At 37.4% G+C, this 72,089-nt stretch overlaps 3 protein-coding genes and 1 long non-coding RNA gene across 5 annotated transcripts in view; 1 reads left to right on the top strand and 3 right to left on the bottom strand.

The window, feature by feature from the left end:
- Nucleotides 1-25,026: 25,026 nt before the first annotated feature.
- On the bottom strand, nt 25,027-29,421 carry LOC143554998 (uncharacterized). Its single transcript, XM_077044641.1, has 7 exons — nt 27,795-29,421; nt 27,355-27,644; nt 27,118-27,253; nt 26,853-27,019; nt 26,389-26,503; nt 26,005-26,275; nt 25,027-25,460 (listed from the first exon to the last, which is right to left on the bottom strand). The coding sequence occupies exons 1-7, from the start codon at nt 28,804-28,806 to the stop codon at nt 25,436-25,438; spliced, it is 2,016 nt and encodes a 671-aa protein (XP_076900756.1). The 5' UTR covers nt 28,807-29,421; the 3' UTR covers nt 25,027-25,435.
- A 24,115-nt stretch (nt 29,422-53,536) lies between these two features.
- LOC143554990 (uncharacterized) lies at nt 53,537-54,313 on the bottom strand. The gene is made up of 3 exons (XR_013139124.1): nt 54,080-54,313; nt 53,886-53,947; nt 53,537-53,811 (listed from the first exon to the last, which is right to left on the bottom strand). It is a non-coding gene; the product is annotated as an uncharacterized LOC143554990 (long non-coding RNA).
- Nucleotides 54,314-60,635: 6,322 nt separating this feature from the next.
- LOC143554997 (monogalactosyldiacylglycerol synthase 2, chloroplastic-like) lies at nt 60,636-65,506 on the top strand. Of its 2 annotated transcripts, none has more exons than XM_077044639.1 (8): nt 60,636-61,010; nt 61,650-61,822; nt 62,138-62,299; nt 62,390-62,531; nt 63,203-63,427; nt 63,769-63,831; nt 63,969-64,043; nt 65,082-65,506. In XM_077044639.1, the coding sequence occupies exons 1-8, from the start codon at nt 60,744-60,746 to the stop codon at nt 65,343-65,345; spliced, it is 1,371 nt and encodes a 456-aa protein (XP_076900754.1). In that variant the 5' UTR covers nt 60,636-60,743; the 3' UTR covers nt 65,346-65,506. The 2 variants fall into 2 exon arrangements, with proteins under 2 accessions (XP_076900754.1, XP_076900755.1); XM_077044640.1 differs by having other exon boundaries at nt 60,908-61,014; nt 65,082-65,504.
- Nucleotides 65,507-66,888: 1,382 nt separating this feature from the next.
- The window catches only part of LOC143554996 (synaptotagmin-5-like), a 7,648-nt gene continuing 2,447 nt past the window's right edge, over nt 66,889-72,089 (bottom strand). The window contains exons 4-13 of the mRNA XM_077044638.1: nt 70,981-71,101; nt 70,775-70,896; nt 70,603-70,704; nt 70,461-70,535; nt 69,815-69,894; nt 68,611-68,761; nt 68,279-68,509; nt 67,925-68,203; nt 67,729-67,842; nt 66,889-67,198 (exon numbers count right to left, since the gene is read on the bottom strand). Coding sequence (XP_076900753.1) covers nt 67,052-67,198; nt 67,729-67,842; nt 67,925-68,203; nt 68,279-68,509; nt 68,611-68,761; nt 69,815-69,894; nt 70,461-70,535; nt 70,603-70,704; nt 70,775-70,896; nt 70,981-71,101 — 1,422 coding nt within the window. The 3' untranslated portion in view covers nt 66,889-67,051. The remainder of the gene's footprint in view (nt 67,199-67,728; nt 67,843-67,924; nt 68,204-68,278; nt 68,510-68,610; nt 68,762-69,814; nt 69,895-70,460; nt 70,536-70,602; nt 70,705-70,774; nt 70,897-70,980; nt 71,102-72,089) is intronic.

Genomic DNA, 72,089 nt, shown 5'->3' with positions numbered 1-72,089 from the left:
GATCCACCTCGATAAACGTGCCATAATTCCTCGATTTACGTATCCGATTCCTCGATTTCCGTGTCGACGTTTCCTCGAAGTGTGTGCTGCCCTCCACCCACATACGATTAAGAAGGTGTTTGTTCTCGAAAAGCGTGTCGGCCATTGTGGAAGGTTGGTGATCATTGGCGTGCCAAAATTGATCAAGAAAAGTGAAGCAGCATTGGAGTGCTGCTCGAGTTCTTAGGGTTTTCGAAACGCCAACAAGGTTAGGCGTAACGAAAAATATAATATAATATTATATTAAAGGCTTAAGCCTTAAGTCGAGGTTATACTTGATGCCTCGATAAAAGAAATACAAACATAACAAAGAAAAGAATAAAGAAATGATGTGATAGATAAATATATATTTGTGTGCAAGTATATATATATTCTTTGTTATGAAATTATTATTTAAGTAATAATGAGTATTCTTAAACAATAAAAGAAAACGATTACGTTTCTTGGAGAAGAAGATACGTCGGGTTTTTAATATAAACTAAAGGTTTATAATTACTTTTAAACTAAAGGTTTTCAAGTAAATGATATATATGAACAAAAGGTTCATCGAGGTATAAAACAAGACTAAAGGTCTTAAGCCGGATTGTATATCCGACTAACAAATGTTTATATTCGTACTATAGGTGCGAGATAAAATGGGAAAGACCCTTGGACGGTGAGTGAAGTCGATCCTAAAGAGAAAAGGTGAATACGCCCCAAACTTTTATAAACTTGTTTTAAAATAAGTCAAACATGTTATATGAAAATTGTTTACAAGGAACTATGTGTTCCTAAAACCGTTATAAATAAGGGTATAAACCTAGCCCTCTGGCTGTGGTATACATGTGTATGGATCCTTACATAGGTGGTATTACGCGGTGGGCACACCGCACCACCCTCGGTCGTAGGACGCTCTCCTGCAGGGAGTACGACCTTTGTGTATATTTACGGATACTTAACTAAGCCGAACGCTGCGGTGTTTGCTGAGGTGACCTAGAGTAGAGGCTCAAGTTTATAATGTGTTGTTTAGCTTTTTTATTCCTAAGCCACGATGGGCCGAGGAGGGCGTAGTCTCGAGGGGTAATAATGTCTTACCGGAAAAAACATTAATATTAATAACCGGAAAAGTTGAACGTCTTACCGGAAAAAACAATATAATGATAATAACCATGGTATCTCAGATTTAGATTTAGAAGGTAAACTTAAATATTCCGTAAATCAATCGGGTAAATAATCTGAAATAATAAAGTTTTGTTATAACATTGATATTACGGAAGATTATAATTATAATTTATAACCGGATAATTTAAATGTGTCTTACCGAAAAAACGAAATAATGATATTTTCCATGGATGAAGGTGATTTTTTATTTAGAACCTAGAAGAACAACATGTAAAACAAAAAAAACAGGAAAGAAAAATATAAAACTTCAAATAAATATAAAACAACCATTGTTATAGGTATAACAAATAACCGGAAAAACTTAACGGAAAAAACTTACCGGAAAAACGTAAATACATCCACATAGTGGCTTCATCGTTGTTTTTGATTTACAACCTAAACTGATTTTAATAAAATCAGTTAACAATGAAAATAAAGATAAAAATGTTAGAGGAAACAATAACCGGACGAAAATATAATGTTGCCGGAAATACATATATCAACAATCAGAAATTTTTTATAAAATATAAACTTACCGGAATTCCGGAAAACGATTAATACAAATCTAGATCTAGATTAGTCGGAATATTTAAGAGGAAAGAAAATATAAAACTTCAAATAAATATAAAACAAACCATTGTTATAGGTATAACACATAACCAGAAAAACTTAACGGAAATACTTACCGGAAAAATGTAAATACGTCCACATATTAGCTTCATCACCGTTTTTGATTTACAACCTAAAATGATTTTAATAAAATCAGTTGACAATGAAAATAAAGATAAAAGGTTAGAGGAAACAACAACCGTAAGAAAATATAATTTTGCCGAAAATACATATATCAACAATCGGAAGCTTATTATAAAATATAAACTTACCGGAAAACTATTAATACAAATCTAGATCTAGAGTAGCCGGAATATATGAGAGGGTGAAAAGAGATCCGGCTAATAGAGAAAGAGAGAAAAATATGTTTAGGGTGAAAAATTATGAATTATTAAGGTTTAAATATAGGGTGTTTGGTCAACATGACATGTGGCAGCCTAATAGAGAATATGTGAATTGAAAGTTGCTGACTGGATTGCACATGTGGACAACCTAGAAAAAGGCCATGTGTACAATTTTATTGCTTTAATAGTATTTAAAGATGTTTTATTTTTATGATTATGATTAGAGTGAGATAGATGCATTTGCATCTAGGGGTGAGCAAAAAAATGGTTCGGAACCGTCAGAACCGAGAAACCAAAACTGAATCGGTGCCTTAGAACCACTAACATGTGTTACCTTACGTTTCTCGGTTCTCAGAATTTGCACTAAACGGTTACCGGTTCGGTTCCGGGTAAAATCGGCGGTTCTAGACTTGGAACCGAAGAACCGATACCAATCCCCATTTCTTATAGAGTAAACTATTAACTAGTATCCATTCAATCGTTCTTTAATTTAATTATTCTTTCTTTACGTTCAAGACCTAACAACCATGATCAATTTTTTTATTTAATCTATCAAAGTAATTTAATATAAATTATATGATCTTCCTTTAATCTCGTTGCTAATGATATATTTAACTTTAGCAATTTGGTTTTAATCAAAAATATAACTGATGCTCATGTTGTAATCTAAATTAGTTTTACGTTGAAAGAATACATAAAATTATATAAACTTGTTTTGCAATTTGATAAATAAACGACCGAACCGTTCTAGCCAGAACCGATTAACGAGAATCGACTTTACCAATTCTGGAATCCAACCGGTTTACTATAATAGGTTCCGGTTCCGGTTCTATTTTTCATTCATTTTCTGTTCCGGTTCAGTTCTCGCGGTTATGAACCGTTGCACAGCCCTATTTGCACCAACGTAGTCGAACACCAAAATAAACTTTATAACCCATGTTTGATACTCGATAATGAAGATATGACAGTCCAAGAGTATGACAATAGCCGAGCTTTCTAACCTGCTAAAATTAAAGATAATGACCGGTTAGTCTCACCGAAGAAAGGGGTCTCCTGCGATCAGCTTCCGGCGTGAGAAACAGTTATTTGATACGGTAAGAGGTGATATGAGAGTAAGTATGAAGAGAGAGAGAGAGTAGACAGAATAGGATAAGACTGAATGAAAATAACGTTGGTGGATTCCTTCTTTTATAGGCAATGTGGAAACTTCTCTTGGGAAGTTTAAGCTTCTAAAAGATAAAGAGTCTCAACTCTTCTTTCAGATAAGTAATACCATTTTAGTATAAGTTGCTATATCTACTTTTGTTATGCCATGTCGACATTTGTGCTTTATGGCAGATCTCATCTTTATGTCACATTAAATATGACTTTTCTAAGATTTAGTATAGCGAGGAGCTTCCCTAGTCAACCTAAAAGCTTCGATGGTCAAGTCAACTCATGATCAACTGTTAAATGTTACTCAATAATTAGTTCTTGTTCTGTATAGGACCAGTTTTGATATTTCTTCATCTTTTGTGAAGTTTGTTCATAGTTCGTTAAGTGTGTAGAAGTTGGAGGGCCAAAAGTGTCAGGATGAAAGTTTAGACGGTTAATTAGTTTTTAACGGCTAAATTGGGGATAAATATATCATATTAGGGTTTCTTTTCGATCTTTCAATTCTGTATTCTTTTCTCCAATTCCTTTTGTATTCTTACTCATTTCATGATCGTAATAAAATCTTCATTCGGTTTTTGTTAATCCATAGTTCTTTGATGTAATTGTTTATGTAAGGCCCCGTTACCGGTGCCTCACATTTGGACGTTGGATTTACTCATAAACGCAGTTCTATATATCAGAGTTAATTAAAACCTTCGCGGAATAATATAAAACATCAACCAGTCGTTACAAATATCCAAAATTTGTCTTTTAAAACATAATATAAAATATAACATTCAAAACATCATGACAATCTTCAGATGCCAGCCTCTTCAATCCTGTCATGTGTCCATCTCAAACCAGCTGTCTCAATCTGTTAACCTGCGTGCATACTAAAAGTCAGCTACGCTGAGTGAGCTCTATTTAATCACATAACTTACTTTACATACACATATACGTGCCCAAAGGTACGCATTACATACATATACTGTTCATCATTCGTCCATACACATTCCTAGTTAACCATACATTATAAAGGGCATTTCACCCCCACATACCTCGGATATTAGTAGGGTCCGGTACCCTCCATCCTCGGATATTATTAGGGTCCGGTCTCCCTTCATCCACGGATATTATTAGGGTCCAATACCCTCCATCCTCGGATATTATTAGGGTCCGGTCACCCTTTCTTCCATATCTCCATACCATACTTTTCTATATACATAATTGTAAGTTTCATACTTACATACATCAAACCATTACCTGGCAGTACATGCAATATCCGAAGATCGTTCACGTACCAACAAGAATCATTCATACTTTTCACATAATACACATACGGCATACACTTATCACTTAGGATAAGTGTGTTAACTAATCACATCGAGTATGCACATAGCCCCAAAAACATAACAAGGAATGGGGCTAGAAACTCACCTGAACGCGATTACGTTCACCATTTATGGTTATTCCTTTCTTGAGTTGTGTGCGACTAACTGTACAACAATTACACGTGTGAATTATCTATCGCTACCCATATCACGTTTCTAGTTTAATTATTACCCTTAACGAACAGGGGTATTTGGTAATTAAATCATTCCTTTTTAAGTCCAAGGACTGTTCTGTACTTCTCTTAAACTTCTAGTTCGTTAATTAACTGTTTAGCGAATTGGTTTGTCATAACGAACTGGTCCTTATAACGAACTGGACCCTCTAACGAACTGGTCCTTATAACGATTTGGACTTTATAGCGAACTGGACCTTGACGAATCAGTCCATATAGCGAATCGGATCTTTTAAATTCGTTATCTCTAGTTCGTTATCTTATCCTTAACGAATTTGAACACGAACTAAGTCTAGTTCGTTAGACTTCCTTTAACGAACCATTTGGCGAATCACCCCTAGTTCGTTAACTCCCCGTTAACTAATTAGGGTTAGGTCAGAGAATGTCAGAACTTTCTCTGACATCTCTTAACCTCGTACCACTTTCCGGCGCCGCCTTTCCGGCGTCGTCGCCAGAAAAACGCGGTTTTGACGGAAAAACGAGTTTTGACTCGTTTTTCCCCGTTTTTCACCCCGTTCGATCCAGATCTGAGCTAGGGTGATCCCTAAGCTCATCTTAGGTTCGGTTTATACCCGATTCCACCCAGATCTCGTGACTCAAACGGTTTAACGGTGTCGGTTCGTCGTTTCGTGACCATATCTAACAGGTTTAAGCTCATACAACATCATACTATCATTACCTTGGGTCGGGATCGGTTCTTCTTCTATGTTTCGGCTAGAGAGAGTGAGCTTAAGTGTGTGTTTTGGTGGTGTATGGAATATGTGTGAAATGAATGATTAAATGGGAAAATAAATGCTTATATAATTATGGATCATGGGCTTAAGCCCATGGTCTTTTCTTCTTTCCTTCATAACCCAAGTCCATAACCCATATCCATTTAACCCAACACTAGCCCGACTCATAATAACTCGTATTTTCATTTATTAACCGAAACTAGAAAACGGGATGTTACAGTTTACAAATGGTATCAGAGCTTTGTTGGCTCTCGATACAAAAGAACTAGTGTAATACGTGAAGTATCTGATTGATCAAGAATGGTTTCTACCAAACTTGATCTGGAGAAGTTCGATGGAACAACGATTTCGGTTTGTGGCTTGTGAAGATGAAAGCCACGTTAGTTCATCATGGTTTGGTTGACACTCTCGCCGGAGAAGCGAATTCACCCGAGGAATGATAAAGATAAGAATGACATGATGGAGAAGGCTCACGGTGCAATTATCTTGTTGGTGATCTTATTCTGAGAGATGTCTCAAAAGAGGCAACGACCGCTCGAATATGGGCAAAGCTTGAGAGATTGTACATGACTAAGTCATTAGCCAACATATTGTTTCTCAAGAAAATGATATACACGTTTCATATGGCTAATGGGAAGACTCTTAAAGATCTCATTGACGAGTTCAACAAGTTTGTGTTGGAACTTGAAAATAAAGATGTTAATTGGATGTTGAACATTTTGTGGACACGCTTATGTATGGCAGAGAATCTCTTTCCACAGAATAGGTCCTGATGTTATGAATTCTAAAGAGTTAAAGAAAAGAAAATGATGTCCAAGAAGATTCAAGTGATGTCTTGTTTGTAAGAGGCATATAAGAACAAAGATTTTCAAAATCAAAAGGTCAGTCAAGATCTAAGTCAAGAACAACCAAAAGAAGATGTTATGTATGTGACTTAGATAAGTACTTGAAAAAAGATTGCCTAGAAAGAAACAACAAAAATGATGAGATCAATAAATTCAAGAATCAAAATAGTAATGTTGTAGAAAGGTCTTCTGATGGATATGACAGTGCTGATGTGATGAATATCACATCTGATAAATTAAGCCATTGTTCTGGCATCTTACCTATTTTGCATATGGTATTGAACAAAGCAGTTACCCATAGAACCCCTTCCTCTCCCAGACTCTTCCACGCCTTTTATGGACATGTTATCTGGGATAACATTCTTAGCCTTTCCCAACTTCCTAAGTGCAATTTTCACCTATTACTGTGTGATACGACAATAGTAGCCATTGTTCCTTTGTTGTCGTCACTACAACAAATCAGACCTATCCCGACAACTATTTCTAAACTTTTCCCGACAACATGTAGTTGGTATAAATCTAAAATTTTTACCCGACGATATATAATCGGGAAAAGTGTTGTCGGAATAGCTTCGTCTGAAAAAAAAAAATCTTTCCCCACTACATGTCGTCGAGATAAATATTACAAAAAACATTTTTAGGAAAATGTTTTATTCTTTAATAAAAAGATAAAAAAAATATTTTAAATAAAATATTAAAATCTTATCCCGACAACATGTCATCGGAATAGTAAAATGAATAAAATAATATTTAAACTCTATACCGACAACATGTCGTCGGTATATATTAACGAACAAAATAATATCAAATTCTATACCGACAACATGTTGTCGGTATAAGATAACGAATATTATATGATTATAAATATACCGACAACATGTTGTCGGTATAGAGTTTAATATTATTTTATTCTATTATCTTTACCAACGACATGTTGTTGGTATAAAGTTTATAATTATTTCATTCATCTGAATCCTGCAGCATTTTTTCGCTATTTTCCGGATTTCGACCTATTTTTCAACTGATTCCAAAACACAAAAATAAAAATCCATAATACACAATTCATAAACTTATATTATCCTACATCAAACATACGACATTCAACCGTCTATTTGTTTAAACGTAATAAAAAAAGAGTTATCCAAATGAAACACAACTAAAATGTCATTGTTCTTGTTTAATCATCATTTTCATCTTCGCTTTCGTAAGGTCAATGTTGCCATTGTTTCTTGCCATCTTCAAGTTTTTTGTTAAACTCTTGTGACATTTTTGCAAACATCTCTTGCATTTGACTTTGTTGTTGTTGTTGAAGTTTGCCTTTTAAACTTTCTTGCCAATCTTGTTGTGATGATCCGGAGGAAGAGCCAATTTTAGGTGCAACAGGTGGTGCCGCCCTTCTTGCAATTTGTCCAATTCCTCGTAGACGTCCGCATGATTCACCAAAAATATTTCGAAAAACTTCTGAATCGCAATAATATCCGATACATCTTGAATTCTTGTTCTTTCCGTTTTAAGTCATTCTTAAAAAAATAAACGTAGTGTATGCTCATTTTGGCTCGAACACACTTTAATTGACCAAAATATATAAGTTTTGGTAGAAATGAGTAATTTTGACCCAATTGAACCAAAACTTGCATTTTTTGAGTTATTTAAAGTGTGTTATGCTCGTTTCGGCCTGAACACACTTAGGTTGACCAAAATATATAAGTTTTGATTGAAATGGGTAATTTTGATCCATTTGAACCAAAACTCGCATATTTTGAGTTATTTAAAGTGTGTTATGCTCGTTTTGGGTCGAACACACTTTAGTTGACCAAAATATATAAGTTTTGATAAAAATGGGCAATTTTGATCCATTTGAACAAAAACTCGCATATTTTGAGTTATTTAAAGCGTGTTATGCTCATTTTGGCCCCAACACACTTTAGTTGACCAATATATAGGTTATGGTTGAAACGGGTGATTTGACCCATTTGAACCAAAACTCGCATATTTTGAGTTATTAAAAGTGTGTTATGCTCGTTTTGGCCCGAACACACTTTAATTGACCAAAATATATAAGTTTTGGTTGAAATGGGCAATTTTGACCAATATAAATACAAGTGGGTCCGAATCACTTACAAAGTCTAATCGTGCCGCTTCGTTGACCCATTCACCTTCCTTTGTGTGGGTATCCTCAAAATCCTCAACATAACTTGTTGAATCTTTGTTTACGGTCTATATATATTGAAAAAATTAATACTAACCCTTTTAGCATGCGATTAAATTAGTATGTCTTTGTATAATAGTAACATTTTCCTTACCTGCACCCATCGCTTCTTTGTGTAAGATTGACTCCTGTGGCAACTCACATAATGGTGTTTTTGTCGGTTTTTCTTATATGCTTCACATTGGTTTAGGTATCTCTTATCTAAGAAGAGCTTATCAATCACTTCACGTTGTGTTGGTTTTGCATCTCAATTCGATGCCATGCTCTTTGAATAATACTTGCACATCCTCTCCCTTTATAAACTTCATTACCCCTAGATCTTCACTCCTACGCTCCCTTGCTTTGGCAATACTAAACATAAGATTATCCCCCTCTTTTGTCTCAAGTTGTTCGTACATTCGCTTATAGGCTATGTTCTTAGCCTCCGACACCACCTTCTTCGCCTCTATTTTTTCCTTTTTATATCTCCTTCAATCCCACTCGCTCCTCCTCGTTCGTGCACATCAAAAGCTCCCTAAAACTTTCTTGTACGCTTTATCTTGTCTTGCATGTCCTTATTCCACCACCAAGACTGTGTCTGTTTGTCTTTCCTGTTGTGACCCCGAAAGTCTCTTTTGCTACTTGAATGATCTTTGTCGTCATAGTCTCCCACATATTGCTTGATTCCCCATTTAGTCCAACTAGGGCCGACATATTTCAAATTTTGACCAATAAATCATCCATATTTTGAACTTTATTATCATAACTGATTTGTTTCCCTTTAAGCACCTCCACAACTAACAAACGAACAAACACCAAGTAAAAACCAACCAATAGCAAAATTAGTAGCAGAGTCAGGGGAAGGTGGGATATAGGCAAACCTTACATTTATCTCGAAAAATAAAGAGGTTGATTCCAAAGCGACCCCCAACTCAAAACCATGTGTATAAAACCGAATAAAAGAAATGTCACATTCAACCACTACACCTCTATGCATAAATAATAACTAGTAGAAGAGCCCGCGCGTTGCGGCGGGGGACGCAACATAGATTCAGTCGGTAGACATTAGGTTCGTTATAGCAAAATTTACTTATTGACTTATTTAATAACTTGTAAAAAGACAAAGATAACCCTTATAACTTGATTCTTTTCATTTTGTTCACAAATAATTGGAGCTGAATCAGAGTTGCTTATTTGGAAATAAGTTCTAGCTTTGGCTTCATCCCTATTTGCATTTTCACACTTCAACACATCTTTGTTATATAAGGAGACATACTCCAATTCCACACCAGCATTGGAGCATTCATAACCTCTCAACACCATAATGAACCCAAGAAAACCAAACTAAAGTTGTTGATTTTCATATTACAGTCAAAATTTTATGTAGAATAACATTTTTAAAAATAATGTAAATAAGTGTATAACAATAAATCCATTATGAAGTAACAAAAAATTTTAGGCCCGACATTTTTTAGCCCAAAAACTTCAAACCAAATGACGAAACTTTAAAAACCAAACCCAAGCCGAACAATCAATCTGTCTTCAAAAACTCAAATTTGGTTTTATCCTATATGTATAACAATTACTTATATATTAACTGATTTCATTATGTCTATTGTGTAGCACCAACTTTATTTCAGGCCAAAAGATTCAAGTCCAAATGATTAAACAGATACCAAACTCAAACCAAAAAACAAATCCGAACAGTTATCAAAAACCCAAAAATCAAGTTTTCGAAGTTAGACCAAAACCGACATGCGCACAACAAAAAAGAAATAAAGTATCTGCCTATGCACCGAAAGCAATACCGGAAGAGGGGGTATCAGGTGCAACGGGCTCGTCCTTGAGTTTTATTAACAGAAGACCCGCTTGTTTGGGATTCAGCTCTTTAAACTGCACTCCGTGGGTTAAATTAACAGAAGACCCGTTTGTTTGGGATCCAGCTCTTCAAACCGCACTCCATGGGTCATCTTATCAGAAATTCAAAACAATGTCATTTTTGATCAGATTATATTTATGAATTGAGTTACGAAATGACATAATTTTACAGTTCTTAATAGTTTGACTTTTACCTTTTAATTTAAATATAAGAACTGCAAAAAATGTGAAATCATATTCATCAAAACGCCTTTTAACGTTAAACAAACTCCATATCAATAACACAAATGTAATATTCACCAAGAAACAAAATATTTTCATTACATGTTAATGAGTTGGGAGATATGTTATGGATTATGAGAATAAATAAATCTTTTCGTTTAGGAAAATCATCACCACCTTATGAGAATAAATTGATGATTAAACTAAGTGCTTGTGAAAAGCAAAACGTTTATAAAAATAAGAATTTGGATTTGAAAACCAAAAAGAAAAAAACATCAAACTTAAGATTATTCAAATAAAATTATAAGTGAAAAGGAAAACGAAATTGTGTTTTTAAGAGCCCGGGCGTTGGGTTTACATGTGAAACAACATAGGCTTTATGAAAACTAACTTTATAACCCGTGTACTATACAAGAAGAAAATAATGTTAAATATAAAAATAATTTAAAAATGTGTTCATGTGGGATTATCGAAACCTGTGTATTAGGCCACCAACCGCAACAACCTTTAGGCCCATTTCTGTATACGAATATAAATTGTTTGGGAAGCCAAACAGAGCAACTAAGCACCCTCTGCAACTTAAAATTGGAATGAAAAGAGTTTCTAATTACATGTATATTTTTTATTATATTTTCATACATAGTCACATTTTAGTAAATCACCCATTAGGAAAACCAAAAACAGAACAATACTAAATTCGTAACTATAATGATAAATTCATAAATCTGTTATACATCATATGGTTAAACTAACGTAAAAAATATACTAATGAAAAGTCATTTAATAAAAATCAATTAACCTAAACGTTCTTGTAGTCGTAAAACTGAACTTTTCGCTCATGAGTCGGTTTTGCATGTAAATATTTAATAGTAACCCAAATATATTATCAGAGTAAATGTGTAATTACCCAGAAGTAAAAACCAAAATAAAACGGTAAACCGATTAAAAAAAATGAAAACAAAATCTAAATCGAGCGAATTTTAAAATTCAAAAATCAGAAACTCAATTTATGGTTCGTTTGGGCTTAAAACCAACTCATGCACACCCGTACCACCCTTCCATATAACTTGCGTTATAGACATAATTAATAAGCCAAATTGCTGATACTTCTATTTCTGCAGCATCTTAGAGTTCTATATTAAGCCGTAATGTGGTATTTGATCATATTTAGTGTGTGAATTCAATAATAAAAAAAATATACCATACTACTAATTAGGGGCATTGAAGAAACACTAACCGAACCCCGGGCAGATTACTGGTAACCTGGGGGTTAGATAGATGTTTCCCACGAGGGGTTAGACCCTTAGAAGATGGTTCTTCTGATAACCTGCAAAACAGACACCGTGAGCTCGTCACTGAGAAGGGGGGGGTTCCTCCTTGTGACCACCCTCCGGCGTGAGAATCAGACTAGATTGCTCTTTAAATATAAAAGTATATTAAGAGATTGCTAGAGCAGATATCAGGTATAATATGATGATAATGTGATAAGATATGATAAGATGAGATGGTCATACCATTTGTGGTATTTATAGCCGAAGGTAGGTTTCCAAGGAGGTGTGGCCGGCTGCAACAGTGTTCCTGTTCCACCAACAGTGGCCTACGCACGTGCCCTGCTGGTAGTTGGTGGGTAGGCAGCGGCTGATAGTGACCAGGCCTGCTGTGTACTATTCCTTTTCCACCAACTGCCGGCTATGCACGTGGTATGGCAGTAGTTGGTGAGTAGGCAGCGGCTAATAGTGACATACAGTACAGGAGCATGCTGCTCGCCATACTGTTGTCAATAAGCTGTCGTATCTTTAGTCAGATCTTTTGCCCATACCTCGTCAGGTACAGTACAGAAGATCTTCCCGTATCGTACGGACTGGCTTAGTTTGGGCGGGAGTATTCCCCCTCCCGCCGTTGTGCGGGATTGTTCCCGGCTTTGCTCATTCCTTCAGGTGACACTGTGATTGAGAGCTAAGTGCCTTGTGCGTGTAGCCTTGCTGCGCGGGTGGCCTTCCCTGATGGCTTGTATCCGCAGCTGCGGGAACAGGCAGAGTCCTTCACCATTGGGAGGCATTTCCTGCGGGAACAGCTTGCGTACTGCGCGTAAGGACGTCACGTCTCTGAGCATGGTTGGTCCTGCGGATCCAGTTGGTATCTGCGCAGACGTCCCTGTTTAAGGTGAGTCTTGCGGGTCCAACTGGGCTCTGCTGGGACCTACCTCTTCAAGTCCCCCCAGTCCAATGTTCTTCTCATGCGTGTTTAATAAAGTGAGGTGAACTTTTGGACTTAAGCAAAGGGTTTTGAAAAGGGTTTTTTAAGGTTTTCCATGGGGATTCCTCCCGCAGAAGTCCTTGTCACTTGTAGAAATTCCCGAGTTTCCTGCTTGGTCTTTGGGTATGATGCGGGTAGGTCTGTAACCTCCTCGCGAGTCAGGAGCGTTGAGTCCCACTTGTGTGGACTCTCCATGAGGTTTTGGTAGTTTTGAATCATAGTGATCAATTATGTTAAAACCACCAATTCAATCCTGGAGCTTCAAACAACGTAGTTCTCGACGTTCCCGCTATGCGGGGATGTTATTTCCGTTTCCGCAAGCATTGCCCAGAAGATCCTTCTTGGTTTCAATTCCCAGCGGAGCGCTAGGTATGTGAAGGGTTTTGCCTTAACACTGTACCAGCGCTCGTCTTACGGTTACTTTACTTCCAAGGTATTCCTGGCGTCAATTCCCTGCGGGTGCTAGGTATGTGAAGGGTTTTGCCTTTATACTGTACCCGCATCCGTCTTATAGTTACTTGTTTGCCAAGGTTTTGCTTGGCTTCAATTCCCTGCGGGTGCTAGGTGCGTGAAGGGTTTTGCCTTTACACTGTACCCGCATCCGTCTTACGGTTATTTGTTTGCCAAGGAATATTTGGCTTCAATTCCCTGCGGGTGCTAGGTATGTGAAGGGTTTTGCCTTTACACTGTTCCCGCATCCGACTTACGGTTACTTGTTTGCCAAGGTAAGGGGTATTTTCCCGCTTACTTTTTAATATTTTTAAATTTTGAATTTTTGAAATTTGAAAGGTTGGTGGAAAGATAGGAACAGTCCAAACCTCTGAAATGTCGTGCGACGGTTTCTTCTGACTGTGTCAGGGCGTGCAGGAAGTTATGGTGACGTGACATTATATGGTCATTCCAGACGCTTTTTCAGGCGCGTGGGCGTGATTTTTCGGGCGCGTGGCCGCGAAATTACTGGCACACGTCCTTTCAACAGCTGTTTCCAGCTTGCTTTTTGCCACGTGTCATAGTTTCATTGCACCTTCGATTTCTCTCTCCTCCGCATTAAATTCACCGCATTAATTGCGATTAGTATATAAAGGGGGAGAGGCCTCTTTGTAATCCACACTTTCACCTCTCTTCTTCTTCTTAGCGATTTCCGGCAAATACTCCCCTTTTCAGGCAAGCATTTTCCCGAAATCGCTTTCTTCTTTCTGCAAAATGTCTTCCCATGATGCTGAAGCTGTAGCCGACGATAGGAGTACTGCTGGCGAGTGCCAGTGTGCTCTACCTGTCGATCAGTACCAGTACGTTGTCAGGAAATTCATGCATGAGTCTCTTGAGCCTGAGTTTCCTGAACCCCACCAGACTGTGTACGATGCCCCTAGTGGCAAGATCGGGGTATATGCTGCATTCTTTGTTTATGGGAACCTTAGGTTCCCATTGACAAAGTTTGTGTACCGTGTCCTGGAGAGGCACGGTGTGCACCTGACCGAGTTGCATCCGATGGCGATTGCCAAGATCCGGCACTTCGAGTGGGTGTGCCGGATTCTGGGTATTGAGCCCTATGTGGACCGCCTGATGACCTTCTATACTTGGAGGTGCATCCAGGGGTGGTACACCCTGACAACCCGTATTAAGGGTTTGAAGATCTGCGTGACCGAGCGCAGTCTCCGATCGTGGAAGCGGGAGTTCTTCTACATCTCTGCCCGCGCCATTCCCATTGCCATGAAGTTTAAGAAGGGGCAAGCGCTTCCGAGCCTTCACGCTTCCAGCTACCAGGAGGCGGAATGGTTCGCGAAGATATCCCGGGTCCAATCTCCGGTTTACCGGTTTGCGGAGTCCGGGATGGTGATGCTGGGGATGAGCCGGGTCTGGAAGGAGGCGTCTCGGTTTCCCATCCTTCTCGAATACGGTTTGAACTCTATTCCTTATGGTATGTCTTGTCTTTCTTGCTTATATTAGTTTGTCTTCTAACTGTTTCTTTTCTTTAGAGGGGAATGATTTGGAGTCGCTCCTGTACCCGCGGGAAGCTGACGGTCCCGTGCGGGTGGGCACTCGTGCTCTAGACGAGAATGAGTTGCCCATCCTGGAGCAAACGGCGGATCGGTTTGTGGAGGTCTATCCGCTGGGCCACGAGATCCTGAGCCACCGGCGGCCAGGTAAGGCGATATTCTATCCTCAACCCCTCAATGCTGTACCCGCTGCTGGAATTCCTTACATCCTGTCTTCTTCTGAGGAATCCGCAGATGGTCCTCCGCTGGTGCGGAAGAAGAAGGCTGCCGGCGGGAAAGGGAAGGAGAAGGTGGCCTCCACAGCTGATCCGGTGCTTCTATCTGATACCGAGTCAGATAGTGAAGAGGTGGCGGGGCACCCCGGTGGTGAGAAGACCACTGCTCCGGAGGCTACGACTGTTACCTCCGGAGAACCAACGACGACGACGGTGACCGGCATCAAGAGACCGGCTCCATCGGGTTCATCCCCGCCCGTCCGTACGTTCAGGCTCAAGAAAACCCGTAAGTACAAACATCCTTGTTTTTGTAGATTTATCATACTTCATAAATTTATTGTTAACACTTATCTTCTTGTGCAGGCGTGGATGTTGACGCATTCCAGGGTGGAGTGCCGAGTAGTACCTTTCCGCCGATGACGGTAGGCTTGGTCAGCCTACCTGAGGCGTCGACCCAGGCGCCTGCGCCTGCTCCCGCTGGTTCAGTTGCTCACTCTGAGCCGACTGTTCCAGCCGAGTTTACGCCACCGCCGGCCGTGAGTGCGATTTTTACGGCATCCTTCACCGAGCCGGCGGTTACGATTGCTGCGGATTCTGCGGCAGCGACTGCGGCGGCTGCCACCATGCCCCCGCCACCGGCACCGACGGCCGGCTCATCAGGTACGCATGGGAGTACTCGCCAATCCTTGCCACCTTCCCATCTGCCTGACCTTTTGGATGGGTTTCCTTTGGGTTCAGGTGATGGGTTCGGCGGCTATCGGCCTGTTATAGACCCTACAGGTGCGTAGGGTTCCTTTGGCCCTTTTTCACTTTTATTTTTTATCATCTTTTTCCTAACTGCTTTTTTGTTTTTTGCAGTGTCGGATTCCAATGAAGTGTATGTTCCGCGATGGAACATACGCCGAGGAACAACCCTTCGTACCCCTGTGGAGTGCGTGGACTGGGCTCGCCACGCTGCTCCTCATGGTGCGTTGGGGGAAGCCATGGCTAGCTACCAGGAGGGTAGGCTAACCAATGAGCTTCGGGTTCTCCAGGCCCGGATGCAGCCGCGCGTCGAGCTGCTTTGTCGTGAAAACGACAAGTTGAAAGCAGCTCGCGCCAAGGACGTATCTCAGGCGCGGGCTCTTCGGGAGGAGAACCAACGGTTGGCCGCAGCTGCTGCGGAGAAGGAGAAGGCCTTCAAGGCCCTCGAGGTTGAAGTTCAAGCGCGACTCGAGGCCCGCTCCAAGGCTGCCCAAGCTGTTAACGAACAGCTTCGGCTGGCTAAGGAGACTGTGAGGAACGCAACTGAGAGGGCCACCAAGGCTGAAGCCGTTGCTGAGCCTTTACGCGTGGAGAACGAGGAGCTCAAGGCCAAATTAGAGGCTCTCCAACGTGCTCATGATGCCTTGGCGATGGAAGATGCCAAGAAGCTCCAAGAGATCCTGGACCAGAGGGGCGTGCTTGACCACACCGAGCGGAAGCTTAAGGGCGTTGAAGAGGCTGCTGTAAAGGAAGTGCTACTTGCCAACCTCAACAAAAGCGAAGCTGAACGCGCCTGCACTCAAGCTCAAGCCGCCCTTCAAGAAGCTCTGGTTGCCAAGGAATGGCTTCTTCGAGAAGCGTTGCCTCAGGTATTTTAGCTTTGTCTTCACGCTTTCCTTTGCGACAGAAGTCTTACATTTGTACATTTTCTTTGTAGGTTGTGCATCGGGTCTTTTCAGAGACATCCTACGACGATGCTATGAGCGCAGCCCTCAACGCTTCTCACGAGGATGGGGAACGGGCTGGCTTCCTGCTTGGTCTAGGGTTCGTTGAGAAAGGCTTCCCGCCTTCCAACTTCCCTTTGTACAATGTTGATACTGAAGCCATATATGACCAAGCAGTAAATCAATACGCTGCCTTCCCGCATCCAGTGGTGGAGAAGGTGAACCAAGTAGCTGCTGCTGATGATGGGTTAGCTATCCTTAAAGCTTTCCTTGAACCGCCCCGTTCCTCTGATGGAGCGGGTCCAAGTGGAAGCGGCCCTGAGGCTTGATCCCGAAGATCCCTTCCCATTGCTAGGATAGTCTTGTACGGATGTATTTATTTTTCTTTTCGTAGGCGGGTAGTTACCCGGCCATTCTTGTAATAATTCATTTGTGAAATATAAATCTTTTTGCGTATAAGATTGTTATTTCTTTCTTTGGGTTCCTTGCTTTATAAACTTATGACTTGCATACTTAGTTTAAATTAGCAATTTTCCAAGTGTTTAGAATAAGTTAACCTGTTGAACGTGGTTGATAATGTGTTAAAGTGTTGCTTCCTCTTTCGTGATTGTGCGGGTAGAACCGTCACTTGCACTTAGTAGGATGGCTAAACTTTAACCTTCATCTGACCTGCGTGTAGGTTTTCCTCATCTTTTGAGGATAAGTTAACCTTTGAACGTGGTTGATAATAGGTGTGAAGTTTTGCTTCCTCTTTCGTGATTGTGCGGGTAGAACCGTCACTTGCACTTAGTAGGATGGCAAAACTTTACCCTTATCTGACCTGCGTGTAGGTTTTCCTTATCTTTTGAGGATAAGTTAACCTTTGAACGTGGTTGATAATTGGTGTGAAGTTTTGCTTCCTCTTTCGTGATTGTGCGGGTAGAACCGTCACTTGCACTTAGTAGGATGGCAAAACTTTACCCTTATCTGACCTGCGTGTAGGTTTTCCTTATCTTTTGAGGATAAGTTAACCTTTGAACATGGTTGATAATAGGTGTGAAGTTTTGCTTCCTCTTTCGTGATTGTGCGGGTAGAACCGTCACTTGCACTTAGTAGGATGGCAAAACTTTACCCTTATCTGACCTGCGTGTAGGTTTTCCTCATCCTTTGAGGATAAGTTAACCTTTGAACGTGGTTGATAATAGGTGTGAAGTTTTGCTTCCTCTTTCGTGATTGTGCGGGTAGAACCGTCACTTGCACTTAGTAGGATGGCAAAACTTTACCCTTATCTGACCTGCGTGTAGGTTTTCCTCATCCTTTGAGGATAAGTTAACCTTTGAACGTGGTTGATAATAGGTGTGAAGTTTTGCTTCCTCTTTCGTGATTGTGCGGGTAGAACCGTCACTTGCACTTAGTAGGATGACAAAACTTTACCCTTATCTGACCTGCGTGTAGGTTTTCCTCATCCTTTTAAGAATTTTGTTTTGAACCGTTCGACGCGCGGTTGTCAATAGGTTATTGTTCAGTTTCCTTTCATGATTCATGCGGATAGACCGGCACTTTCATTTAATGGGATAATTGAACTCTTCCCCTTCAACTGACCTGCGTGAAGGTTTGTCACGTTATTGGGTTCGTGCGGGTAGGACCGCCTTCCCACGCAACGACTTCACGTAATGTGAATGCCGTCACTAGTGTTGCATAGTTTAACCGTTCGACGCGCGGTTGTTGATAGGTTATTATTCAGTTTCCTCATTATGATTCGTGCGGATAGACCGGCACTTTCATTTTTGGGTGCTGAACTTTTCCCCTTCAACTGACCTGCGTGAAGGTTTTGTCCTTTTTGGGTTTATGCGGTCTTTTGCCGTCTTCCCCATGTCACGATTCTTCACGTAATTATGCGGTGAAAGCTGGCATATTAGTGTTCAGAAAAGTATAAATGTAAAATCATCAGCTTCGATGTTCTAAAGAGAATCATTTCCATTAGAAGTGGCTCTTGGCCTTTTCTTTACAAGTTGGAATTGATCTACATGCAAACTGTGTAAATGAGCTCCCTTCCATGTTGTTGGGATGGGAGTGCCATCGAGCCGATACGCACCTGGTTCGGGATCTCGTTCTTTACGCAGCATGTAGTCTCGACATTGAAGCTGGAATTTTTATTCGTGTTTTTCCCAGCTGGGGTTCTACACGCACCCGCCTGCTCAGCTTTTATTGCGCCACGAGGTGCGCGAGCGTCCCATCTCTGACAAATGCTTCGACCATGTCTTTTACGTCTGTGCATTCTTCAGTGTTGTGGCCTTTTGTCTTGTGAAAGTCACAGTATTTGCTCCGATCAGCATCGTGACGATGTCGGATTATTGGAGGCTTTGGCCACGGGAGCTCTTCAGTGGCGAATATCTCAGTGACGCTCTTGCTGAGTGGCGTCCATCTGGAGTTCCGGTGCGGCTGTGCATTATCCCTTCCGCCCAATCGATGTTGCAAGCCGGATGAGGTGTCAAAGTTTACCCTTGACTGCCAAATGCCTTGCTTCCGCTTTTTATTTAGTCGGGCGGTGAGGACGTTGTCTTCTCTCGTCTTCTGAGTGTAGAGGTTTGTGCTCTGTGGGAGATCTCTACCCAGTTGCTTCTCCGTTTCCGCATAGCGTTTTGCTGCTGTCATGATGGCATCCCATGTGGATGGAATGCCATCTTTACCCGTTAGGGTGCGGATGAGCTCTGGGTCATGCGCGCCCTGGATGAAGGCAGCACGAACAAGATCTTCGCTGATATTGCCCAAACTTAGCTTCTTTGAGTTGAAGCGAGTGATGAAGTTTGGCAGAGATTCATCTTCTTCTCGTATGCATTTGAGGATTGTCCATTGCTCCTCGGTATACTTCCGTTGCTGGCTGAAGTGTTGGCTAAACTTCTGCTGGAAGTCTGCCCAGTCGTAGATGTGGTTGACCGGTAGGCGATCAAACCAAGCTCTAGCAGCCCCAACAAGCGTCATTTGGAACATGTAACACCACGTGGGTTCCGTCCAATTGCTGACGGTTGCCCCCGCTATGAACCTGTTCAAATGATCGTCTGGATCAGATATACCGTCATATGTGCCTATGTTAGGCATTTGTTTGGCACTCTTTGGGGCGATTGCTTCCGCAATGTCCCTTGCAAATTTGGACGTTCCCGCATTTGCTACGTTTGGTCTGAACGTTTTGGAGAAGTCTCGTGGACTTCCACCTGTGCTTCTTGGTTTGAAGGCTTGTCCAAAATGCCTTTTCGGTTGGGATTCCATTTCCTTACGCTTCCCTTTTGCCCTATGGCGAGGGTTCGCGTCGGAGTCGGATTCCTCCGAGTCATCCTCCCAGTATTCGAATTCGTCGGCCTGTTGTACGGAACGCAAGCGTTCGTCCAACTCAGCCTGGAATTCCTTTTGTCGTGCCTCCGCCCATGCCTTAACTTCATCGAGAGTTTGGCGGGGGAGTCTTCGTTTCTCAAACTGGGTATCAGTGGATCCCAGTAGGCGATCATTTACTGCACTTGCCCCAGCCTGAGTAACTGGGGTAGTGTTCGTGAAGTTTACTTCACTTGCCCCGGCTTGGGTAACCGGGGTAGTGTTTGTAAAAACTGTGTTACCGGTATTCACCCCAGTAGCTGGGGTTGTGGTTACTGGAATTTCTCTAACCATCTTTGTAGAAGTTTGAAAAAACTGGAGAAAAATAAAGTTCTAGCTTTATGCACGGATGGCGCCAATGAAGAAACACTAACCTGACCCCGGGCAGATTACGGATAACCTGGGGGTTAGATGTTTCCCACGAGGGGTTAGACCCGGTAAAGATGGTTCTTCTGATAACCTGCAAAACAGACACCGTGAGCTCGTCACTGAGAAGGGGGGGGGTTCCTCCTTGTGACCACCCTCCGGCGTGAGAATCAGACTAGATTGCTCTTTAAATATAAAAGTATATTAAGAGATTGCTAGAGCAGATATCAGGTATAATATGATGATAATGTGTTAAGATATGATAAGATGAGATGGTCATACCATTTGTGGTATTTATAGCCGAAGGTAGGTTTCCAAGGAGGTGTGGCCGGCTGCAACAGTGTTCCTGTTCCACCAACAGTGGCCTACGCACGTGCCCTGCTGGTAGTTGGTGGGTAGGCAGCGGCTGATAGTGACCAGGCCTGCTGTGTACTATTCCTTTTCCACCAACTGCCGGCTATGCACGTGGTATGGCAGTAGTTGGTGAGTAGGCAGCGGCTAATAGTGATACAGTACAGGAGCATGCTGCTCGCCATACTGTTGTCAATAAGCTGTCGTATCTTTAGTCAGATCTTTTGCCCATACCTCGTCAGGTACAGTACAGAAGATCTTCCCGTATCGTACGGACTGGCTTAGTTTGGGCGGGAGTATTCCCCCTCCCGCCGTTGTGCGGGATTGTTCCCGGCTTTGCTCATTCCTTCAGGTGACACTGTGATTGAGAGCTAAGTGCCTTGTGCGTGTAGCCTTGCTGCGCGGGTGGCCTTCCCTGATGGCTTGTATCCGCAGCTGCGGGAACAGGCAGAGTCCTTCACCATTGGGAGGCATTTCCTGCGGGAACAGCTTGCGTACTGCGCGTAAGGATGTCACGTCTCTGAGCATGGTTGGTCCTGCGGATCCAGTTGGTATCTGCGCAGACGTCCCTGTTTAAGGTGAGTCTTGCGGGTCCAACTGGGCTCTGCTGGGACCTACCTCTTCAGGCATGTTAGTCATTTTTTAAGATGCACGATGCTCTTATTGATAATTGAGTCTATACCCAAGAAAGCTGCTTACACCATTATATACATGCAGTTATGGAGATAAAAAGATAAAAGCTACCTTGCTTGATTGCTTGTAATGTTCCACCACCACAAGTTAAAACATTACTGTCAAAATACACTAATGTCCATTGATCTTGTACATTCTAGTGAAAATCATAATTTACCTTCTACACACGCTCATACATTAATCTGACACAAGAAAAAAAAATAAAGTGAAGAAGTAACTAAACAAGCGAAAATAAAACAATTCAAATTGCCTAATATTGATGATCGGATACAAAAAATCTCTAACATCAAAAGTTAAACCAAAGTTCAAAAAGCTTATGAATCAATAACTAGTCATAACTACAGGCTTGCAGAGTTAAGAGCCTATCGTCATATTACACTTCCTAAGTTAACAGATCAACGCCTAAACTTCTTTACAAAATAAAACAGTGATACCCAATCGCAGAAACTAATACTTTTCATTATCAAAGTAACTTGTGATACTTTTAAATAATATCACTGAACATTAACACATGCACATACCCAATTACACCCCAATAAAACCGCTATACAAATTCATGAAGATAAATTCAAATCAATCGACATCCAAATACTAACTATATTACGAGTTAAAAACCTAATACCAATTTAATTGTACCTGATTGGGTATGTGTCTTCAATGATAGGGTAATTTCCCCCTTAAATAGCCCTTTCAGTAATGAAAGAGGGGGACAAATCAGCAATCGGCTCTTAACCCGTCAGTTTCAATTGATTGCACTATAATATAATTTAATATAATTGATTTCAGATATTGATTACTGAACTCATACATTGAATGGTTACCGGAGCATTAATGGAATAAATTCGCTGGTAGGGTGAATGTATAATAAATATTCCGGCGTCTCACTAAGGTAGGTGAAAAAGCGTTTATATGCATTATAATGTAATATAGATATAGATAATAATAATAATAATAATAATTGGTATTAATAATAACAAGAACAGTCGTAGTAATAAATAGATAAATACATATAGTGATAATAGTAATGAATAATTGGAAATAAAATAATAATTTAAAAAAATATTACAATGATCTCATTTAGCCCTAAAGAAACAGTTGAGTCAAGTCCCTGGTGCCAACTTTAAACCAAGAACTATATATTTTCTCTAAAAGTTTATAACCTTAATTGTACGTCTCCAAAAATTCATATCCTCAACTATGTCCTTGTAGAGGTGACAGTCCATCAAATCATGTCTAATCCTCTCATCCCAAGTCAATTTGGGTCGGCCTCTACCCACCTCCCCTCTATAGTAATGTTTTCTACACATCTAACAGGCGTTGTCATATGTTCTCTTCACATGTTCAAACCATCTCAATCCACCCTCTCCAGTCTTATCTTATATGCAAGCCACTCCTAATCTCTCCCGGGAAAACATCATTTCTTACTCGGTCTAACCTTGTGTGCCCACACATTCAGCTAAGCATTCTCATCTCTGCTACCTCCAGCTTACGCGCGTGTGCCTTCTTTATGGCCAATAATATGTTCCATATACCATCACATGTCTAACTACAACCCTATAGAAATTTCCCTTTAATTTAGTTGGGAATCTTCTGTCACACAAAACTCTTGTAGCTGCTCTCCATTCGCACCATCCCTCCTAAACGTGGTGGGTTACGTCACTATCTAAATCCCCATCGTTTTGGACAAACGAACCTATATACATGAACTTCATTACTTGAGGAACCATTTGGTCTTCGATGGTGATCTGGACCTCCTCATCGTTGTTTACCCCACCAAAGTCACAATGTAGATATTCGGTCTTAGAGCGACTAATCCTTAAACCTTTCATTTCAAAAGCTGCTCACCACTCCTCAAGCTTCATGTTAAGATCTTGTTTTCTCTCAACAACTAACAAAATATATCACCTATGAACATCATGCACCACGGGACAGTCTCCTGAATCGACTTTGACAACTCGTCCAAGACTGCTGCGAAAAGAAACGGCCTCAAAGCTACCCATGATAAAGGCCTACCTCCATTGGGAAGAAGTCAGTAAAAAAATGGCATTCCGTATTTTTTTGTTCCCGATACATATGCTCCTCCATAAGGTGATCTTTTGTTTCCAGTTTCGTTTTCTATCTTTAAATTATGTTTTGTTAGTATGGTTCATTTAAGTAAAACCAGTGGTATTGTTTGTAGTTGTCCGTCCCTATTCAGTTGTGAGGTAGAAGAGTACTACATACTCATTGCAGTCTTTCCATCTTTCCAACTTTAAGATGACGAAAAAATTAGCGTTTTGAGCGGATGAAATTGTGGGAGATCTTGAGGGCTCGACTCACTGACCATATTTTAGCGTATGGCCAAGTTGTCACAGCCACTTTTTAATTAGTATTGAGATAACAAAAAAAATGTTTTTTAAGAATGATATTTGATGTGAAATTGTTGTAAGGAAATGTGTTGGGTTAAGGTTTATTGATTTTTTTCTTTTTAGAAAATGGTCGTTTGAGTTAGGAGAGGAAGGGGGCAAATTTTAACACTTTGACAATGGTTCACTTGGCACACTCTTCTCGCCCATTCGCCCATCCCTAAACCGCACAACGTTACTTAGTGGTGTTGGTTGTGGGCGGCCACACAACATCCATCGCCTTCCACACCCACCCTTGTTATGTATATCACGTGGGTATTATAAGAGTTAATTACACTAATGGTCTATGTGGTTTTTCATATTGCAGGTTTAGTCCATACTTTTCTAAGATTACACTAGTAGTCCTTATTATTCACTAGTACGTAATATGCATGATCTTTGGAGTGGATGAGTGTAAACTAATCTACTAATTTTGAAGGAAATAACGTAAATACCCACTTGTGACTTGACAAACCACTCCCGCACTTCATCTTCCGCACCCCACACATATTTCAGAAAACCAATCTAGCACCCTTGAAAATTCCGCAAGTCCTCCATTTCACACAAAACACAAACACAAACACAAACATAGACACTATGCTGGCGAGTTAACAACCACCCGAATCTAAATCTCTCCCGTGACATCACATATAACTACCCAACTACCTGAATTTGAATCTCTTCGGTCACTTAGTACTTTGATAGTTGTTGGGTCTAATACCAAAGTACAGTTTCTAGTACCTAAGTTATTGTTGTAGTTTCATCATAACTGATATAACAATTTGTGTGTACCATTGCGACTTTATACCCCCAACCTGGCAACCTGCATGTCGATTGACTCCTATATAGAAAACTCACTTGGTCTAAATATTTCATTAATCGAACTTCATACTTGAATTTAACTAAGAAAAGCTTTTAATTTTTGGAAACAAACTTTGGTTTTATTCGGTTATTGATTTTGTTACACATGGAATATTTTAATTTGATAACTAACTCCACATGATTTAAAAAGATATTAAGTCATTTACAATTGTCATACCTATAATCGATACTACAATCATACCTATAATCCAAAACTGTCATGCAAGAAACTCAATCACATGCTTGGATTGAATGACACTACCGAACAAAATTGCTACAATTCCATAAACATAATGGATTTTCAACCCAAATGTGAGAGAACAAAGCATAGGATTTTGTCCATCAACTATTTTTGTTGGCTCGTTGTGGATCCAAAAACTCTTTTCGGCTCGCAATTAAGTTTCAGTCATTTAAAGCTAGTATGTTAGAGAGCAATGATAAGGACAAAGGTTGTTGTCATGTGACCTGAAAGTCGTGGATTTAAGTAGTGGAAACAGAGGACCTCTGGTGTCATTAGGATGATTATGTGCATCATGTAATGAATCAATCCCATTTCTATACATCGATCCGTTCCCACTGCAATTATACTCTGCATGACCTCCCCCTACTACATACACAACCAAGAAAAAAAGTCATGGTATTAGCATAAAAATGATCAAAGGCTATATTAATTACTGAAACATAAAACTAGAAAATGAGGTAACACATAAAACTAGAAGAATAAGCTTAACACAATAAATACTGAAACATTGAGCGGGTTAATATTATTACAGTAATTATATTATTACTATTGTAGTATCATGTTTTTAAGTAACTTAATTGATAAAGTTGCACTAGAAATACTTCTTAGAAGACATTTAAAGTGTTTGGTCAGTTTCGTTCTAAGCTAAACCCTTTGATTTTTTCCCCATTAATTTAACCTGTTATAGTGTAAAATAAATACAAAGCCCGTGTTTGACCCACACACGCATGCGTTGACCAATACTGGTTTATCATGCGTACTTAATCCATCTTGACTAGTTAGGAATTCAAAAGTGACCCAAAACATGAAAATATTTACCTAACTTGACCTATTGTGTGAGATTGCGAATTGAAAAAATGTCCCTGAATGAATCTAGGAAATCGAGGAGTTCAAATTATGGGATGCTTACATTAAACAACTCTCGGCTGTGGCTGTTGCGAATGCGTCGTAGATATGCATCTCATGCTCCTCCAACAATGTGAGCATCTTTAGTTCTGCATCATCCTCATTGCAAATTTCAAAACATAACTTTGCAATATTATGTATGGACATTTTTCCATTTTGGACCAATAAATCATTCATGTTTTGAACTTCATTATCATAAGAGATTTGTTTCCCTGTTAGAACCTCCACAAGTATAAGTGTAAAACCATCAAGATTGCTTTGCAGTTGCAAGGGTTCTGCGGAATGATCCTTAATTAATATGTATTTGATTGGATAAACGCTAGCAAAGTAACAATAGGATATGTGGGTACGTAGTATAGAAGATAGCAAAGAAGATGAAGCAACTTACTGAACCCTGGATAATAGTCGCCATAAACAAGACCATTATCATCCTGAATATTGTAGGGATAGCGACTGTGTGCTAACTTAATAAGCTCGCAATCTGAAAGTTTTGCTGTAAAATCCTGCAAATTCGTATTTCACGAATATAGGCAAAAGGGGTTTTTAAGAATGTGATGCATAGCGGAAACAAATAATTAATAAAAGCACATTGTGTAAGACAAAGTTGATAAATTTCTAAAAGATTTAACTAGCATATCATGACGTTAAAGTAAAATCTAAACATGGGATGGGAGAATAGGAAAATTAGATAACAAAATAAACGCATGAATTATAACATCGATTTTTCACACATAATTACAAAATGTCTTAGTTTGGGTAAAATCATCACATTCAAAATTGGTGCTTCAAACAAGGTTATATATATATGGTCCTAGTATTTTAATGCCTATGGCAAAAGAGCTCATATTATACCTCATCCAGCAATATATTACGCCTGTCGAGCCGAAACATACTGCTTGTTCCTCCCCAATGCAAATGTGGGTTTGCATAATCTCGTGCGTCATGCAAGAAAGCAATCCCTCGAGCAATTCCGACAGCTATTTTCACTTTTGTAACCAACGGAAGTCGTGCTATAGCTCCTACAAACCATGAACATATAAAGTATTTAAAGATAAACTTGAATCAATTTCAAACATATGGTAAAAGATTTATTTGGTTTATCTCTAATCATGCATACCACTAAAAAGGTGATCCTCAAAGTTTCCATTAGGCATTACTTCATTTACGAAGAAGAGTTGTTTGTCCGAAAAGCAATATCCAATGAGCTTAACAAGGTTGGGATGACTAAACTCCTTCAAAATTTCCAACTCCAACTGCATTTTTAATGTGATCATGCTTCACAATTGTATGTGTCCGGTTTCATGAAGAGATTAAGTAAGCTACAAAAATGAAGGGTGAAATACATGATATTTACCTTGGCCTTTTCAAGTTTGACAGTTTTGTTCCAAGAAAGTGACTTAATTACAACAGGCATTCCTTTATTACTCTTACAAAAAGAATATGTTGTTTTATCAACCCGTCCTTTGTAAACATCTCCATAACTCCATGCACCCAAGTATGCGCCTTCTGAAAAGCCCCTCGTTGCACGTCTCAGTTCGTCAAATGTGTACACTTTCAAATCTCTAGCAACTATTTCCTTTTTGGTCGAAGAGACCCGATCTATATCGTTTTCAGGGTGTGTTGGTGGAAAGTTGCGTCTATGGTCTAGGAAAACGAACAAAAGGATAAAATAAATTGATGGTTAATGAAAGTTATATCAGGGGCTCATGGCAATATATCAAGTGATAATGTGCTGTCAAGACTAAAGAGTGAAAGAATATGCAAACACAATAATATTAGGAAGTTTTTCCATACCTTGGATAAACATAGGAATCATCCAAGTAAATAATGCTGTAACAGATGATTTTGCGGAATTGTCCCATTTCTTTTGTACTTGTAGTAAATCTTCAAGTGACGTTGCAACCTCGGCCATGCTAGGTCGTTCTTTCAGATCACTAAGCAAACAACGATCCGCGATTTTTACAAACCGTCCTAAACATTTTGAGGAAACTGTTCCCCTTATATTAGCATCAACCATCTGATCTAATTTTCTTTCTTTCATACGTCTTTGGGCCCACCATACCAAAGTTGACTCCTCGCCTCTGCTAGAGTCTATAGCACGCCTCCCAGATAACAATTCAAACAACACCACTCCAAATGCATACACATCTGTTCCCGTTGTCAGTTTCCCGGTGATTAAATACTCTGGATCCATATACCCAAATGAGCCTTTTGCACTCGTGTAAATTGACCGGTCAATTGATACTATTTTCGACAACCCAAAATCAGAAATCACAGCTTCCAAGTTCTCGTCCAAAAGAATGTTGGAACTCTTCATGTCACGATGAATGATTCCTTGTTTTGTCTCATCACTTTTGTGAAGATAGTCCAGTCCACGTGCAACACCTATGGCTATCGTTACTCGTTGCACCCAACTTAAATGAGTATCGGCTTTGTGTAGATGATGGTAAAGGGTCCCATGTGGCATATACTCATAAACAAGAATCTTCTCCTTGTTATCATCACAAAAACCAATCAGGGACACCAAGTTATGGTGCCGTAACTTGGAAATCACCTCAATTTCAGCTCGGAACTCGCTTTCACCCTGTCTGGATGTAGAATCCAACCTTTTGATGGCCACAACATGACTGGTTTCTTCTATACAAATACTACCTTTATATACTTTCCCAAATCCACCTTCTCCGAGGACATTTTCATCGTCAAAGTTTTCAGTTGCAGCTTCGATTTCTGCAAGAGAAAACCGGATACAAGGCTGCGATAAAGTTGATGATGACAGTTTGGCAGCTACACCAATTGCAGAATACATATTGAGGTATTTACTAAATGGTTTGTAGATAATGTGACCGGATATTGAGACGACTATAAATAACTAGTTATCAATTCAAGAGGAAACTACATGGAAATAAGCATGTGTGACACTTGAAATAAGATTTTTCCAAAGTCAATGTTTAAAGCCACATATCATGAATAGGTCATTCCAAGAAATTCACAACACCTATACAAAATGAAATTTGTCTTTGAAGAATATGTCCAAATCAATAATATTAATATCTTACTACAGGAAATGAGCTAAACATATCACTATCACTTCATCAAATCACCAATGAATAGATTCCACTGGCATCAACCCTACCACCCACGAGACCTTGACCACAAACAATCCCTACCAGTTATTAACAGGGTAAAATCGTAGAGTCATGTCCTCCATAAACAGTTAAAAGTTTTATTAACAGCGTGTCCAACGTTATGACTTTCTAGTAGTTTGATACATCATATTGTTATTGGTAGATTAGTTGAAACGAGTAAGAAAACAATTCTATTGTTGTTGGATACCAAGAACATAAATTACAGACTGAATCATCCATATCTATGAAATCCATTGAAGCAAATAATCGACAAAATAAGAGAATTCGTTGTACATATGTATGTTTATACTGTTGGAAGTAATTTCCAACTTAATAGGTTTGTCACGTGTAGGTGATCAGGTTGGAACTATTGGGCTCGTGAGATTTATTAATATGTAATTGGTTTATTATATTTGGTAATGTCTTGACTGGCAAGTTAGGTTAGTCTATATAAACCAAGATATGGTTGACATTATATAAGATTGTGTGGTGCAAGGTGCAACCGAGTTAGGGGTTCATCTAGAGACACACACGAGATGTAACCGAGTTAGGGTTCATCTAGATGCAACCGAGTTAGGGTTCATCAAGAGTTAAACCGAGTTAAGGTTTGACACTTGTAATCAATTTTTTGAGTAAGATTTTCTGATTAACAAGAATTATTTGTTTATATCGTGTTTATCATCCATATCTATGAAACCTATTGAAGCAAATAATCGACAACATAAGAGAATTCTTTGTACATATTTATGTTTATACAAGTATACATACTCTAATTATTAATCTAATACATTATAAAAATATGAAATAAGTCTAGATTATATATTTAATGTGTGTGACCCTCTTTGACTGGTTCTGCCATTGTGTTGTGACTATCCATCCCGAAGGTCTTCCATTAAATTAAACAAGTATTTAACTTTATTTATTTTCTGTCTCTATTATATATATTTTTTCACAACATCGCTTTCTTCTTTCATATGATTTCCTTCTAGCTAGATTAAAAAAAATGCCAATTGTAAGGCTAAAAGTTGTGACTTACGATATCAAAGTGGCAAAACTCATTAAATATATATTTGGTCAATCAATTGATTAAAGTTAGCAAGCAATCCGGATCCTAGACGAGTACTTCAGTGCACGCGTTTAGCTTCGACGGCGAGAAAGCTTCTAGAATGAATGTTATTGGCTACAAATATGACACTTGTATTTCAATTTTGTGTGTGTTTCTTGGTGTAAATCACCCACCCAAGGGGTATAAGAATAATATGTAATAATATATATTTATATATGGCCATTATAATCATTTATATTATAATAGATCAAATATTAAGTATACCTTAATATTAGTTTGGTAATTGTTGATGAACCATATTACCTATAATTCACTAATAAATGATTTCCCCTTGGGTGTATATAAAGAGAGATAAATATTAACATCAAAACCTAATCATACACACATAACAATTTGTGTGCCTCCTCTTTCTTAAAACCGGGTTTTTCTCAAGAAACCTAACACCATCCTTAACTATACATCCTAAAGGGGAACTCGATCAAGATGACAAGCATATCGACTACATCATACCCTGCTGCAGTTACTACTCTTCATGCTGTAACAGGTTCATAGGTTTAATATTTATCATGTTTTATATTACTTACATGAAAAACTGATCAACATGTGGCATCTGATGTTGATTAATCAGTTATTCATGTTTTCCCTAAATCTGGAATTGAATAAGAAGACATAGACTAAAACTTGATAACCAAATTTTTTTCGGTTTCTTTTTCATGTTCTATTAAGAAAACAATATATGAAACTGTTTAAAATCGCTAAAATTCATATTTAATAAACCCTAATATTTTCGAAATCTTTTAAAATCATGTTTAAAGATTTCGATTCCAGGGTTTTTTTTGTATGCTTAATTGTTAAAATTTTCGGTGATGTTCTTCGTGTTCATCATAATCATCGAAAATTATACATACGTTGGTTCAAAATCTAGATTAAAATTTGTTAATGATTATTTAGGGAAATATTTTTTCAAATCTTTGATAACTTAGAACTTTTAATATTTTCTTAAAAGATTTGAATCCCTTTAAAATAGGAAACAAATATAATTGTTAATCATTAAAAAGATTTGAACCAAATTTTATCATTATTAATTTAGTTAATAAATATCATGGGTTAAGGGCTTAAACCAGTTTACGGGTTCACGTGCTATTTAAAAATCATGTATTATGGCGTTAAAATAGTTTATGTGTTCTAAGAGTTATGAGTTTCTAAAATGGTTTGGGGTCATAACCCATAAACCCGAAAACTGACCATTCGCGGGAACCTAAAATTCTCGAGAACTAAAGTTTTACCGGAAACACAAAAATCCTTACCCCTAAACATTCTTTTGCTATTAAATAATTAAATGTTTTGTAAGCACTTAAATGTTATAATTTTTTTACAAAACATAAAAGGCTTAACTTGAATGAATTTTTGATGTATCGCTTTTGCCCAAAGGTGATGTGTTACATCAACCCTATCATTCAAGTTTAACTGAAAAGTTTTTGTTAGTTTTGCCTAACATGATACAAATGTCTCACTTCTGCCCAAAGGTGATTTCTTACATTTGTTTTTTTGACAGAATTACAAATTTTGTCCTTTAAAGAAAGCCAAATTACGGTTCGTGTCCTTTTTTTAGTTTCTTTGCAGGCGGTGTACTTTAAACATTTTTTTCTACACGTTATGTCCTTTACACTAACTGGGTTAGAAAAACTCAGTTAAATACCCTCACGTGAGGCGTATGTGAGGCCATTTTTGTCTTTTCATCTATACATAATAAAAAATATAAAACTCTTTCTCTCTCTCTCTCTTATCAAACTCTACTCTCTCTCCCTGCTTCTCTTTCTTTCTTAATCACCCACCACCACCAGCCACCCCCACACCTGCCCCCATCCAACCTCCGGCAACCACTACCGGCAAGCCGGAGATCTTGATTTTCCGACGAGCACAAAGCAGATCTGAAACCACCATTCCACCACCGACCACCCAATCTCCGTCCTCTTACACCACAACTCATGTTCATCGATCGGCTAATCTCCGCCGCCGCCTCCTACTTACCATCAGCCACCATCACCCCACATGCCGCCACCGCCAGGCCCACTGGTTCATCACCACACTTACCAACATCCTTATCCCCAAATCTAAACCCTACATCCACCGTCACCATTGTCATTGACTTAACAACCACTGCTACAACCACACTTAACGACGACACAAGATCTGGTTTCCCATGACAATGCCAATCACAATTCTCTTTCCGGCACTCAGATCTGGGTTCCGTCACATGTTATCATGTGGCTGCACTGCCGTTTTCGGTTTCCTTTATTGCCGGAACCCTATATCCACTCTCAAGACCACTGATTACCCACAGCGGCGGATATTAGCCGATCGATGAACATGAGTTGTGTTGTAAGAGGACGGAGATTGGGTGGACAGTGGTGGAACGGTGGTTTCAGATCAACTTTGTGCTCACCGGAAAATCAAGATCTCCGGCTCGCCGGTAGTGGTTTCCGGAGGTTGGATGGGGGCAGGTGTGGGGGTGGCTAGTGGTGGTGAGTTGGTGGTGGTGGTGGGTGATTAAGAAAGAAAGAGAAGCAGGGAGAGAGAGTAGAGTTTGATAACAGAGAGAGAAAGAGTTTTATATTTTTTTATTATGTATAGATGAAAAAACAAAAATGCCCTCATATGCGCCTCACGTGAGGGTATTTAACTGAGTTTTTCTAACCCAGTTAGCATAAAGGACATAACGTGTAGAAAAAATAAATGTTTAAAATACACCGCCTGCAAAGAAACTAAAAAAAGGACACGAACTGTAATTTGGCTTTTTTTTAAAGACAAAATTTGTAATTCTGTCTTTTTATTTAGCAAAACTAGCATGTGCATAATTAAAATAATTGTCTCACTTCTGTCCAAAGGTGATGTGTTACAATTGTTTTTCACTTATACTTAAATAAATTTTAATTCTGCCCAAAGGTGATTTATTTTTTGTTTAAGTAGAACTGTTATTTATAGTCTATTAATTTGATGTTAATAATAGACATATCACATCTTCAATAAAATATAGTAATCCTCATATTTATGATCCTTCATTAATCTAATGATCATAAATTTATTATTTTAATGTCCCATAATATTACTCACTATAACTTTCTTCTATAAATAGATAACTATCTCATCCAAGTCATCCACTCTAATATTAAAACATAATATAAGTTTTACATCATAAAGAGTTTCAATAACATTTAGCTGTTCTCAGTTTTAATTATCTCTTAAGACATAATTTAACTATCCTACTGCTATTTTTAATAACAATCATTCTATTAAAAACTAGAGCATAACAAATGGGATGATTCAATCATAATGTCTCTTATGCTAATGATAATCAAGAACTTATTTAAATAAATGCTATCACTAGAGTCATTCTTGATTTAGTTTTTCCTAAGACTAATTAAAATAACTCATAAGTTGCATGCATTCTTTCTAAATTCTAACTATAAGGTTAAATAGTATCCTTGAATACATCATAATGTACAATATCATGACCCGTAAAATTAAGGGTTTACACATGAAAATAAGTACAATTTTATAGTACATTACATACTAGTATTTTCAATAGTATAGTTTGGTGCCTTAAGAATCAACTATAACACTCAGAAGTACCAAAGGAAAATGAGTGTGTTGATCAACAACATATGTACAAGAAAGAAATGTCTGGTACTGGAAATAAGATGTTATTCAACTCACTACCACTAAAACCTAAAATATGATAATTCTAAGGTTCATAGACAAAATACAAGTATTACTTCCAGCTCTAAGTTCTCTATGGAGAAGTCTCGTTGCAAAAATATGTAATTAGATTAGACATAAGCAACAAGACTATCCATAATTAAAAAGAACAACGGGCTAAAATTGGTAGTTGTATATTAATGATATTTAAGTCTGCTAATCCTAATATTCCCATTAACATATGATTGGTTGAGTCTAGTTCTATATGTTTACCCGAAATAAAAAATAACTAACATGAGTGTTAGTGATTAATTTAAATGTTAAGGTTATTAGAACCATGATTAACTGTCTTTTAATTACGCTTTATGATACCTTAAATATTCTGGAGATTAATCCGAATTTAGTATCAGTACTTAAGCTACATTATGACAGTTATGATGTTTGCATAGCCAACATAAAGTCAATCTTGCCTTAAACTCTCATATTATTTGTTATCGAAATTTGGATAGAAACATTTATATAATAGAACTAGATGATACTACATACTTTCACAACTTTTGTTATCATGCAAATAAGAATTTAACAAAAGACAAATGAGACCTATAAAATTCATCTATTAAAACCAAATTTCATGAGAAATCATGATATGGATGATGAGGGTGACTTTTCATATAATCTCATTCTTAGTTTTAAATAATGTGTTAGATGCCCTAAACATTACTTGGCATAAGAAATAAGTATGGGTCAACCAGAACTTATATTTCATTTACATTTGTGGAACTTATTTAAATGGAATATTCAGACATAATTCTTTTATCATTTAAAAGGCTATTTACTTGTATATAATCTGTCTTCTATGGTCCGTGGTCTTAAAGAAATCCATTCATATATACTTAATACGATTTCTTCTAGATATGTCCCTAAGTTTATTATGACATCTGGACATTAATGAAATTAAATCAAGTCTAACATATATATGGCAGATTCCCACATCACGTACATCATTGAAACTTATCTTGTATTTTTCCGAGAGATATTTGTCTCCATCTTAACTTACAAGATTTGCAAGAGGTGGGCGAGTGAAAACTTGATATTATCTCAATTACATCTCTTGTATAAGACACTGCTCCATCACAACACTATTCTATCAAAACTTATCTCTTTAGAATTTACAATTACTCTTACAAAAGTTTCATTGTTACTTAAAGTGGGCAAATTCAGATTTCTTACTAAATTAATCCTCACCGAGAGAAACTGCAACAACTTATATTATTAACTTGTTTCTCTGTTAGAATCTATTGGTCTTTAAATACTGACCATAAGCATGCTAATTTTCTAAAGGTTTCTAAAGTCAGTGTAAGCGGTAAAAGTCCTTATAATGACTTGTTAAAAGTACAAGAGGCGGGGGGAAGAGAGTCATTAAATTTTTTTCCAAATTTAACTCCAATAACACCTCTTGTACACCATACTGCACCAACTCTTACACACTTAGAATCCTGAAAATGATAGCAGCCTAACCAAGAGCTAATCCTTAAAACCGAGACTTTTAAACTACCCAATAATCAATCAACTCAGGAGGCCATCTAGGTTTTAAAACCTACTAACATTGCTGCTTATGTAACCTCTCTAACTAAACTTGAAATGGATGTTGGAAAGTTTAATGATCATACCCCTTATAATTAAACCATTAGCATCAATCATAATTTACTCCATAAGTCAGGCTAATGTTTTGAGATTTGGTTGAATCACCTAAGAGTGTTCATAACTAAACTAAATCCCAATACGAAACGTTAAGACAATAAGAAGCACGATTGATTGTTAAAGGTTATATTCAAGGATAAACCAATTATCAAAGAATCTTCTTACATATATTACAAAAGATTTCTTTAATGATCATTATTGTTCAAGTAGCTTATAATAGTTTAGAACTACATTAGATAAACATTAAAACAACTTTACCTAACAATCGGCTTACATATTTATATATTGATAGAACAACCTAAAAGTTATAAACTGAAGGTCAAAGAACATTTAGTCTTTAAGTCAATAAAATCCATATATGGGTTAATGCAAACATCAAAATGTGATGAAATCTTTATACAATTATTTTCATCAAAATCAAGTGGATTAATGTACCTACCTCAAGATGAGCTGGAGCAACTAAAAACAAGCTTGTCCTTATATAGATGACATTCTTCTGACAAGTATATGTTACATAAGTCAAAGCATTGTTCACACATACTTTGATATTATATATCTCAGAGATATTCCTAACACATGTAACAAACAAAACTGCTCTACTTTAAAGGATATAGGATCACATAGATTATTTCTGTATGCTTCATTAAGTAGAAGCCGTATATAAGTTCAAGTACATACTCGTTCAGATATTACTCAAAATTGCAACACACTAGATATGTCTAGATTAATGTGAAGCATCTAAAGGAGAATTAAGATATCTTTAAAGAAAATGAGAGACTATAATTTATAAGAAGAAAAGTGAGAACTCAAACCTATTGATTACTTTAAACTTTGTTATATTCAAATATAACATAATGTAATTTTCGGAATATATTCTTATGGCAACAGATAAATCTATCTCATGGAGGAGTCATAATGAACTGATAACAACAACCTACGTCATAACGACATAATATGTTGATTAATTACAACGTTGTTGTCAATAAATGTTGTTGAATATTTATTAGTGGACTCATGAGTTTTATTAAATTCTGGATAAATTATATATTGAAGACTAATTGTGATAAAAGTCAGCTACCATGTTTTCTCAAACAGTAACAGTTTGAGAGGTGCTGCAAATTTTGATATGAAATTAATTATTCATTTATGAACGAATTGAGAACCTAAATTTTCATATCGAAAACATTCATGATATGCTTAAGGATCCTATAACTATATGTTTATTACCCATAAGTATCATGAAAGCGCTTATAATCATGAGGGGTTTATTGATGACCACATACAACTGCATATCGTAGTATGAATGATTAACTATTAAATTTCCTCATCAGTTTTGATTTTGTACGTCTCTTAATATGTTTAGCATGCATAATGACATATAGACAAATTATTATACAAATCAAACGTTTGAAGGGCTTACTTGAAAATTTTGATCATAACTACTTAGGTTTTAAATAAGGATTGCAGTATGATTAATGGGGGTCTTAAGCTGATGTTCAATTCAATGACTGTATTTCTCTGCTCCAGTTTGAGTTTAAAGCTAAAATGAGTGTTAACTCCTGATCAGGCTTATCTAATACTCATAATAAATGATTACTCGGCCAAGTGGGAGAATGTAAGAATAATATGTAATAATATATATTTATATGTGACCATTATAATCATTTATATTATAATAGATCAAAATATTAACTATACCTTATTATATGTTAGTTTGGTAATTGTTGATGGGCCATATTATCTTATAATTAACTAATAAAGGGTTTCCCCTTGGGTGTATATAAAGAGAGATAAATATTAACATCATAACCTAATCATACACACATAACAATTTGTGTGCCTCCTCTGTCCTAAAACCGGGTTTCTCTCAAGAACCCTAACACCATCCTTAACTATACATCCTAAAGGGGAACTCGATCAAGATGACAAGCATGTCGACTACATCATACCCTGCTACAGTTACTACTCTTCATGCTGTAACAGGTTCATAGGTTTAATATTTATCATTTTTTCTATTACTTACATGAAGAACTGATCAACAAGGGGAGCTCACCTCGGGTGGGGTAGGTGTTTAGTCAATATTTGAATCTCTCTATACCAATTAAGGAATCGTTTAACCTCTATATTATCTTTATATTTTTCTTCGATCGCATGATTTCTCACACCCGTCTCGATCGATTATCTAGAGCAAATTTGTTTGTTTGATATATCATTATGTTATGAGACCTATACCAATAAATAAGAATAGTTGAAACTTGTATTGAAGGTTCAAATCGTAGAAAGTTGACGTTGGGGTCAACCTACAACATTGGGCAACCGGGAAGGGAACGGAAGACAACCCATCCAGCTGATCTGGAGATGACAACAGGTTGGGTTTGGTATGTCCGAATGGTTTGTGGATAATGTGATTGGATATTGTGACGATTATAAATAACTAGTTCTCAGTTTAAGAGGAAACTACTTGGAAATAAGCACGCGTGACACTTCAAATAAGATTTTTCCAACGTCAAACTTTAAATTGGTAAGGAAAGACTCATTACGCGAATGATCCGTGCATGCCCACATAATGCATGAACAATAAGAATCAATGGGTCATTCGCAGAAATTCACAAGACCTAGGCAAAATGAAATTGGCCTTTGAAAGATATGTCCAAATCAAGATTGACTTGATACATGCAAACATTTCACTATCATCACTAAATTAAATCCCCATTGAAAAAATTCCACTGGCAATCTGGCATTGTCACCACCACCAAAGGAGGCCTTCCGCTACAAATTATTTTACTTTTTTATGTTCAAAACGCTGACTTAAAACCTTATGGTCTCACTAGACTATGTGTAGTGGTTTTAATAATGATGTGTGTTAGAGTTTCACGCCACTGTTATATAAGCAGTAATGAAAGCCTACATGGTTTATATAAACTAACCTAACATACACTAGACTATAATTAGGATTACTAAACGATGAAAGTTAAAAAAAATAAATAAACAAACTAATATCCTAAACCGACACGTATTAGGAGTCTTTAGTATCCTAGTCTTTTTTAAAACTTATGCCTTGCACGCCAACTTAAACTTGCATTGCATTCCAAGGCATCAATTCAAAAATTGCCAATAATATGAGTTGAAAATTTTAAAGGAATATCTTGTGTTGGGAACTATTACGGAATAAGGGGTATCATCAGATATCTATCTGAGAGTTGTGTAAACACTGTATAGAAGTTATCTGACCCTAACCCTAATAACTATAATCTTAATCATACGACAAAACTGGTTCATAAAACACACACAAATTCATATTCGTTTCTTTCTCTCAATTCTGAGTTTCATCCCGTCAAAATCTTTGGGAACCACAAATAATTTTGATCTGAAATTTCTTACATGACTCTCATATATCCAAAGATACCTGTTATTCTGCAATAATTCCCAACCTTGTGAGTGAATTAAAAGTGTAAGAGAAATAATAGTGAAACGAGCAGGAAGCCAGGGTGAAGGACTGAAAGAAAAAGAATGGTTGGAAGTTGGAATTAGCGTGGAATGGACCATTAGAACAAAAAAATATTGGGCTGAACTTCAATTAACTATTTTGGGCTTTACAGGAAAGGTAAGTAAGGAGCCCACGAGAATTCATGGATTCTCGTCTCCGTAAGATTATTTGAAAGGAACAACCGGAGAGGCACGTCACTTTTAACCGAAAACTGAGATCCGATACTTGAACCAGAGAAAATACTAATCTGAACACGAACCCAAACCATAGTAATTCGCGTCGGTTCTTGGTTCTAACCTCCTTAGTAAAAAAGATTGAGAAACAAACCAAGAAATTAATTAAAGTATTTTTATTATTATTATTTTAATGTTTGTTCATGTTATATATAGCAATTCTAATACTTATTATATTTCAGTTTTTTTTTAATATAGCATTAGAAATGAAGGACAAACAAAGGATATGATGTGAAGATTGAAGACATTCATGTTGGACTTTTTATATTTGAACCTTTTTGTTTTACTTTTACCGGTTTATAAACTATGTTTTTGGATTAAGTTGGTTAATTATTTGGTTATTTACATCTACGAGTGAAGGAAATTATGTATTTTAACGTTTATGAAACTCGATTAACCCCACCTGGTTACCCGGACACAAAACAACTTGGTTTTGATACCCGAGTTTATTTTATATTTGAATTTAAATTTGTGTGTGTGTTTGTGAGAGAGAGAGTAGAGACGTGGCGGTGGTGTTTCAACATGAGAGAGGAGGTGGTCGGAAAACGATGTTCTCAGTGGACTAATGGTGGTGGTGGGGTTGAAAATGCAGTTGGATTGAATGACGAAGGGACGCAAACAACATGGAAACAAAGCACATGAAGAAATTGGGAAATCATAAAATAAATTTCAGACATTTTGCAAACTACTCATTTTGCAAAAGTGGGACGTAAGCGGTTTCTGCCATTAAACCACAGTTTAATTAACTCTTTTTTATTAATAAATGATTGCATTTTAATAAAGTAACTATTTAAGTTATTGTAATCTTACTATTATTTTAATTAATTAATAATAAATTTATTTAGTATCATTTTATTTTAAAAATAAACTAAAACAGTGAAAGTTATGAAAAAATAATATGGCCTGTTTTTTAGAAGAAATAAAAAAACTGAGAAAAAGTTAAGGATATAAAGGGACACGCGAGGAAAACTGAGAAAACCGGGACAACATCCTCCCCTCATATGAAAAACTTGAGATTTGATTAGTTAAATAATCAAGTATACCAACATACCCAGTAGCGAAACTTGGACGAAAACGTCGGGTGGTCGGATTTAGTACGTATAAAAATATTCATAAACCGGGTGGCCATGCTCAAAAAGTTCAGACAAAAAAGAGCAAATTTACACTGTGTATAAAAATTTTAAACCAAAACACGTATAAATTACACTATTAAGCAGAAAAATAAAAATGACCAGAGCCACCCAAGCCATAATACAAGCCACCCATAAAAATAAGAATGACCAAAGCCACCCAAGCCACGATACAAGCTTCTCCTTAAGTCTTAACATACCATGTTTATAGAAAACAATATAGATATGAAAAGCATACGTAACAACCCAACCACTCATTACATCAGCCTATCAGCTATCACATCTACACCTAAATTGAGTGTTTTGAATGGGCAAGGGTTGGACACTGGCCCCATTAAGTAAAAGTCTTAAATAATAAAATGATATATGATCACAATAGATAATACACATGCATAACAAAATATTCAAAAAGGAAAAAAGATAGATATAAAATAAAAATAAAATAAAATTTAGCCCCGCCAGTTTGGTTTACTCGCTAGTTTCAAGTGCTAACCGAATCGAACATTAAACCGGCAAACCATTATAACCAAACCGTAAGCGGATCGTTTAAATCCAAAACAAGCCAACCCGTTTTCAATTTAGACGGTTCAATCAATTAATATGAATTGTGAAGGCACCTGCTAGAATTGTGTTTGATAAAATAACACGGGCCTTTATTATATGGTGATATTAATTCGTAAACATTTACACATGAGCACAAAAGCCTAGTTCGGTTTTATAAACATTATAACCGAACTGTGAACTGGACCATTTGAATTTAAAACCAACCAGCTTATTTTACTTTAAACGGTTTGATCAATTTATATGAATTGTGAAGACACCTAATTAGAACCATATTTGCTACAACATTTATAAGACCAATGATAGTGAATAGACTGGTTAGGCTAACAGGCTTCAAGGGTTCCAGTTAACCTAACGAAGGTCGTGGTGTCCCTCTACGTTTGCAAAACGTAGAGAGAGGTTCACTAGTTTGTTGTTACTTGTTATAGTTCACCGGAGATCCAAGACCGTGATGTTTAGAACCGGTTTTTGGATGAAGTTCTTGGTGAAGCTATGATGTTTGTGAAGTAAGAAAGAAACAAGCAAAGTGCTAGTTTCTCAAGGAAGAAGAGAAGATCAGGGAGTATGTGTTAACTCTCCAGATCTTGTGTGTTCTTGTTTATGGCTGGGTCATCCTTTTATAGAGGGAGAGATGCAAGCCTTTTGTCCAGTGAACTAGTTAACCTCCAGTTTGCTAGAGAGTTGACCTTTTATGGGCGGGAAGCTTTTGACCGTTGGTCCATGATTATAATAATATTACTTTTTCTGAGCATGTCCCTTGTTCAGAGGGAACAATGATGTGAACAGTGATTTGACGTTGTACTGTTGCACGTGCTTACTGTTCACGTACTTGTTTACATAAATTGGGCGGAAAACAAACCGTTTAACCTTCTAGCCTTTTTAGCGTTAATGTGTGAAAACCATTTTATTAATTCCTTGGGCTACCCCCGTCATCAGCCCCCCAAGTCAGAGGTGTTTGAGAGGTAGGCTCAAGGGCTTCTGACTTTTGCACACATTTTGTTATTGCTTAAAGGCTTCGAGGCTTTGAACGGTTTTGGTTATTTTTTGAATTTCTGACAAGACAGTTGATTTAATGGTTACTGCATGTTGCGGTTCCCAATAACTGTTCTTAATAATAGTTATAACTGTTCACTTTCTTCAGATTTTCTTTTAAAGTTCCACAATATTCTCTCAAACATTCATCAAGTTTCTTTCAATCCTTCATCTGGTTAGTTAAAATCCTTCACTTTTCTTTCGATTTTATGGGTGCTCATAAGGATCTGTCGGTTAGTTTTTCCCGATTAACCCAAGAAGAAGTCGAATCATTCTGTCTTGAATGGGGTATAGGTTTAGGACTTAAACCGATTGCTCCGCCGGCCAACGCGTCAATCGATCATTATCCGGCGGGTTTCGTTGCCTTTTATTGTCGACATTTTGAATTCTCGAACCTCCGCCATCCGTTTTCGATTTTTGTTTTGAATGTATTGAAGTATTACGGTGTATCATTTGGTCAGATTCACCCCTTAGGGCTTGCTAGGGTTTTACACTTTGAGGTATTATGTAGAGCCTTAGGATATGATCCGTCGCTTTTGGGTTTTCGCCGTTTCTTTCGTTTATGGAAGAACGGCGATTGATACACTTTTGAACATACTCAGGTTGATACATGTTTAGTTTCCTCGGCGGTTACGACCCTTGGTTCTTGGAAGGACCGTTTTTTCTTTGTTTCTGATTCCATTCTTCCTTTCAAATCCGTTTGGAGACAACCCAAGTCTGTTTTAAACGAACCGGCGCCGGCTGAATCGAAATTGAATGAAGCATTTTTGAAGTCGATTAGGAAGTGTCCATCACGTCTTCGTCCTCTTCCCGAACATCTTCTTGTGTTGTTAGGTATTAGCAAATTATGGGATAAGCCTAATCGGGATCCCGTGCTTATGAGGGATGATAAGGGTATGCGTTTGTTTATTCTGCATTTGTTTTATTTTTTTTATATGTCTGTTGATAGATTTCCTTTGTGTTTGTAGTTATGTCGGCTTTGGATTTCTTGAAAAGTGACGATACTTCGGACGTTGGGTTTACGGATGCTGCGGCTATTGCTGGGGAAGATGTTGTGGTTCGAGGGAAAGATGGTAGGTTTGAAGATTCTGGGTATGTGGGAGTTCCGAACGTTAAAGGGTTTACCAAGGCTGCTGCTCCTAAGGCTTCTACTCATTGTTCCACACGGCGTTTGTTAAAGTCTTCTGGCCCGTCATTTTCTCACGAACGTGATGATGTTCAAGTTGCCGAAGATCAAGGTCCAGGTGTGGTAGGGGAAAAGGAGCAGGGTTTGGTTGTTTCCAAGAAGAAGAAATCAACTGGTAAGAAGGTTGCGATGGCGACGGTTCAAGGGTTGGATGAGAATGAAGTTTATGTGCCGGAGTGGAATGTTAAGGTTGGAGATATCTTCAAAGACCCGGAAGTCTATGCTGATGTGTTGGCTAACTTTGCTCCTCCAGGGGTTCGTAACACTATTTCTGATATGGAGGGTGATTCCATGCTGTCGAGGTTAATCCTAAGTTCTTGCAACCTTTCTGCCCTTTTGGCATAGGGTGTCACTCGTTTTCAAAAGGGGATGCAGGAGTATGAGGAGTTTTCGAAGAAGAAGGAAAAGATGAAGGCCTCTATGACAACCATGAAGAAAGAGGTTGACGGATTTTCAAAGAAGGAAGAGGGTTATGTGAAGAAGATTGATGAGTTGTCCCGTGGCCACGAGGTTGAGATAGCAGGGTTGAAGAAAGCAATGGAAGCTGATAGAGCTAAGTTGGATGCTGACCGGGAAGCCTTTGAGGTGCAGAGGAAAGCCTTTGACATGGAGAAAGAAGGCTTAAAGGCTTCAGTCACCCAGGTTACCAACGACAACCGGTGGCTAATTGAACACGGATTTCACCAAGTTGTGACTTACCTGCTTCACTCTTCTGAGTTTAATTCGGTGTTGGGCAATGTTTACACGAAGCTGTTGGGCTATAGAAAGCATTTGGGCTTTGTTGTTGGCTTCAAACATCACGAAGCTGGTCAACCTATGGAGCAATCGCCCATGTTTAACCGTGAAGCTTCCAAGCTCTTCTCAGACTCATTCCGTGCGATGGAAAGGCTCACTTACCCTTATGTGGGTGAAGTTCGTCTTGCTTTGTAAGCCTCTTTCCGTTTTGCAGGGCTTGAAACCAGCCGGCCTTGATGAGAAAGTTTGTAAAGAGGTGCTTGAGTCCTTGTCTAAGAAGCGCTCCCGTTCCGTTGATAGCGAAGAAACTTTATCTAGAGGTAGCGACGGGTCTCATGTGGCAAGCCTCGAAGGTTCGGCCGTTGCTGGTGGTGGCCCGGAAGTGAAGAAGTTGAAGAAAGGTAAGGGTGTTGAGGCTAGTACTTCAAAGCCTGTTGCTGGTGTTTAAACATTTTATTCGTAGCTTTCTTAGCGCTCTTGAACAATGTTATGTAATCTTAAACAATTTAGGTTCAGCATGAAACCCTTAAGGTTTCTGCTTTATGGTTGTGATTGGCCTTTTTGGCCGTTTGAACATTTTCATGGGAATCTTTGTGATTTCCTTTGTTTAGCCTGAATGGCTTATCATGTATGATGCTGGTTATGGTCTTAGAAGGCCTTGTTTATGGATCGTAATGTTCTATGTATTGTGTTTTGGTTGCTTGTCTTGTTAGTTTGATGTGTTTTAGCTAAGTTTCCTTAAGTAATTTTAGTGCTGCAGTCGCTTTAGCTTCAAGGCTTCATTAGGTAAAAAAAGCACATGTTGGCTATCCATTGTATCATTACTTAATGTATGTTTGTTTCGTAAACTTTTTCAAAGCTTAAGGAACGAATTGATGTAGGCTGTTCAGACCCGTCTATGAGACAAGTTTTGGTTGAAAAAATTTCTAAGTCTCATGGAGTTGGATTTATATAGGAACTCACCCCTTATATAGGTTCATTTAACCCTTGAACCTATTGAGCGATGTGGCCTGGGAGCTCATCCCCTTACATGGCCCTTGCCATGGAGTTTCTTGCTAGGTTCTCAACCTGATAATAGGATAGTAAAGGCAAGTTATGATAAAAACTTTATCATTCATTCAAGAGGTTGTGGTTTACAAAAAGGAAAATTATACATCTCTTGAAATACATTTTAAGGCTTTGACTAGGCATGGAACCTTTTAAGGGTTTTTCCCTTCCAGTGTCTTGGAAGCTTTTTGCCTTCTGTGTTGGCCAGTTTGTAGGATCCAACCTTGTGAGCTTCAAGGATTGTGTATGGTCCTTCCCACTTTGGGCTAAGTTTTCCTTGGTTCTCTTTCTTGCTGGCCTCATTGTTTCGGAGTACAAGATCTCCTGGCCTGAAACGTTCGTGTTTCACTCTTGTATTGTAATAGGCTTCCATTTTTTGCTTGTACTTAGCCTCTTGTATTGCGGCCTGATCATGAATTTTTTCAAGGAGTTGCAAATTCAACATGGTCTCATCGTTGTTTGATTCGAGATCCATGTTGAGTTTCTTTGAGTCACAACTCCGACTTCTGCTGGGATTACAGCTTCCGATCCGAACACTAGGCTGTAAGGCGTTCGTTTGTGGCTTGTCTTTTCGGTTGTTCTTATTGCCCATAGAACATTTGGGAGTTCTTCAAGCCAATTGTCGTTATGCCTTCCCAGCCTTGCTTTGATTCCTTCCACGATGGTTCTGTTTGTTCTTTCAACTTGGCCATTGGATTGTGGGTATGCAACTGAGCTGAACACTTGGGTGATTCTGAATTCCTTGCACCATGTGCTAAAAGGCTTCTCAGCAAATTGTTTCCCATTATCCGTGACCAACACTCCTGGCAACCCATAGTGACAAATGATGCCTTCCCACACAAAGTCGATGACTTGTTTGCCCGTTATCTTTGCAAGTGGTTTGACTTCAGGCCACTTGGTAAAGTAGTAGACGGCTACTAGCAAATATTTTACCCCACCCTTGGCTGGTGGGAATGGACCAACGATATCCATTCCCCACTTGTGGAATGGTCAAGCCGAGGATATGGGGACTAGATCGTTCTTAGGGCTTTTTGGGACAGGTGCATGAATTTGACAAGCTTCACACTTCTTGAGTTGTTTCGTTGCATCTCGGTGCATCGTGGGCCAGAAGTATCCGAGGTTCATCAATTTTGCAACCACCGTTCTTGGCCCAAAATGAGCTCCACATATCCCCTTGTGAACCTCTTTGTCAGATATTGACTATGTTAAGGGCCCACGCATCTTAGTAGTGGTGCAAGGTAAGCTTTTTTATAAAGAGTTTCTCCTTGCAACACATACTGTCTGGATTTGATTCGAACCCTTTCAGCCTCCGTCTGGTCAAGAGGTAACTCACCATGTTTGGGGAACTTTTCTATGGGAGTCATCCAATTGGGACCTTCTTCAGTGATTACATCTTGAACCTCCAATTCTTGAATTGAAGGAGTTTTCAACACTTCCACCAATACTTTGTTGGTGAGGTGTGCAAATGTGAGGGATGCTAGTTTGCTTAGGGCATCGGCTCTTTTGTTTTGTGATCTTGCGACTTGCTTGATAACGCATTCTTGAAACATGGTTATCAACTCTTTTGCCTTTTCACGATATTTCTTCATGTTGGGCTCTTTTGCTACATAGCTATCATTGACTTGACTTGAAACAAGCAACGAGTCAGTGAAGACTTGTAGCTTTTGGATTTTCATCTCTTTGGCAATTTTTAGACCGGCAATATCAATGCTTCGTATTCAGCTTCATTGTTGGTGGTCTGAAATTCAATTCGGATAGCATATGTAAATTCTAACCCTTCGGGGTTGATTAAAATGAGCCCAGCTCCTGACCCTTCAATGCTGGAAGCTTATCTGTAAAAAGCTTCCAAGCTTCAGGGTCAGAAGGTTCAGTGACAGTTGCATGTATTTCAGCAATGACTTGCTTTGGGATTTCTACAATGAAATCCGCCAAAACTTGGGCTTTGACAGCTTTTGTTAGGACATAGGTGATGTTATGTTCACCTAGTTTCACAGCCCATTTGGCCAATCGGCCTGAATTTTCTGGTTTTTCAAGCACACTCTTGATGGGTTGGTCTGTGACCACTTGTATAGGGTGTGCTTGAAAGTACCTTCGAAGCCTTCTGGCCTTTTGAATCAAGGCCAGAGCAAGTTTTTCCAAAGGAGGATATTTGATCTCTGCCAGTTTTAGTGTTTTACTAAAGAAATAAACGGGTACCTGAACTTTGTCTCATTCGATGGTTAGAACCGCGCTTAATGCTTCTTCGGCGACTAAGAGATAGACAGAGATCAGCTCTCCTGTTTCAGGGGCTGCAATAGCTGGAAGTGAAGCCAAGTGTTGCTTCATTTGGCTGAAGGCTTCTTCTGCTTTTTCCATCCACCTGAAATCTTTCTTGTTGGTGCAACCCTTTAGTGTTTTGAAAAAGGGTAGGGATTTCTCAGCGAGCTTGGAGGTAAAACGCTTCAAGGCTGCAAGCCTTCCGTTCAGACTTCCCACTTCTTTTTTGCTTTATGGAGATTTAGTTTCAAGAACAGCCCTGTCTTTGTTGGGATTAGCCTTTATGCTTTGTTTTCCCACGATGTGTCCCAAAAACTTGCCTTCCTCGAACCCGAATGAACATTTTCCGGGATTGAGTTTCATGTTAATCTTCCTCAGGTTTTGGAAGGTTTCTTGTATGTCATCAAGCATTTGGTGCTCGGTTTTGCTTTTGATTACCAGATCATCAACATAAGCTTCCAAGTTTCTGCTAATTTGGCTGGCAAACGCTTGTCAATCAAACATTGATAGGTTGCCCCGACATTTCGTAGGCCAAAAGGCATCTTTTGATAGCAAAAAATACCCTTGTCCGTGTTGCATGCAGTTTTTTCTTCATCTTCCACTTTCATGAGAATTTGATGGTAACCCTTGTAAGCGTCGAGAAAACACTTAAAGGGATGGCCGGTTAAAGAGTCAACCTTGAGATCCATCTCGGGTAAGGGATAGCAATCCTTCGGACATGCCTTGTTCAAGTCCTTGAAGTCGATACACATCCTCCAAGACTTGTCAGGCTTTCGAACCATGACGGGATTAGCCACCCAAGATTGATATTTGACTTCACGTAGGATCCCAGCTTGTATAAGCTTTTCAACCTCTTGACATGCTGCCAAGCTTCTTTCAAGAGCTAGGCTCCGTTTATTTTGGACAACAGGCTTGACATTAGGAGGTATTTTTAGCTCATGCTCTGCAATGCTTCGAGGGATGCCTGTCATGTCTTCCAGGCACCAAGAAAAGACATCGCTGTAGTGTATCAACAGTTTTTCAAAGTATGAAAGAGTTTCTTTGAAAAGGCATGTGTTTACCCATACCTTTTGTTCAGGATACTTGGGGTTTATGATCAAGCCTTGTTCCTCGTCTTCATTTTTTGATCTTTCCCCTTCAATCGTGTAAACCTCTTGGGTGGGTTGAAGGGTTGCAATTCCCTGTCAGTGGGAAACTTCACCGCACCTTGACCAACCGAGACGGCCATGTTGAACACGCATTGTCCTGGCCTTCCTATGATTACATCATAGTTGGAAGGTGTGTTGATAACCACAAAAGTGAGTGGTTTGGTTTTCTTCATCTTTCCTTCACTAAAACAGGCATCAAGGGTTAGTTGGCCCAAAGGCTTCAAGGGTATATCGGCGATACCTTTTATAGACGACCCGGAGGGTTGAAGCCTTGAACGCTCTTCCTTACTCAGCCGGTTGAAGAACCTTTCATACATGATCTCTGTGGCCGCCCCTGTGTCGATGTAGGCTTTATTTGTTTTTATCGTTCCCACGTTGGCTTCTACCATCAAAGGGTTTGAGAGTAAGTCACCTTGAGGTGGTGGGAAGCAGACACATTGAAGCTCCTAAGCCTCCAAGCGTTGTCGTTTGTAGGAAACACCTTCGTTTATATTCACCATATTCACTTATTTGCTTTTTTCTTTCGGCCATCTTGTCTCTGACCCCTTTCACCAAATGGGCCAGTTACCAGACTTGATAGCTTCCTCAATTCTTCTCTTGAGTTGAAAGAAATCGTTGGTGTGGTGACCTTTTTCTTCGTGGAACTCACAGAACTGGGTGGAGCTTTCGTTTTTCTTGCTTTTGGGCAAGGGTCGAGGAGGTAGGAAGTTGTGTTTCACTTCTTCGGTGGCAGGGATCTCCTGAGGGGTTTTGGTTAAGGCTGTGAAGTTCACAGTCTTTTCCCTGCTTGGAGGGTTCCGACCTTCAGGCCTTTATTGATCTGAGTTCCTTTGATATTTATCATAGGGATTGAAGTTCCCTTTCTTTCGGTTGGGGTTGTTGCCTCACCAACTAGGAGCTCTTTTTCTTTGCTCTTTGAAATCAACGACCTCTTCGCCTCGGCTATGAGCTTCAGCTCGTTCGAGAGCTTCTTCAAGGGTTTTAGGCAGGCACTTGTTAAAGTCCCTTGTGAGGTACTTGGAGGTGATGGCGTTCATAAAGCCTGCCACCCTCATTTTTTCATCGGCCCCCACATATGTCAACCCTTCTTTTTTATACCTTTCGATGAAATCTCGAAGGCTCTCATCATCTTTTTGTTTTATCTGAAAAATGACCGTGGCGTCCTTGACGTACCTTCTTTGTTGTGAAAAGTTGGCCAAGAATCATTTGCTCAGATCATCGAAGCTTCGAACGCTTTGGGCAGGAAGGTCATTGAACCATATCCTGGCTGATCCGACTAGTGTTTGCATGAACATCACACAACATTCAGCGTGGGACCATTTTTCGATTCTGGCCACACCAGTGAAGACCTGGAGGTGGTCTTCGGGATCTTCGGTCCCAGCATATGTTTTTATATGTGGTGGCATCTTGATTTTCGTTTGAGAGTCATAATCGGCAATTTGTTGAGAGAAACAGGATAGGTTACCGGGCTTGTAAGGCTTTGCAAGGTCTTCTTCTACCCTTGTAGCAAGATTATGACTCGTCATTCCTCGGTGGATCCCCAACGCTTGGTTGATGAGCTGGGTCGAAGGTAAGTGTGCCATCATTTGAGCCATCATCTGAGGCATGATGTTAAAGCCTTGAAGGCTTTCAGGAGTTGCTACTATTTGGTTTGTTCCCATGGGGGTGTTCATTGCTGCACTCCGAGCCAAGGGCAAGACCGTCATGGCCTGGTCCCATGTAGTGGCTGTGGGAGGAGCGCTTGAAGTTGGTGACTGCCATATTTGGTCGAGAGTGGTCTCGTGCCCAAGAGGTTGTGAAGTGAACAAAGGGAAAGTCGTTGAGCTTGGTCTCTCATAGGTATAAGGAGATGGGTTAAAAGGTTGGCAGGTTACACTTGGACCAGCTTCTAAATGAGAAGCAGTCGGTCGTGAGCTGATTAGAGGGGAAGGTGGACGTCCGAGTGACAGTGAGGGCTCCGGATCATCATATTCCAGCCTTATTCTTATCCCATTTTCTCTCTCTTGGCTCATGTGTTGGTTAAGAAGATGTCTTAGTTGCAAGAAATGTCGTGATACTCCTTCCAGCGTCAAGTCGACACGCTCCGGGGTGTTCGTGACTCCTGCATGAGGAGAAGGAACTCCAGATCGTGAAGGGGTTGGAGTTCGGAAAGGTAAAAACTCGAGGAACAAAGGTTCCGTCAGAGTTCCTCCCGGGGTGGAAAAAGGTGTGGTTGCCGCCGGAGTTTCCTGGCCGGCACTTGGTGTCGGTGTTCTTGACACTTGGTCGACTTCATCGGGAGATCCACCTTCCGACATGGCGATTTTAGTGAAAATGGAGCAACACTACTGGTCTTTAAGATAAAGTAAGCAGCGTAGCCCCACGGTGGGCACCAACTTGTTCCTACAACAATTATAAGACCAATGATAGTGAATAGACTAGTTAGGCTAACAGGCTTCAAGGGTTCCGGTTAACCTAACACAGGTCGTGGTGTCCCTCTACGTTTGCAAAACATAGAGAGATGTTCACTAGTTTGTTGTTACTTGTTATAGTTCACCGGAGATCCAAGACCGTGATGTTTAGAACCGGTTTTTGGATGAAGTTCTTAGTGAAGCTATGATGTTTGTGAAGTAAGAAAGAAACAAGCAAAGTGCTAGTTTCTCAAGGAAGAAGAGAAGATCAGGGAGTATGTGTTAACTCTCCTGGTGTGTTTTTGTTTATGGTTGGGTCATCCTTTTATAGATGGAGAGATGCAAGCCTTTTGTCCAGTGAATAAACTAGTTAACCTCCATTTTGTTAGAGAGTTGACATTTTATGGGCGGGAAGCTTTTGACCGTTGGTCCATGATTATAATAATATTACTTTTTCTGAGCATGTCCCTTGTTCAGAGGGAACAGTGATGTGAATAGTGATTTGACGTTGTGCTGTTGCACGTGCTTACTATTCACGTACTTGTTTACATAAATTGAGCGGGAAACAAACCTTTTAACCTTCTAACATTTTTAGCGTTAATGTGTGAAAACCATTTTATTAATTCCTTAGACTACCCCGTCATCACTTAGCATACCATGTTTATAGAAAACAATATAGATATGAAAGGCATACATAACAACCCAACCACTCATTACATCAGCCAATCAGCTATCACATCGACACCTAAATTGAGTGTTGAATGGAAGGGTTGGACACTGGCCCATTAAGTAAAAATCTTAAATAATAAAATGATGTATGATCACAATAGACAATACACATGCATAACAAAATATTCAAAAAGGAAAAAAGATAGACATAAAATAAAAATAAAAATAAAAATAAAAAATTAGCTCCGCCAGTCTGGTTTACTCGCTAGTTTCAAGTGCTAACCGAATCGAACGTTAAACCGGCAAACCATTATAACCAAACCGTAAACGGATCGTTTAAATCCAAAACAAGCCAACCCGTTTTCAATTTAGACGGTTCAATCAATTAATATGAATTGTGAAGGCACCTGCCAGAATTGTGTTTGATAAAACAACACGGGCCTTTATTATATGGCGATATTAATTCGTAAACATTTACACATGAGCACAAAAGCCTAGTTCGGTTTTATAAACATTAACCGTACTGTGAACTGGACCATTTGAATTTAAAACCAACCAGCTTATTTTACTTTAAACAGTTTGATCAATTTATATGAATTGTGAAGACACCTAATTAAAACCATATTTGATAAAATAACATGGGCCATTATTACATATGGTAACACTAGTCCCAAACATTTACAAAGTGGCATCAAAAGCCTAGTTGAGTTTCATAAACGTGCTACATGTTTTAAGCTCGTATATTTGACCTTGATAAAAGTTTAACTCAACCAAATTGAAAAATATTGCCATTGCTTATAATCTGTCTTGCATAAGTTCACAATGTAAATTCATATAGGACTAGAAAGGACGTTACTTGCTCGATTATTCAAGTACGTTGGTTGCCTCCAACTTGAAAGGACTCTACTTGCGCGATTATTACACCTGTTTCATGGAATTGTATGGTGGTTACGTATTTATATCAAATCTTGTGTGAACTCACCGACTTTCATTTAGTTAACTTTATTTTATATATATGCTACATGTGCCGTTATTACGAGATGATACTCAGAGAAGACATTAGAAATTAGGGTATTTTAATAAATGGACTAGTTGTTAAATTGTTCTTGTTTTTCTTGTATTTCTTTATCTTCGAACTTGTTTATTTGATGCTTAAATTAATTAACAATTATGTTGTCACTTAATAGTGTCACATGTGTTTTGAAAAATTTGTACGTCACACTCAGGCGTTTTTTCCACTTAAGTTGGGGTGTTATAGTGGTGATTAAAGAGGAAAGTTAGGAGGAAAGTTAGAGAAGAGTGAGGAAAGAATGAATGACACCTAGTGATATGTGGCACGTTTAGGATGCATAAACAACTAGTACCTTAGGCAATAGATTTTGTACTTCTGATGAATAGCGAGAAATGTGAGAGGACTCACATTTTGTTTTTAATATATATATAACTTGTAAGTATAATTTCATTTTATCATAATTAAAAGTAAATATATATTTAGTAATAAATAGTTATATCATAAACTAGAGGTGGAAAAAAAACGATTTCTAGACTTTGTCCTACCTGACCAATGGATAGGAACCAGGTTTCAGGTTCTCAGGGAAAACGTATCTGGACCTACTTCACCTTTACCTGGTCAAAGCCAAGCCCCGACCCGACCTGATAAAAACCTGGCAACCAGGTAAAAAACCCAGCCATTCCTAAAACTGGTTCATATATATTCTTCACTTTTATTGATCAAACCCATAACCAATTCATACCTGATTCAGGTTTTGAAAAAACCCCAACTTGCCCAACCATGTATGGTGGTTGCGTAACTGTAGAAGTTACTTTCTTTAGGCTTTTGTGAGAAAGTGACATCAAACTTTTTTAAGGGCCAAGGGAAAGCTTTGTCTTTTTACTTGGCAAATAATTAAATTAGTGTTCCAATATAATATTGCAATGGCGTTTAATTTTATACAAAACTAGTTTTTTGATCCCGCGTTGCGGGGGGGGGGGCGGTAAACAATGAAACAAACACACTAAACAAATTATATAGAACAATTCACAGCTAATATTAAACATATCAAAGGTTTGAAACATGATTAGTTCAACATGCAAACTTTCATAAACTAAATGTCTGCAGGATCAGAGGCCAAACATAAAACAACAAATGTAAGTTCATGAAAACTGCACCAAAAGTCTCATGTTAACCCGAAGCTGAAGTCCGCATAATAGCTGAACGTAAGTTGCCTGCACAATATCATCACATCCATATACAATCTCTTGTATCAAACTTGTTTTGACCGGTAATTCAACCCCTCTATCTGCCCATTTCCGTTTCTGTAACACTGTACACAACCGAAGAACTGCCTAAACGAAAGACAGAACTTTAAAATTCACACTTTCTTGAAAGTTTAAATTTAAAAACATTATCATGAGCTTACCTTTCAGACCATCGTTAAAGTAAAGCATATTATCCACACCAATGCCCTTACTAATTGCTTTTCTCAACAGTAGAGTAAACAAAATATAAATAAAAAAAGCTTCCTTCGAACGCTTGTTATATTTGATTATATGACTTTTTACATGATATATAATGGTTAAATCTATATGCATACTAACAAACATGAAAACTTACTTATGATGAGACTGTTTTTCCTCTTTTCCCCCTTTTCAAAGGTTTGGTTCTATCACTTTAGTTTGCAAAATACCAAAATGTTGTTTTTTGAGTTTTGCCCCTGCTTGGATTCGCATTTTGCAGAGTACACAACATTAATAAACCCACAACGAAATCATTTTCGAACAAAATATACAAAAGCATTAGTTTTTCTTGCCTTTTAAAAATTATGAATTTGGATAACCCAATTAGGTAAAAATTAAATAATTATCATGAGTTGCCGCAATAAGTTCACCTGTTGGACGATGCACCGCCGGAGAAAGGCACGTGTTTGATTTCAGAGGCAATCTTCTGTTTTTAATCATTGGCAAGACGAAATGCTATAATCCTGGGCTTATTATGCTTAATCAAAGTTGAAGTTAAGCACAATAACATACATGACCAACTATTGATTTTTTGGATTATTTGTAGCTTTGGCGTGTATTGATATAAGAAAAGGGGTTTGGATAAACATAAAAAGAAACACCTTTGATAGTCCCGTAGAATTTATGTAAGAGAAGTTGATTTTGTTTCATCATCATTGTAGGTACATAGATACCAAGTTCATAGGCAATTGCAGAACTAACTGTTTGTGCAATTAACTTTGTCTCACCATTGTCCATGTCAATGGAATCTGCATGTTCTCAAAGCTCATGCAACATATCTACACAATAGTCATAGCATCATAAACATTAAACACTTTAGTTTGAGGCTTTAAATGAAATAATATTTCGATAACTATTGGCATACTTATTAAACATATTCTTGATAATCACTTATGTTGAAATTAATATTAACATCAAATCCCTGAAACTTAATAGTAGCATGGTCATATTGATATAGCTAGCAAATACATCAAACTTATATAGCATGTTTCACATGATATAAGGTCAAGTATGAAGCAGTAACAAAAGGCAGCAGTGGGACACGTGTGTTAAACAACTGAGGAAGAAGTATATGTGAAAACGGGGTCCAATGATATCAAGTTACAAAAATAGTTGCACAGTGTACACCTGACAATGCTGAAACTCTCCCGTAAATGTATATTTATAAATTTGTTATTGACAATATAATTAAATTACTTTAATAGCGTTAAAACTTATATTAGTTTAGAACCATGTGACAATTACTAAAATGTTTTAGGTAACGTGAGAAGTTTTAAAATTTCCCCACATTCAGTAGTTGATGGTACAATTAACCAAAAGGAAGACCAGAACATCGATTAATATATAAGGTGTAAGCAAGCAAAGTTGTTAATGAGTTACTCGAAATAATCTCGCTAAAAGATCGAATAGAGTTTAAACAAGTTTTAGCCTAAAAATAATGAAAATTGGAGTTTAGTAATCCAGACTATTAACTAACCATTGAGTAATTATTAATCCCTACTAAAAATCTAATCGGTAGCAATCTTAATTGTCAAATTTGTTACCGATAAGGCCACCCGTGGTGGGCGAATTTAATTTGGGCGACTAGAGCGACCCCCCCCCCCCCGACGAAATGTGGGGGCGATGGGGGGCAACTATTTACCGCCTCTTCTCCCTTTTGATTTTATTATTATAATATGGTGTGAGTGTGATATATATATATATATATATATATATATATATATATTAGGCTACAACACCATTACACCCGAAAAACAAAAACTCACTATTTGTTGACTGAGCGACACATGACGCAAAACACCCATTTTGTAGCCCCTCCACTACGCATAGCCTAACAATCTCAGTATAACAAATCATGAACTCCACTTAATTATGATGACTTGACATCTCATATGGAAATTACATGGCAATGACTTGGATTTCTTTATTTATCTAATTTTGTTATGAAAATACAATATTTGCATATAAAAAAAATTAGAGGGTGCAAACATTTCGTTTTTGATTATTCTCAAAGCAGAAGGTTATTCTCTTTACCAAACATATACAGATCCAGCCACCATCTTATAATAACCACAAGAGATCTTTCTCGATCAATCCTACTGCCCCACATGCTTCGATAGCCCAAAGAAACTAGTGGGCATACATGATATCTGACGGGTATTGAAGTGTCGATTTTAGAAACATGCATGGAGCTAAGGTTACAAACGTTTGTTCAGAACTCGTATCGTCTCATTGTCATCCTAACAATATAAAACGAGGTTAAAAAATAATTTATAAACTCAAACAAACATTAATTATTATTATATATAATAAATTAGAAGTTTGGCGACGTTGGACAACGATTGGGGCACTTGGCATGCTTTGGTTGGGCTACATAATTTTTATTTTTTTCTTTTTTTTTCTTTTTGCTTTGTATTAATAATTAAACAGTTATTCGCGTCTTCTCATCATTTAGGACCGACAACGCTCGGGTTTTACCGGCATGTTTGTTTTAGTTCGGGTACCCGTAATGAACGTAACTATAACCGACCGAATTAGCGTCAATTCACCGCCGCAACGCCCACGACCAACAACGCTCGGGGTTTACCAACGTATGGGTTTTATCGATTCACCACCCCAATGTCCGACACCGACAACAGTCGGGTTTTACCAACGTCCGGGTTTTACCGGCCGATTAAACATCGTTTTAAATATTTTATTTGTTTATTAATTTGAAGAACTTTTTCTTAGGTTTTACACTTCCGGTTTACTAACATTGCTTTTACCGTAATGAACGTATGATATTGGTCGAATTCGCGTCGACTCACTATCGTAACGCAAATGGTTCATAAACAGTTCTGAAGCGGCCCGTCATAGCACGGGGTACGAAAACTAGTTAATTATGAAAGATATTTGCGGTCCAATTACGTATGAATAATCTTAACAACTTGACTTTTTGCCACCTCAAGTGGCCATATTGTGCCATTAAACCTGTCATAATTAGTAGTACCTGGGACCCACTTTAACAGTTGGCAACCAACCTGGAAGGTATTTTTGCTATTCTGCCCCTCCAAATTGTTCATACTTTAAATTAGGTTCTTGTAATCTACAATTTACGTCTATAAATGTAAAACTTCTTATTTGATTTAACCAGGCTTTTCTTCTTTATTGTATCTGGTAAAATTTTAAATTGTAATATATTTACAGATATAAAAATGCTCATTTCAATGCATATATTAAGAAAAATAATCATTTCTGGAAGCCCAAGTCATGAAAATCTTAAAGTTTCATTATTTACTTATTATTTTTTCACCATTTATTAGGCTAAGTGTTATGGGAGAATCCCTCTACCGACATTAACATCCAACAAGGCATCACTGTTGCAGGTTCGCCGGCGTTATTGGACATTAAACACCCCTCTGTTCTGGCGTTTTTAGGTGTTATACCACAACGTTATGGTGTGCAGTAACCAGCGCTGACCCAGCCCTTTAGGAGGCTTGAAATGAAACGAGAATTCGGAGTCTTCTTTCGAGTTTCATTATTACAAAGCAAAATAACTAATCACGAATATGTTTGTCATTCCAAATAACTTAATGGTCATTTTCATTATTTAGTATGTTTTTTTTGTCTAACTTCGATATAAATTAGAGCTCATATTCAAGTGAATACCTAAAGTCCTAGCTTGAGTTTAATTTCTCTAGAGTTGGCTCGGGGGAGGGGGGGGTATGAAAACATGACGGCGGCTTCCGACGTGGAGGGTATAACGCCGGCGATGCTAACCATAACGAATGGCCTTACGCACATCTGTTTGAAGCTATATAACCTAGCTCACTATCTTTTGCTATATTCATGATTTGTTAGAATTCTTTTCAAAATTACAAAACGCATGCCACTTTTTAATGTATATTCTAGATCGTGAACAAGACCATAAATTCAAAAGAAAACTTGACAAAAGTTAAGTTACACCTTTTTATGTATTTTTATATTGGTGTTTGTATAAGTATAAACCATAACACATGATGATTACAAGAAAAAAGATGTAAGTGATTATGCTTTTATGCACATGCATTAATTTATAAAAGAATGTGTCAATCATTTACTAACAATCATGGCATCCTCAATTAACAACTTTAACTAAGTTCTATCATTACTACTTTCTAAAAATAGAAAAACTTAATGCAAACACATAAACAATTTAGTTTTTAGCTTTTCTTAACTGTTTGGAACTCCTCAACATCTGAGTGAGTTTTTCTTAGACCGGATATAAACTGTGCATGCTGATTTTGACACTCAATGCTTGACTCACCTATGAACATCATCAGGAAAGAAACTCGCCACTATAGAAAAATCTACGTAAGGCAGGTTTCAAACATGAGATCATAAAGATCTGAAGCATCGACCATCACACCCAATTCCTTATGTCATTTTAGACTAGAAGGCCACTTGTACCAACATAGTTAACTAGTATATTACCTTCTTTTAAAGGCGGTAGAAAAACTAGTATATTACTGCTTATCAAATATTCTTCTAGTTAAAAGCAATACATCGATAGTGACTTTTGCTCAACCATTTTGATCTGATTGTAAAACTTGACTGGTGATTGAATTTGTAGTTTTCGTGATTACATGATCAACTAATCATTTTGATCCCAAAAATTGGACAATGAGTGAAAAAGGAGGCAAGCATGGCCTTTCTCACTGTTTTTTCCAGTTTATTTAAAACTGGTCCGTTTATTTATGCCTAATATGTTAATATGTAATTAAATCGACACATAGATTGTAAGTGTCGTATTTCCCAATATAGCTAAGTAGTTTCTATAGTATAATCTCACCATCTCATTGAAATATTTCAGAGTATATAATATCTTAATCGGATAAAATATAAAAATCCGTAAAAACACGAATGCATTTTCTATATAAACATATAAAAAAATGAATTTCTAATTTCATGAGCTAAATAGACCAAAAATTTCCTTTGTAGACGGGAACATAACTATGATTAGATTGAAACATTGAAACTCTTCATAAAGAGTATGTAAGTTGACGGTTATAATGACCGGTATTTAGATAGTTAGATCAATGGAAAATCCTCGGTGATAAGTCATCGACGAAAACTATTACTACTTCTCAGAGCTCCCACTCATACATGCTACTACCTATGCTAATCGCCACCAATAAATAGCAACTTACTAATGATGCTATTAGTCACCAATGGATCAAGTTACTTCTGATGTTGGTTGCCACTAATGATCTAAAAACTCACTACTAATAATCAATTCTTACAATATATCATTTTCATGTGACTTTTCATCAGTTATGCAAATTCGAATAAACTTCCAATGGCTTTCCAACAAATTATCTGATAAATTTGTCCTTGACTTTCAATCTAAGTATCCAAATGATATTTGCATGGGTCGTGTCTCCTATAGTACCACCAAGGATATGCGACCCCTAGGTACCACTTGAACTCTCATGTTCGTCAATGTCTAAAATTACAATAGTCTCGAACAAATGTGTACTATATGCCTTCCAACCTGCATTGATATACGCTATAATTTTAGTTTGATGTTAATTTAGTCCATTTACCCAGAAATGATTACATTAAATCATTTCAAAACAGCTATAACTACATATGTTAGAAATCTATCAAACCTGCTAAGAATATAAAATTTTTTGCCAAATTTCAAACACACACAAACTTGAAGGACCTAATACCTAACTTCCCAAATCTAAATTATTGATCACATAGTTTGTGTCACACACACTATGATTCATATTCATTCAAAAGATTCGATTCCATTATTATTAAAACAATTTAAAAAAACCTTAAACTATTAAACAATTGCAACTAGAAAAAAAAAAAAGAAAAAAAAAACAAATAGTATTACAAAAGATCCGAATCTAAACTATGGAACATTCCACCAATAACAACAGTTTATTTCAACAACAATAAATGGTATCATTCCAGCATATAATTCGTTGTACTCCTTCTATACTTTTAACACAAAACTTAAGACTCATTTTCTTGTACTTTGTCTTGGTTTGGTCACATATATTATTTTCATTGCCGGAAAGCTTCATTTTTTCCCGGTGGGTTAAGTTCTTTAAAGGTTTTGTCAAGTGGGTTTTTGTTATTTTCTTGAAAGTAACATTTATTGATATTCAAACATGTCTTTGTTGCTTCTTTCTTGAATTAACCTTTTATTTCAAGAAACCCATTTGGTTGAATTAAAGTTGGTATTTTTTATGTTTTTGTTTCTGGGTTTGTCTTGAAATCTAAAACCTTTGAAGGGTTTTTGAATTCTTGACTAAAATTTGATACATATAGCTGTTTCTTGAAATTAATGTTTATTTCAAGAAACCCAATTGGTTGAATTAAAGTTGGTATTTTTATGTTTTTGTTTCTGGGTTTGTCTTGAAATCTAACACCTTTAAAGGGTTTTTGAATTCTTGACTAAAAATTTATCACAGAGTTGTTTTCTTGAAATTAGCCTTATATTTCAAGAAACCCAATTGGTTAAATCAAATAAAAATTCAATCTTTTTAACTTTTGGTTCATGGGTTTGTCTTAAAAAGTTAAAATTTGAAACCTTTGAAGTGTTTCTTGAAATTAACCTTTATTTTTAAGAAATCAAATTAATTAAGGATAAAAAAAATTCAATCTTTTTGTCATGGGTATGTCTTAAAAAGTTGAAATCTTCAACCTTTGAAAAGGGTTTCTTGAAATCTTGAAAAAAAAGATAGATACATATATTTGTATGTATCTATAGTTGGTAGTGGAAGATGGTGGTTACAGTGGCATCACAGAAAAGTTCATTAAAGACAGTGTTTGAAAGGGTGGGAGTGTATGGTTTTGGTGGTAGTAGTAACAGGCAGAAAAGAATAAGATATGAGATTCATGATGAAGATGACACCATGGAAATGGTCCAGCTTGGAGCTGATAGAACCAAGAATGTGCTTATTTTGATGAGTGATACTGGCGGTGGACACCGCGCATCAGCTGAGGCGATTCGGGATGCATTCAAGATGGAATATGGTGATGAATATAGGGTAGGTACATCTTTCTTGCATTTCATATACATTTTTGCACATATTTTAGTTAAGTTTTGATCCAATGTTTAGGGTTGAAATTTGCATAATGGTCATGTGATGTTCATGATAAATTACCAGTTTTTAGTTTATGAATTAAATTAAGGCCATATTTAACAATTTTTGACGCGATACGGAGAAAAAAACATGTTTTGGGTTGGCTGACGCAACCCCGTTTATTAAATAAGTTAACCCAAATACGACATGTTAAATAAGTGGTTTGACATGTTAATTTGTTTAAAAGCTTAATGTTAGATTTTAGAGAAGAAAAGTGTTGAGATTTAAAGTTAAATATTTTGGTTTTTAATTTTTTTTGTGGCTGTTAACTTATAAAAGTGAAATAAAAATGTCCTTATAAACTCTTTCATCAACTCTAAGAGCTAAATATATAAATCTAAAGAAACAAAAGCAATTAAAGCCTTAAAGGACACTAATAACAAAAAGGTCTCACTTGTGTCATGGTATATAATTGTCTAACCTGTTACTAACTCACTAGTTATTACTGGTCGACACAGAATTCGACATGAACACGACACATGAGGTATAAGTAATAGATTTCTAGTAAGCACACTCACTTGCATATATGCTCGGTTTTTGTAGATATTTGTTAAGGATGTTTGGAAGGAGTACACGGGCTGGCCATTAAACGACATGGAAAATCAATACAAGTTCATGGTTAAACACGTGCAGCTTTGGAGTGTCGCGTTTCATGGCACTTCTCCAAGATGGATACATGGTGTTTATCTTGCTGCCATTGCGGCCTTCTATGCCAAGTACATATTCAACCAAATCCCATAATTCTTTCCTTAAATTTAACAATGCTTAAGTAATCTTAAACATCATTTTTCGTATCCTGTGAGTTTATGATAACGGGTTAATTTGGTCAAATGGGTCAAATGGTCAAATGGGTCAAACGGTTAAATGTGGTCAAATGGGTCAAACGGGTCAAACGAGTGAATTTGGTCAAGGTGTATTCACATGCATAATTGTAATTATAGTAACACATTATTTTTTATAAAAAATTTTTTTATTGAAATATCATGTATGTTGGAAATTTTGTTATATAAGTTTGATCTCTTTATATGTAGGGAGGTTGAGGCGGGTTTAATGGAGTATAAACCGGATATTATCATAAGTGTTCATCCGCTAATGCAACACATACCATTATGGGTACTTAAATGGCAAGGATTACAAAAGAAAGTTATCTTTGTGACAGTTATAACAGATCTTAATACATGCCACCGGACATGGTAAAAGACATTTTTGCCCTTACTATATTAGACCTCATTACAGTATTGGATACACCTTAAAATGTTAAAAAAAAAAAATTATGTTACTAGGTTTCACCCGGGCGTCAAAAGATGTTATTGCCCTTCAGAAGAGGTGTCAAAGAGGGCTTTACTAGACCGCCTTGAACCCAACCAAGTACGAGTTTTCGGTTTGCCCATTCGACCCTCGTTTGCGCGTGCAGTCCTCAACAAGGTTACCACTTTTCCTTTAGTTTAGTAGGGTTAATATTCTATGCTTCAAATAGACGACACGCCAAAAAAGTCAACATGGTCAAAGTTACCAACACATTAACGAAAAGTATGAAACTGGACCCATTGGTTAGCAGAGTATTGGAGGGGCCCGTGAATCTTCTGGTGACAAGTTCTTGAGGTTATAAAAGAAATAATAAAATAAAATAAAATAAAATTTGACAAAACTCGATTACATATTTGTAGGGTTGTAAAAGAGTTAAGCTGCTCATCAGCTACTTGAGATCAACTCGCTAAAAGCTAGAAACGAACTGAGCTTAAACAAGCCCAAGCCTAAAAATAAGCTTGTATAAAACAAGTCGTGGTTCAGTTAACAAGCTCGATCTGGCTCGCAAGCCTATTAGTTTTATTAAACATATTAAATATACATTTATATAATATTTATTAGATATAAAGTTATGATAAAAATAACTAAATAATATTTATAAAGAAATATGGTAAAAATATTTATAGAAGGTAATAAAAAATGTATATAAATAATAAACGGTCTCGTACCTAGTCAAGCTCGGTCTCAGCTCAGCTTGGCTCGTTTGCACATTTATTTATGCAACTAGCCCCTCTTTCTATTTCTTGGGTAGTTCTGGTTTTCTTGAGGGTAATTTGGGGATTTTACAGGATGACTTACGAGTAGAGCTAGAACTCGACCCGGTATTGCCTGCAGTCTTGTTAATGGGAGGTGGTGAAGGAATGGGCCCGGTGAAGAAAACCGCAAAGGCCCTTGCAGAATCTTTATTCGATAATGAAAATGGGAAACCGTTGGGACAAATGGTAGTTATATGTGGCCGAAACAAAGCTTTGGCTTCTTCACTCCAGTCTTTAGAGTGGCAAATTCCTGTTAAGGTAGAGAAGATTTAAATTTTGCTAGAGTTTACCATTTTGACCCGCTCACAAATGAACGAGTCGATTCGAGTTAAACTTGTTTGTAATGGTTCAATTATAAAATTGCCAAAATAAATATTTTAAACCATAAAAACTCATTTTATTAAAAAAATCGTAGTATTATTTAAATAGTATAAATTTTGTGATTATACATAGTTTTCTTCAAATAAAATTTTGACCCGTTACCCGACCCACTTTTTTGGCACCTCTATTATCTTGGTTTGAAAACAAAAATAATAATAATATTAATAATAATAATAATAAATAAATAAATAAACTTTGTTTTTTTTTGTTTATCATAGGTTAGAGGATTTGAGACACAGATGCAGAAATGGATGGGTGCTTGTGACTGCATTATTACAAAGGTATGATATTTAAAAAAATGATTTTTTGGAATATTAGTTATGCAAAAAGTGCTCCTTAAGAATTTGCAACTTTTCAGTTTGTCTTGGATTTTAATCTTAAAAGATTTTCTATAATTAATTTTGATTGGATTTTGTAGGCGGGGCCGGGCACGATTGCCGAGGCGTTGATCAGAGGGCTTCCTATCATCCTCAATGACTATATTCCAGGACAAGTATGTAAATTCCACTTTTAAATGTTGTAAGAGTTTTATTATGGGCGAGTCTGGTGGGTTGGGTAACGAGTCAAAACAGTTTCTCTTAAAACTTAACAGATAATTAATGTTTTCAATATGGTTAAAACTTAAAAAGACTGTATTGTCACAATGATAATGTAAAATTGAAATAAAACGACTTTGGATGATTTTTGACCCGTGTGAGTCACTTGACCCTTTCAATTCGTTTCCATCCTACTTGACCCCGTTTGACTCGCTCGACTGTTAAACCCATTTCCATTTTATCCAACAGACTTGCGTTATTGTGTCTCACTTGACCCGTTTGGCTCAACCCGTATCCATTTCAACCTGTTTGACTCACTTGACCCGTTTGACTTAACTTGTATCCATTTCAACATATTTTACTCACTTGACCTGTTTGACTCAACCCATATCCATTTCAACCTGTTTGGCTCATTTGGCCCGTTTGACTCACATGACCTGTTTGAATCAACCCGTATCCATTTCATCCTGTTTGACTCACTTGACCATGTTTGACTCAGCTCGTATCCATTTCAACCTGTTTGACTCATTTGACCCGTTTAACTCAACCCGTATCCATTTTAACCTGTTTTGACTTTTGACTCACTTCACCTATTTGACTCAACTCTTTCCATTTCAACCTGTTTGACTCACTTGACTTGTTCAACCCGTTAGAAGAAAAGTATAACAGAAATGTGTTGCTTTATTTTGACTCACTTGACCCGTTTGACTCAACCCGTTTCCATTTCAACCTGTTTGACTCACTTGAACCGTTTAACCCGTTTCTAGTTTAACTAACAGACTTGTTTTGTTTTGACTCAGTTGACTCATTTGACCCATTTGACTTACCTCACCCATTCAACCCGTTCCATTTTAACCAACAGACTTGCTTTATTTTGACGCATTTGACTCACTTGACCCGTTTGACCCACTCAACACGTTATAGAAAAAAAGTATAACTAAATGACTAATTTTATTATTATTATTATTATTATTATTATTATTTTGGGTCAACAGGAAAAAGGAAACGTCCCATACGTGGTGGACAATGGCGCGGGCGTGTTCATCCGAAGCCCAAAAGAAACAGCCCGAACAGTGGCGGGATGGTTCACCACCAACTCAGATGAGCTCAAGAAAATGTCTCAAAACAGTCTCAAGTTGGCTCAACCGGAGGCTGTTTTCGACATCATAAGGGACATTCATGACTTGGCTAGTCAGCGTGGGGCCCTCGCTGACGTGCCGTACTCATTAACGTCATCGTTTACAAACTTGTTTCAGTAATAAGATGTACATGTTATATATATGTAGAATATGATTGATTAATTAGCTATCATTTTTTGAGCTTGGTGACAAGCTTTTGTGTGTGGCAAATTGTAAGTTTAAAGGTTGTGGATTAATTAGGGTGTTTTAGGACTTTAAGAATTTGTGTGCTACTTATTAAGTTATTTTAGTTTGATTGTAGTTGTACAAAATGTAAAAAGAATGTTGTTTAATTGATGATCATTGATTGGTTTGTTTATCATGAAAACTTTCGTAGAAAGAGCTTCAACAACAACAAACCTTCACAAACTGTCACGTCAGTTCTATATCAGATACTAACATTTTCTAAAAAATCTCCAATTATTCCACAACAACCCCATTAAAATAACATATAATGTATGAATATAATAATCTATATGTGTATGTGAGAAAGAGTTGTCCCGCCTTACTCGTCTACCACTAGTTTTCAGGAACAAACCTTGGTCCACGAACTTTGCTTCACAACAAGGAAGTTTGTAACCATCTGGTCCGCTATACACCACGTAGATCCAGACCTAGGGTTCCATATCCCATTGTAGATGCTCTTAGAAACTCTATTTCTTTTCATTTATTCTTTAGTAAGTTGGGTATAGATACTTTTGAAACAGTGTTCCATTAAAAAAATCAAGAGATCGAGCTTGTTACCAAGTCATTCTTATTTTTATATAAGATTTTTTAAAGCAAACTATACTGCTCTTAAATTACACAATTTTCTTAAACTATCACAATAACTAAGGATTAAACCTGTGATCTCCCATCAAAAGGCATACGCCTCTACCACAGCTACAAACGATAAAACGCGTATACCGTACAACAAAATAGGTGGCATGCCATAAAGAAGGATATACTGTTTATAAATCACGAAAGCATTCATATAAAACAATGAGACAGTATATCATTTTCTAATAAACTATTGGAGTTTTTCACACAGTTTGCAGGATATACACGTGTTTATTTCCTTCGCATTTGATACTTTTGAACTATTGGTTTTCTAGCACCTGTGGCTGTAGAGCTACTCAGTTGTGAACAAGGCATGAATGATAATGTCATGACTCACGTTCTTAGAATATTATTTTAAATTGACTTAGTTTTGCTATTCAAAAAGGCTAGCAGCAAAACTTGTTGCCCGTTTGCCTTTTGTATTGTTGTAAACACTATTTTTTTTTCTTTTTTGGAACGGCGAAATTCATTAAAACAACTAACAGGGCGCTAGAAACTGAACAACAAAATGATAATTACAGTCCTTCCAAATCAATTTTTAAAAAATGACCAAGAAAGCTTAACGATTTTACGTTTTCCACCGGCAAAACAGGTTTGAGACACTAGCCAAAGTGTGTTGAAAGTTGACTTCGTTCCTGGCCTTCCAAATGCATCAACCGTGAAAATGATGGACTACTTTTTAATGGAATAAAATGATTAAATCCCTGAGTGGAATAGTAAGATTGAAAAAGATAATTTTTTCTCTCATTGCTCATTGTTGAGTTTAGATTCAAGGTTTGTAAAAAAAAACTACAAAAGATACAAAAAATATAATAATAATCCCAAAATCCTACCACTTGAAAAATGCATGTCCTTATTATCTTCCAAGTCTAAACCGATAATCTTTGTTTTTTACAACAATTTCACAAAGATTATTTACATCATGTATACCCATCACCGGTTCAGATGTCGGGATGATGTTAACGATGCTAAGAATCTCGGTAAATTGGTTGTGGCATCCACTTGAGGTTCAAATTGAGCTTCCCGGATTTAGCACCATCGAGCGGAAAACAGTCTTTGTATTCACCTTCTAGTATCACCCTTGTCAGTGTCAAAATGCATCTTCCCATGTAATCCTGCATATTAACGGTTTTTCGATATAAGAAACCGATTTTTTAACATACTTCCCATCATAAAGTGGCTAAATAAGCTATTTTTGGCACATGCCCATAAAACATATTTTACTCCATACTAACGGGTCTAAATCGTAAATATATTTCAAGTTTATACCTTTTTGACAAGATTTTATACTTTGAACCAAATGCGAACATATCCAACGGTAAAAACAAAAAATAATTCTGATAATGATAGAAGAATAACAAACACATGGAAGAACGTTAAGCCGTTAACAGTCATTATAGAGGTGACATTTTGACCCATTCATTTACTAAATTCGACGCATGAAACCTCCTAAATCCTTTTATACAAAAAGCCGAGCCATTATCGAAATAATATATTCTGTAATCATATGAGATAGATTATACTTCGATCAACCAACCCTCAACAAAAATACCAGTTTTGACATGTTTCCAACCACCGACCCGCCCATTTTGCCATCTATAGATCATTATGAATAAAATTATCTTTTGACTGAAGAAAAATATACCTTCCCGAATGTATCATGGTCATATACTTCAACAACAAGCATATCATGCAACCCATCCTCCACTACAAAGTCGAACGTCTGATTCCAAACCGGGTTCAAATTCTCGTTCACAACCTACAAATAAATAATGATAAATCACTTAAAATAAATATATAACAATAATCACAAATGAACTCGTTAAAGGAATAAAGAGTACACGAGTACTGTTTTTCATCCCGGTTTTTTTCATAGTAAGTACAACAAAAGGATCAGCCTTTCCCAAAAGATCTGTAGGCGGTAAGTCTTCAGCAGATATCACAGTAACCGAAAGCACTCCTCGTATTATTACTGTTCTTTTTTTATTAACCAATTCGCCGTTTTCAGTTTCACCACTTTTTAGAACCTTTTCTAGTGATGTCATAGTGAAGTTAGATGTAAACGGGTTCGTGAAGCTGTTTTCCATCCCGTATGGGCAATAAAGCAGCTCCAAGTGCACCTTTACAAAATAAATCATCAAAATAAGAAAATAATGTAAATGCCATCACATAGATAACTATCGATATTTGCGTACTTTCCCACGATCTTTATTATCTCTTTGCAGTTCCAAATCTTTGACCAGTTTTATCCAAACATCTTTGACTTTTCCGGGCTCGAGTTGACTCAGTTGTAGTTGACCACACCCGAGAAGCTCAGCAGCTTGAAGCCCTTCATCATCATATATTTTAACTGTCAAGTGTTGTGTGGAAACATCTTCAACTATAAACTCAAAATGCTCGTTCCAAATCGGATTCAAGTCGTTGTTCTGAAGAAAAAGTAACAAAAACGAAGTTTAATAACTGTTTAAACTTTAAAGATCGAATAAACAATCAAAATCTGAGAAAAGAGAGAAGAGTTTTTACTTACAATAACTTTACTAGTTTTCATTCGGTTACGCAAGGGACGGATGTATAGTTCTGCAAAAGGGTCGGATTTGCCAATAATGTCTTTGTTTGTTAAACCATGAGCTTGAACGAGTTTCACCTCTAATGTTCCCACAGGCTTTAGTTCAAGGTCGCTAATGATAAAGAAAAATATTGATCAGATAAACTAAGCATGTATTTGTTTTATTCTTCTACTAATAAACTATTTTGTTAACTTCGGTTACAGGTGGCAAATGGCTAAATTCATTAACATATCATTTATGTTTGTTTAAGTCCGTCTGTTTACGTGTGTTTATACTCATTTAAACTTTTTAGACTCGTTACAATTTAATTTACTTTTATTGATGTTCACGCTTACTTATGATTGGTGTGTTCGCTCGGGTATGTTCATAACTTCATATATGCTTAGTTATGTTTGCGTTCGTGAACCATTTGTAATGATAACAAACAAACATAAACTAATAAGAACACGCTCAATTCTTAACGAACGAACACGAACAAGAAGACCTCGTTCATTTAATTGTTCGTGTTCGATCGTGTTTGGTTAAAGTTAAAAGAACGAACACGAACATGCCTCGTTCCTGTTCATTCGGTATGTTTACAGGCCTAGTCGCGTAGATTGACCTAAAACACTTTTTGCAAGTAATTTTTAACTTTTAATTTTCAATAAGAGAACTTTTTGAATAAAATGAATAAAAAGTTTATGTATTGGTATAGATTTTGGACTTTTGACACTTAACCTATTTGAACCGTTTGCTTTCAAGCTATCTTTCATTTGACTCGTTAACTGAAACATAATGTTAGGTATCAAATCATACACAGACACACACACACACAATTATCAAAGAACAAAGGAACACGAGAGATTTGCGTGGTTCGGTCAAACTGACCTACACGGGACAACTGGGGTCATTCTTTATTGAGTGATAATAATTTACAAGTACAAGAGATATATTTATAGGTTAGCTAATTAGGGTTTAACACTTTGTCAATCTTGCTAAACAAAAAAACTAACAAACTGGATTTGGGCTATCAGGGCTAGCCAGGCCCGTCTATGGCTTTTCTCTATTTTCGGCTATACCATTAATGGGCTGGGCTGAAGACTACATATCTCCAACACATAACCCATGTGAACCCATTCATAAGTAAACGGGTCAAAATAGCCACATGTAAGATTGCATACGTACCTGTAATCTCTAGGCAAAATCGGAATAACTTTACGAACGGGCCAAGTGATTGAATCCTCAACAGCATCACGTATAGTACTCTGCATAAAGAAGAAAACCTTTACTAATCGCATATACGTGTTATACAGTTGAAACATGCAAATTTTAAACATGTAAACGAACCAAACGAAAAGAGCATGTTTTCGCTTAGCTTTAACCGAACAAATGATCAAACACGAACAATTAAACAACCAGGTTTTCTTCTTCGTATTCGTTTGTTTTCATGTCCGTTTGTTAACAGTATAAATGAACACTTCACGAATGTAAATGAACGAACATAACAAAACATATATTAAAGAGCATAACCAAGCTAAAACCAGTTAAAAGTTATGTGGAAAACAATGTATTGGTCCAAAAAGTTATTAAAACTAAACAGTAAACAATGGTGTAACGGGCCAAACAATTATAAATGAATATATTAACGAACATAAACGAATTAACTTGAACAAACGTAAACTAACAAACATAAATGAATGAACGAGTCATGTGTTCATGTTCGTTCGTTTATTAAATAAACGAACCATGCATCTGATATTAGCATCATACAATAAACATGGAATATTATATATATATATATAGAGAGAGAGAGAGAGAGATATTTTCACACCTCAAGGGCATCGGCAACACCAGGAATAGCAGAAATGTCACCACCAACTACTTTCAGTGTAAAATCCATTTGTTTCTACAAAAATCAAACAGAAAATGAATGTATAACTAAATTAACAGATTAAAAAAGAAAAGGGGTATACCTTGTGTCTCAAAGAAAATGATACAGCTCCAAAACAAGGAAACTCGGGAACAAGAGGCTTAAAAATCAACCTAAAAACCCCAGTAAATGCAATATTCTTCACCTATAGAAAATAATTAAAGGATTAGTTGTCATACGCATGTACATTATAAATGAAAATAATTAAACTGTACCTGCACAGGCAATCCAACTCCAAGTCGTGTCTTGATATCAAGTATTATACTCGGGTTTCCATCCCAATTCATCTCTAGTTCCATAGTTATTCCTTCATCTCCACCTTCAATTATAGAAACACCTAGAAAAACATAACCAATTAGAATTCAAATATGCATGAAATCATCTTATAATAGTAATAGCTGATGAAATAATTTATCCTAACCTGTAAATTGTGGCGCAACTGTGCCAAGGGTAAACTTGGAAAATGACAGAGAAGACAACACCATTGGTCTATATTGTTCAAGAGTTGGCTCCACACTAGCCTTTATAAGTTCAGATGCGGCCTACAAGAAGACAATCCAAAATCACATAATAAGCAGCATGCCAAATAATCAGTTTTCAAAAGAAACTCGTACGCTAAATTGCACCAAGTTTTATTATCTGATTCTGAATATTCACCATTAAAAATGTACATCCAATTTACACAGTCATTACACAACCATAATGTGTTGCTCATAAATTATGATAATGTAATTGTGAAGGAGCTTGGTTTTAAAATGTTGTTAGGAGCGCATAATGCACAATGCGCTGATGAGATCGCATCAGGTGGAGCGAAACGCTGCAATTCCATGATGCAAAGATGATGCGCTCTAAATTGCATAATGCATGATGCGGTCTGATGCGCACATTTCTGATTCTGAGTTAAAGTGAGTTCCTACATAGGTTACTTGTACCTCATCCATAGACTGCTTGTACACATCTTATTTTTGCTATACAAAACTTCGACTTCTTTGGTGGTATTATAGCTTTCTGTACTTTACGCATAGACTGCTTGTACACATAGATGAAAGACTTATTTTGGCCATACATAAAACTTCAGCTTCTGTGGTGGCATTATAGCTTCTTTTTTAATTTATTTAATTTAAAACTCTTATTATTTTAGTGTCTAAAAGCTAAAAAGTTAAAACTATAATCTATAAATAATGTTTAGTATTTCAATTATAACAAACACATCGGAGCGCATCGCGCATTTAAAACCAAGTTTAGGGGTAAAATGAGTAGTTATCAAAGGGTAGAGTAAAATTACTTATATACCCTGATTTTACCACTGGTTTACAAAATACATCTTTAAACAATCAAAATTACTTATATTAGTTTCTATTTTTAATCTTATATAACTATATAAGTTTTCTGTCTTTTTGTAGTTTAAAGTTATGGATATCAATGACACTAGTCAATACTAATACATACTGGTCATTCACAGGTTGACATGGTCAACCCTTACAACAAACATGTTTGTATATTAACCCACCAAAATTACTGAATCGGGTT

Source organism: Bidens hawaiensis, unplaced genomic scaffold (genome assembly GCF_021521415.1).
Source record: "Bidens hawaiensis isolate Kalapana, Puna unplaced genomic scaffold, B.hawaiensis_p1.1 tig00017942_1, whole genome shotgun sequence".
Classification (NCBI taxonomy): Eukaryota; Viridiplantae; Streptophyta; class Magnoliopsida; order Asterales; family Asteraceae; genus Bidens; species Bidens hawaiensis.
The sequence above is the reverse complement of the archived record's forward strand: the minus strand, read 5'-3'. Positions and strand labels throughout refer to the sequence as shown.

Excerpts from the sequence above, each read along its gene's own strand:
- LOC143554998 (XM_077044641.1), bottom strand. The coding sequence starts at position 28,806 with ATGTATTCTGCAATTGGTGTAGCTGCCAAACTGTCATCATCAACTTTA. Across the intron at positions 27,020-27,117 it reads TGAGGATCACCTTTTTAGTG|GAGCTATAGCACGACTTCCG; the intron begins GTATGCATGATT and ends CATGGTTTGTAG. Across the intron at positions 25,461-26,004 it reads ACAGCCGAGAGTTGTTTAAT|TAGGGGGAGGTCATGCAGAG; the intron begins GTAAGCATCCCA and ends TTGTGTATGTAG.
- LOC143554997 (XM_077044639.1), top strand. The coding sequence starts at position 60,744 with ATGGTGGTTACAGTGGCATCACAGAAAAGTTCATTAAAGACAGTGTTT. Across the intron at positions 61,823-62,137 it reads ATTGCGGCCTTCTATGCCAA|GGAGGTTGAGGCGGGTTTAA; the intron begins GTACATATTCAA and ends CTTTATATGTAG. Across the intron at positions 64,044-65,081 it reads ATGACTATATTCCAGGACAA|GAAAAAGGAAACGTCCCATA; the intron begins GTATGTAAATTC and ends TTGGGTCAACAG.